Source organism: Quercus suber, unplaced genomic scaffold (assembly GCF_002906115.3).
Source record: "Quercus suber isolate HL8 unplaced genomic scaffold, Cork oak 2.0 scaffold_473, whole genome shotgun sequence".
In the NCBI taxonomy this organism is placed as follows: Eukaryota; Viridiplantae; Streptophyta; class Magnoliopsida; order Fagales; family Fagaceae; genus Quercus; species Quercus suber.
Window position 1 is genome coordinate 105,777 of NW_027069924.1, and position 72,089 is coordinate 177,865.

Consider the following 72,089-nt stretch of genomic DNA (forward strand, 5'->3'; position numbering starts at 1 on the left):
TCCTAATTTGTAGCTAGATACAATTTCAAGCTTTATGCTTATTATGATAGGTTTGCTTGATATTGTTTTGGCTGTAACTAATCTCATTTGGAACTTGGAGAATTAGGCTTTTGTATGTTGCAAGGTAAGTAGCTTTGTAATGGGATTTTTTTGGAAAATAATCATGTTGCACAAACACATTTTGGAAAATTGTTTGTGGGATTATGTTTTCTTGAAAAGTATTATGTTGCGACCCTATTATATATGACTATTTATGAAAAGTGCATCATATTTGATAATGCATATGGGGAAATGCATGATTTGTTTTCTTGGAAAAGATAAGCATTTTTTATAAAATTCTTGGGAATGGATTTTATTGAATTATTGCATTATTTACAAATTCTAAAGATGTTTTATCTTGACTTGTGATATTTGAGAAATTGATAGAAATTCTTACTAACAAGAAATGATTTTGGAAAATTTTAGAATTTTGTGAAATGCTTGGATATTAAAAGGTTTTATGAAAATACTTGGAAATAAACTACGAGTTTCAATTTCATTTAATTATGAGCTATGTCTTGGTTTTACCCTTATGCCTTGACAAGTGTGATTACCCGGGCCAGACGTCGCAATCTTTGTGACATTGGTATCTTGGTACCCCATCTTTGTGGCAGTTTGATGTCCTCGTGGCATAATTTGATGTCTTTGTGGCATAACTAATGACTTTGTGGCATAAATTGATGTCTGAATGGCATAATTTTTTGATGTTTTTATGGTATAACCAATGTCTTCATGGCATAACTGGTGTCTTTGTTGTATACCTAATATCTTTATGGTAGCTTGTCATGTGGCCTTGGGTTGGACTTTCAAGTTTTTAATTGATGTTTTGATAGCTCACATATATAGTATGTAGTTTCATGTTGAAATATTTTGTGAAAGCTTGGTGCCACATTCTTTTAATCATTCTTGTCATTTTATCAAGAAAAACAGATTCATATGATCCAAATGGAAATTCCCAAATTATAACATGTTTTGTGAAATGCTCATTATCATGAGACTTGCATTATGGGCCTGAAGGGATCTAGATAGCCCATCCGCGAGGGTTTGGGGCCGAATGACCCAGAATAGCTCACAATTGAAGCCCAGGATCGTTGGGCTAAAATTGTCCCATTGAGAGGCATGCAAGGATCGGGGCGTAGTGATCAGTGGCACCACTTCAACTAGGGTCGTGTCTGGCCTGGCACAGGTACCAGCCATTAGGCCCACTAAGAGAATAAGGGTTATTCAGGTCGGTGACCGAACACTAGTAATGCCTTTAGGGAATTCACTGTCGAGTACTAGGTGGCATTTGGAACAAGTTAATAGGGAATCCTCTAAAGTCGTAAGGATCCTTGGCAATTTACATGGACGTGAGTGGACGTGTACAACAGGAAAATAATGATGACTAAAGCACTAACCAAGTACTATAAAAGGGGGAAGAGGCAGAGAGTTAGGGGTTTAAAAAAAGTGGGAGGAAGAAACAAATGGAAGGAGAGAGAGGGAAACACTTGGGAATTGAGGGAAGTCAGGGGAAAGGTCTCAGATTAGGGCTTAGAGAGGACAAACCAAACTAAGCTGAGAGCCCTATTAGTAGGATCGAAGTAAAACCCACGTATAAATTAATTGGGGGCCCAATTACTGTCTTGCTAAGAGGTATATGGTGCCCACAATTGGTGGCGTCTGTGGGGATCTTACTCATTCTGGGGGCTTTAAGCTAGTTTGATATTGTTTAATCATGGAAGGTCTACATGCTGGAGAAGGTTCTAAGGTGGGAAATCATTCAAGGGCCTTATCACGAGGCCATAGGAGACTAGAAAGGGATTGTAGAAGGGAGCAGCAACACATGCAAGATGGGCACAAGATGAAGGTAGACTCCGACGAGGGAACTTCACAAGGGGAAAGAACTGTATCTTACATTCCTGAGTGATCTTGTCAAGGTGTCAAAAAAGAGATCTAGAGAACCTGTGAAAGCAGGTTAATGATTTGGAAATCGAATTGAGAGGCCGACACCACAGAAGAGAGCAGGACGATTTATCTATTAATCTCGACTTCATTTTGGGTGCGTCATCTCGAGGCAGTGGTTCGCATCATTCGAGGGAGAGATCCCATGAGACAGCCAAGCAATGTAGCGAATCTCCCTGTCATGGTCGGCATAGTCATTATAATGCGGCTCTCGATGCAATGAGTTGAGCGCTAAGAAGGGCTACCCGGTCACCGTTCTCCAAATAAATAAAGCGCATAGAGATGCCTAGGTGGTTTACCTGTTCACTGTTTATCATTTATGGTGGAAAAATCGATCCAATTGAGCATGTAAGTCATTACATACAAATGATGTCACTTTATTCTCATAATGACGGGTTGATGTGTAAGGTATTCTTGTCTAGTCTTGGCCCAATAGCTATGAGATGGTTCAACAAACTGAGGAAAGGATCAATTCAAAATTTCGGTGAGCTAATACAAGAGTTCGGTTCTCGATTCATAACATGTAGTAAAGTCCCATAACCTATAGATTCTTTGTTGTCTATGAGGATGAGGAGTGGGGAAACCCTTCGTTCTTAGGCTAATAGGTACTATGAACTGTTGTGAAATTTAAAATACTTGCAAGTGTACAAACCGTACCGAAGTATAGGTTGACAAGAACGACGTCAAACCCATAGGGACTTGAATGAACATAAGAAAATTATATCAAATCTTAACCAAATTAATCCTAATCTAGTTTAATAAAAATTGGTTGTTTTGAAATTAAATAAACTAAGCAAATAATAAAATTAAGAAAATAGTTAAACTAAGCAAAAGATATAAAGCAATAAAAAGATGTAAACAATCAAGGGAAAGGAATTAAGGTTTTGGAATCCGCCTTGTAAGTCATACCAGCATATATTTATGATCATTAATTTTTTCAAACTCACTACATGATAATCTAGAAATCAATCTTGCTTTCATGGAAAATATCCTCATTAAAATCCTTATTTTAAAAATCAAAAGCATGTTCTTCTTTGCTTCTTAAGTATAAAACCAAATCATCAATTGTATCCGTAGCCAAACAAATCACAAGATATATCCAATTCTAAAAATAAAATCATAACTTGTATCCATTGACAAACAAATCACAAACGATATCTAATTTTATAATCAAGAATTAATAAACCAAGCATTCAATTTATTAAGGCAAATCCTAAATCATGTGAAAAACATGATTGAACTCATATCTAGAATCTCATCTTAGTCAATTGATATGAAGCAAGAACAATTTAATTCATTAAAGAACAACTATTGTGGGAAAAATCAAATCACATAAATATTACTAATAATCCTTAACAAGGTTTCATCTTCAACCCTAATTATAAATTTAGCTACTCATAGTAATTGAAATAAAACACAAGAATAAAATACTAAACATTAAACTAGACAAATAAAATAAAACTAACTGTCATGGAAGAAAACCAAAGAAGTAGCCGCACTCTCCATGTTCAGCCCTCTGCCCTAGCACTAGCCTCTGCCCTAATTAGCCTTTAAATAGGTCAAGGAATCCTATTACAAGTTGAATTCCCGTTTGGAGAAAATCCCAAATTTTTAGGCTTCACTTAACCGACAATTTCGGCCCATTTAGCTTCAGAATTAGGATTTTTTGGTAAACTAAAACGTTGTAGTCCTTTAAGTTAAATTTCCAGCCCAACTTGAATCATCTCAATTGGACATTTGAGCCGAAAGTTATACTGAAAATACTAACTGATGTGCAAGCTAGAATCCTAATCCGAATTGGACTTGGATTTGATGCAAATTTCCTTTGATTCCTTGCTCCAATTGGACTTAAATTTAATTGGATTGGTCTTCTCTTGAATTCATGCCTGGCTGGATGTAAGTTAGCTTGATTCAATTGGCTTAGCCCACTGTGCATGTAAAGCCCTTGTTACTTGCAACACAAAGATATTATATAATCAGTCACAAAATACCCCCAAACCTACATTTTGCTAGTCCTCGAGCAAAACAAATAAAAAATAAAACAAAACAAAGAAATTAAAAACAAAGAAAAAAGAAATCCTAACTAATCCACTTTCGCTGGAAATTTCGATTGCATTTAGTGTATGCAACTAGCCTTTAAACCCCTAGCTTACACTAGTGGACGAGTTGTAATCTCGTGAGGGTTTGCAGGGAATATACTCACAAAATTTTGAGAATGAATACTATAAAAAAAAAAAAACAAAACAAAGAAAATCAATTTTTTTTTCAATAATTGCCTTTTGCAAAGAGGATTAGTTAAGTTCAAAAACACTACAAATGTTAAAGAAATTTCTCATGCCATCAAAACTCAACGTGAGTGAAAAGTGGTAGCCAATCCAAACATACTCTTAGTTTTAGAATAAACTTGACTCGAATCTCTATTTGAAAGTATGGTTCAACTCAAACCTTTTCAGTGTTATCACTCAACAAATGAAATCACTCTGAAATGAGGTGTAACACTCTCAACAACATATGTGAGTGGAATAATGTAAGCAAAATCAAACACCTCACATATAAATCACAAGAAAAACACTTAATCAAGAATGAACAAGTAGTCTCATGAAAGGATGCCAAAAAGAATTTATACCACACATTTTATTCAGTTATATCAATATCTGAACTACACAATCTTCAAGATCAAATAAGGACTTTATTAGGACGTAATGTAGGGTAAAAGTAAATGGAATGAAATAAAAATGGGTAAAGGTAAATATAAGAAGTGTTTTCAAGATTTGTCAGAATGTCAACTCTTTTTGGAATTTCCATTCAACATTTTTTTTTTTTAAATCTTCTTCTTCAAAGCAGTACTCCTTCTTTACATTTCATTTCTCAAAATTTGATGAGAACCCTTTTTATTTTCTTTTTTTTTTTTGACACTTTCCTCTTTTTTTTTCTTTGAAATTTTTGTTTTCAATTCTTTTTTCTTTCTTCTTTGAATTCTCACACAAACCACCACATTGAAACCAACTAATCAAATTCCATTTTGAAACACTATGGATAAGGGCTTTAAGAAAGAAAGGCTAATTAAAAGGCTCAACGGGGTGACTAGCGATAATGTATCAACAAAGAAAAACACATATATGGCTCAAAGTAGACAAAAATGGTCTAATCTCATCTCTCAAAGACTAGTATAGTTCATTCAACACCAATGACTTCAAAAGATTCAAGTGTGGCATAAAATCATTTTTTTTTCTTGGCCAAAAGAAAGAACAATGAGATTACAACAAGGAAAACATGTTACGCACTTCCAAATGAACTTTAAGATTAGAAACAATAAATAACCCTCCAAAAATAATGATTAGCTCAAAACTAACAGGGGTTACAGTCTCCACATTATTATCATCAAGATTTTCCAATCATTTTTATCCTTTAACAACAAGTTGTGTCTGAGTGGCTACGTGCATGTGCAATGAATTGAGCATGAAATCAATGAAATTCTTTAAGCAAGAGTAGTATAATGAACTCAAAACATAAACCCCAAGCTAGGCAAAAGATTTTTTTTTTTTTTTTAACACAACTAAACAAAACAAAACAAGAAAATAGAAATCTATATACATCCCCCCCAAACCTAAACCAAACATTGTCCTCAATGTTAAAAATGAGACTCTCAAATATATGTCTTGAATGAAAAGAGAGCAAAATATTAATATGCAACATGAGAACCAAGTAGAAACAAGTAAGGTAAGGAGAAGGAAGAGACGTACCTTAATCAAGCTGATTGTTATAAATTTTAATTTCTGTCAAATATTAGCTAAAACAAAAGAGTATAAAACTAAACAAGAAAATAAACACAAATATTAATATAAAAGCAGAAAATAAACAAGAAAAATATATATATATTTTTCTTTGCAAAAAGATTTAACACAACTGGAGATCAATCCTGATAAACAGGACCATCCAAACCCCAACAACACCATGGAGATAAATAATGCATATTATGAATGGGCTGGTCCAATGATATTGTAACTTACCTGGGTCAAAAACATGTTGGGAGGCTTTAGCAGTGTCTTCCAAGTGAATTCCTTGCATAACCACAGAAGCCCTAATACCCTTAATATCAGCAATTTTCCAACCTATAGCTTCGTTATGCTCTTGAAATATACTTATCAATTGGTGTTCCCAAAAGTCATCCAACTTTGGTGGTTCTATAATAGATGGGAGTGGGGGTGAAGAAAGTGGAAAATGGACCACTTTTGGCTGCCAACTATCAACACTTAAGAGAGGAGCAGAATCCAACAATGCATTGACCTTGTCAATTGATTTTTCAGTATCCAAATTGCAATCAACACGGGTTAAGCAAGCCTTTAGGGGCTCCTCACAACTTGATTGTAGGAAAGTATCATGGATTAGGCTCCCAATCATGTTAACCTCACATATTTCCTCATTGTCTAGTACTTGCTTACTTATGTCAAAGATATCAAGCTCAACAGTCATATTCCCAAAAAAAATCTTCATCGCACCACTCTGACAATTGATCAAAGCATTGGACGTGGCTAGGAAAGGGCGACCCAAAATGACATGGATTTGTGTACTGGCATTTAAAGCAGGCTCAGTGTCTAACACAACAAAACCAACAGGAAAATAGAATGCATCCACCGTAATTAGCACATCCTCAATAATACCTCTAGGGATTTTCACAAACCTATCAGCTAATTGAAGTGTCATGGTTGTGGGTTTCAACTCCCCCAAACCTAGCTGTAAATAAACTGAATATGGCATTAGGTTCACACTTGCCCCCAAATCTAGCAAAGCTCACTCAATGAGACGATCCCCAATCTTACATGAAATTGTGGGAGATCCAGGGTCCTTACATTTCACTGGATATTTATTCTGAATGATTGAACTGACTTGCTCTATAAAAAATGCATTTTTAGGGACATTTGTCTTTCTCTTTGTTGTCACAAGATCTTTTAGAAACTTAGCATAAGCAGGAACTTGCTGAATTGCATCAAGAAATGGAATATTAATTTGCACTTGCTTAAAAACCTCTAAAATATCTCCAAATTGTGCACTTTTCTGAGGACTGATTAAACTTTGAGGGAATGGAGCTTTAGGAACAAACCTCCTATCAAGGGGAGAACTAAGATCTTGAATTGGAATTGAGGTTAAGTTGCCCTTCTTCTCCTTATGATCATCTTGTGAACTGTGAACTCCTTTTTCCTTTAACACAGTATTTTCATTATCCTCCACTTCTGGCATTTTCACTTGATTATCAACTTGCTTACCAGACCTAAAGGTAGTAATAGACTGAACAGATTCATGTGCATGAGTAGAACTAGAAGAACCATTGATGGCATACCATCCTTTTGGGTTAGGTATAGGTTGACTAGGAAACTTTCCTTTTTCCCTCTCTTCAACTTGGGTTGCTAACTGGCCCACTTGATTTTCCAACTTTGAAATAGCTTGAGTATTCAAATGGGTGGAACTTTTCATCTCTTGAATGGCTTGGCTAGTTGATTGCATGAAAGTTTTGAGAGACTCCTCCAAAGATGGCTGTTGTCTTGGTGGTGCTACAAACTAAGGTGTTGATTGAGGAATGGGAGGAAATGCTTGAGTAGGTGGACGAAATTGACTTTGTTGATGCACTTGTTGTCCACCTATATTTGTGGGGGAATGGTTTTGCCTCCAAGAGAAATTAGGATGATTTTGCCAATTTGGATTGTATGTCTCTAAAAATGGACTAGCAAGTGGCCTTCCATAATTATTCAGTGCATTTGCTTGCTCAGTATAGTATTCAGGGTAGCCAACTGTGGAAGGACACATTTGTGTTGTATGCATAGGACTTGCACAAATAGAACATGTTTCACTTTGAACTTGATTGACAGAATTCATCCCTCTACATAAAGCTAAAGCCTCAACCTTACGAGTGAGATTGTCCAACCTAGCTTTTATGTCTAAATCTTCACTGACTTCATACAATCCTCCTTTCTTAATTGCAGGTGCAGATCTCTCTCTACGATTGGAAAAATCCCATTGTTGTGAGCTTTCTAATAAATTCTTAAGAAATTTGTATACCTCATCATCCATAAGACTCAAAAATCCACCACCATTCATGGACTCAATCATGTTATGATTTGTCTGAGTCAAACCATTATAAAAATATTGTATTAGTCTCCATGTTTCAAAACCATGATAAGGACACTTTAAGATCAAGTCCTTAAATCTCTCCCAACTCTCATAAAATTTCTCTTGTTCATCTTGATAAAAATCTGCAATTTCTCTCCATAAAGCATTGGTCTTGGCCATTGGGAAAAATTTAGAGAGGAATTTTGTGACCAACAATTCCCCTGAAGTGATATATCTAGGTGATAAACAATTAAGCCATGCTTTTGCCTTATCCTTCAAGGAAAAAGGGAATAAACGCAAGCGAACAGAGTCATCAATGAAATTCTGGAACTTACAAGTAGCACAAATCTCAAGAAAATCCTTCACATGCATATAAGGATCTTCTCTATCCAATCCATGAAAAGTAGGAAGAAGATGGATTATTTGTGGTTTCAACTCAAAATGTGTAGCAAAGGTTGCAGGCAATACTATGCAAGATGGAGGGTTGGTGGTTATGGGTGAGAACAACTCCCTAAGAGTTTTTGAATCATCTCCTGTTTCTCCCATTGTGGATGAATAATCGAAACTAACAAGACGATTTTCTTTATCACGTATCCAAGTTCTCATACACCAAGCACAAAGAATTTTTTTTTTTTAATTTTAAAAAAAAGTTAATTACAACTAGTAGAAGGAAAAATTCAATTAAGACCTAATTTATTTTCCTAACCAAGTCCCCAGCAACGGTGCCAAAAACTTATTGTGAAATTTAAAATACTCGCAAGTGTACGAACCGTACCGAAATATAGTTTGACAAGAACGAGGTCGAACTCATAGGGACTTGAATGAACATAAGAAAATTATATCAAATCTTAACCAAATTAATCCTAATCTAGTTTAATAAAAATTGGTTGTTTTGAAATTAAATAAACTAAGCAAATAATAAAATTAAGCAAATAGTTAAACTAAGCAAAAGATATAAAGCAATAAAAAGATGTAAACAATCAAGGGAAAGGAATTAAGGTTTTGGAATCCGCCTTGTAAGTCATACCAGCATATATTTATGATCATTAATTTTTCCCAACTCACTACATGATAATCTAGAAATCAATCTTGCTAACATGAAAAATATCCTCATTAAAATCCTTATTTTAAAAATCAAAAACAAATCATAACTTGTATCCATTGACAGACAAATCATCAATTGTATCCTTAGCCAAACAAATCACAAGATATATCCAATTCTAAAAATAAAATCATAACTTGTATCCATTGACAGACAAATCACAAACGATATCTAATTTTATAATCAAGAATTAATAAACCAAGTATTCAATTTATTAAGACAAATCCTAAATCATGAGAAAAACATGACTGAACTAATATCTAGAATCTCATCTTAGTCAATTGATATGAAACAAGAACAATTTAATTCATTAAAGAACAACTATTGTGGGAAAAATCAAATCACATAAATATTACTAATAATCCTTAATAAGGTTTCATCTTCAATCCTAATTATAAATTTAGCTACTCATAGTAATTGAAATAAAACACAAGAATAAAATACTAAACATTAAACTAGACAAATAAAATAAAACTAACTGTCATGGAAGAAAACCAAAGAAGTAGCCGCACTCTCCATGTTCAGCCCTCTAGCCTAGCACTAGCCTCAGCCCTAGCACTAGCCTCTGCCCTAATTAGCCTTTAAATAGGTTAAGGAATCCTATTACAAATTGAATTCCCGTTTGGAGAAAATCCCAGATTTTTAGGCTTCACTTAACCGACAATTTCGGCCCATTTAGCTTCAGAATTCGGATTTTTGGCAAACTACAAAGTTGTAGTCCTTTAAGTTAACTTTCCAGCCCAACTTGAATCATCTCAATTGGACATCTGAGCCGAAATTTATGCTGAAAATACTAACTGATGTGCAGGCTGGAATCCTAATCCGAATTGGACTTGGATTTGGTGCAAATTTCCTTCAATTCCTTGCTCCAATTGGACTTAAATTTAATTGAATTGGTCTTCTCTTGAATTCATGCCTGGTTAGATGTAAGTTAGCTTGATTCAATTGGCTTAGCCCACTGTGCATGTAAAGCCCTTGTTACCTGCAACACAAAGATATTATATAATCAGTCACAAAATAACATAAAAGTGAGGCTAAATATGTAGATATGCGAGTACTTTATTGTATATATTTCATGCACATCAGGAACTCTGTAATGAAATAGGAGGGGGGAACGAGCAAGTTGTTGCTAGCACTTTCCAGTTGGGTCTTCCTGAGTCTGAGTTGAGGGACTCTTTGACCATGCGACCCCCCGAGAGCATGCATCAATTAATGAGAAGGATTGAAGAGTGTAAGAGATTTAAAGATGATTGCTTGCAGGGCAAAGGCAAGGCCTCGGCCTCCTTATAGTACCATAAAGAATATCGTCCCAACAAGTTCCAACAAAGGCCTAAAAGAGAACAAAGGGTTCTCAGCAATGATTCTGCACAATGACCCAAGGGAGTTAATCTGACATTCAAGGAGCCCGTTTATAAGATCCTTGGACGTATTAAGAATAAACCTTATTTTCGGTGGCCCGGTAAGATGGGCGATGACCCAGCGAGGAGGAACCAAAGTTTATATTGTGCTTATCATAGGGAGAAAAGCCAGACCATCGAATAGTTTCATGTCTTGAAGGATCACTTGGAACAACTAGTGAAAGCAGGGCACCTCAAAGAGTTTTTGGTAGGTCAAAGGGGAGGGAATGTAGGCCAGGGGTTAGGCAGCCAAAACGACCGCACCCTTCCCCCTCCATTAGGAATTATTAAGGTTATTCATTTGGCCTCGCGAGGCATAAGTTAAAGTAGTTAGAAGGCAGTTTTGAGTGTGGTGTCTTCCCCCAAAGCAGACAATGAGGGCCAGCAAGAGAAGAGCCTCAGGAGGGCAATTGCCCTAATCACCTTTAGCGAAATCGATTTGGAAGGGACATCCCAGCCACATGATGACGCTTTGGTGGTATCATGTAGGATTAGTGATTTCTTGGTTAAGAGAGTAATTTTTGGATCAAGGGAGCAGGGCCGAAATTATGTACCCCAACCTTTATAAGGGGTTGGGACTAAAACTTGAGGATCAAAGTGAGTATGACATGCCCTTTATGGATTTCGATGGGAAGGTTGTGACCCCCGAAGGGCATATAAAGCTGCTTGTAGTGACTAAGGATAAGGAAGTGGAAGTTAACTTTATAGTGGCTAATGCCTATTCACCCTACATAACAATACTTGGACGTCCCTGGATTCATATCATGGGGGTAGTTCCTTCAACGCTACACCAAAAGATCAAGTTCCCCATTAAAGATCGAGTCGCTGTAGTTTGTGGCGATCAGAAAGTAGCAAGATAGTGTCTAGTAGCAGTAATAAACCACAAGATAAAGTAGAAAGAGCAGATGAATTGGAAGCAATTATAGCAATTACCAATATCCGAGAGTCTGGCGGGTGTGGATAGTGCAGAACAGTTGGTCCAAGTCAGAATATTGTCGTATTCAAGTAGGTATTTCTAGATTGGTAAGAGGTGTCGGTGGGGGACTAAGTGGAAATCTTGTTGTCATTAATGCAAAACTTGGACATGTTTGTGTAAAGCCCGTATGAAGTACCCGGGGTGGACCCGGCTTTTATCATGCATCAATTGAATATGGACCCCTTAACCTCTCCTAAGAAGCAAAGGCCTAGAAGAGCTGTAAAGTCTCATGTTGAGGTTGTCAAGGAGAAGATGGAGAAGCTAAAGAGGGCAGGGGCGATTAGGGAAGTGTTTTCCCCAAAATCTTTAGCCAACACGATGGATGTAAAGAAAAAGAATGGCAGTTGGAGGGTGTGCGTCAATTTCACTGACCTTAACCGAGCATGTCCAAAGGAACCTTTCTCGGTGTCAAAAATAGATCAATTAGTAGACACAATGGTCGAATATTAGAGAATGAGCTTTTGGATGCATTCCAAGGTTACCATCAGATCTTGCTAATGCTCAAGGACCAAGAGAAAACATCCTTCATCACGCTCGGAGGGAATTACCATTACACTGTAATGCCCTTCGGGTTGAAGAACGTAGGAGCCACATATCAACGAATGGTCACCCAGATGTTTAAAGACTAGATCGGTAAGTCTGTAGAGGTATACATTGATGACATGGTGGTAAAAACAAAGGGGACTGAGAGGTATACGACTGATTTAGCCAAGGTTTCGATGTACTAAGACAACACCAGTTGCGCCTCAACGCCAATAAATGTTCCTTTAGAGTAGGATCCAACAAGTTTTTGGGCTATATGATAACCACTCGGGGCATAGAGGTGAACCCAGTCAGATTTCAGAAATCCAATAGCTGCAACCTCCCAATAACCTGAAGGAGGTACAAAAACTTACAGAAATGATTACCATCCTAAACAGATTCATCTCAAGATCAGCGGACAAGTGCCGACCATTTTACCAGTTATTGAAGAAGTGGAAAGGTTTTTAGTGGACAGAGGAATGTGATGGGGCCTTCGGAGATTTGAAGTCCTATTTAGCTAGCCCAGTAGTTCTATTGAGACCGGAGCTAGAAGATGACCTTTTCCTGTATCTAGCAATTTCTGACCAGGCAGTGAGCTTAGTGTTGATCAAGTAGCATGAAGGAATTCAAAGACCCATATATTACCTCAGCAAAACCCTAGTGGATGCAAAGACCTGGTATTTGCCATTGGAGGAAATTATATTGGCCTTAGTGCAAACTATGAGGAAGTCACCGCATTATTTTCAAACGCATACAGTTTGGGTGTTGACCAAGTACCCTCTGCAGTTGCTATTAAGGAGGTTGGATTTCACGGGGAGGATAGTGCAATAGGGGATGAAACTAGGGACATTCGACATACAGTACAAATTGAGAAATTCCATTAAAGGACAGGTGTTAACAGACTTTGTTGCCAAGTTCACTCCCTCCTCTAGGGCTTTTTTGATGATATGCTAAGTCACAGTTAGACGATGGAAGGTGTATGTGGATGGTGCGTCTAATGCAAGAGTTTCGGGAATCGGGGTGGTGTTAGTGTCCCCCGAGGGCATAAGAGTAGAAAAGTCACTAAGGGTGGGCTTTTGGGCTTTGAACAATGAGGCCGAATACAAAGCCCTTATTGCTGGACTACGAGCGGCACAAGAGCTCGGGGCAGAGGAGGTAGAAGTGGTTTCAAATTCCAAGTTGGTGGTGAGTCAAGTAGATGGGAGTTTCGAGGCAAGAGACCAGCGTATGTTGCTGTACTTTCGGTTGTTCAAGTCTCTACATGAAAATTTCCATGATGTTAGTATAGTCAAGATTGTATCTAGGACCAAAGCCATGTAATTTCCTATGATCAATGTAAATTCAATTTCAAATTAATAAAATGAGGAATTTTTCAATTCTGGTTTTCCTATTATTCTAATAATTAAATAAGTGGCGACTCCATTGTAAAACCCTAAATCTAAAGGGAAAAATATAATCAGTCGAACCTCCATTTTGAAAGGCAATAACATGACTCCACCCATTCACATGGATTTGGCCCAACACCCAAAAAAAAGGGCTAGGGGCGCAATCTCTCACAACAACAGGAAAATGATGATGACCAAACCACTAACCAAGTACTATAAAAGGGGGAAGAGGCAGAGAGTTAGGGGGTTAAAAAATGTGGGAGGAAGAAACAAAGGGAAGGAGAAAGAGTGAGCAAAGAGAGAGGGAAAAACTTGGGAACTAAGGGAAGTCAAGGGGAGGGTCTCAGATTAGGGCTTAGAGAGGACGACCTAGACTAAGCTGAGAGCCCCATTAGTAGGATTGAAGTATAGCCCATGTATAAATTAATTGTGGGCCCAATTATTGTCTTACTAAGAGGTATTCGGTGCCCACAGCTACTTACTGAGTTTTAGCTCATCCCACCCTTTATCCTTTTTCAGACTAATTAGCTATACCTTGGGTATGGAGCATATTTCATTGGTGATGATTAGAGTGCTATGTTAAATTTAGAGACATTTGCTATAAATGGTTGGTGACTTGATCTTGCTATGTTCAACGAGGCCTTAATTAATTCTATTCGAGGAAATCGATTTTAAGATTCCTTAGTCTTGATAAGATTGTGAATCTGTGTAATCCAATTGGAGTTTTGTAATATATTCACGTATTATGTGGAGGCGCATGATTTTTCAGTTATTTTTTGTAAATGTGTTATAGAGCTCTAACTTGTAATGTGGAGGTTTTAGTATGGTTATATATTTTTGTCCTGTGGAACAGAAAAGAAAAGAAAAATCTCCTACAATCTCTCCCTTGATGGTTCTTTCCTCATGCTTTGAACACTTTTGTGTTTAGGGTGTGACATTGGCCCATGAACTATCGTTTCGAAGGGAAAAATATGCTCTATGAGATGGTCCAAAATTCAACACAATCCAATAGTTAGATCAAAAGGCCAACTTTTTGCCATACCTTGTTAGGGTTTTGGCCTCAATTGCTATAAAATGAATTTTTCAAACATTGTGACCTTTTAATTCACCATCCAACCATATTCTATTTATTTTTACCCGTTTTGGCTTTGAAATTCATCATTTTTCAATTTTTTAATTTTTGGATTTTTTTTGGTCTTTGTTTTGACTCATGAACTGGGCTAGACAAAATACGGTATCGACAATCATAATTTTTTTCTTGCAATATTTAAAGGATATTATAAGCTAACCCTAGAAGGGGCTTTTAGAGAGAGGGGTGTGCTTCTTGTGCCACCTATTGTAGATCTAGGGTTTATGTATCCAAAACTTTCTCAAATCTTCTACTGGCAATGGTGTTAGAGATATAAACCTTCGAAGGTGGTCTTGGAGCATAGGCTGGCTATGTGATTTAAAGTTTTAGATTCAAGTGTATTGAAGAGCAAAGTGTGAACTGGAAATTCATGTTGGAACAGATCCATATCAAAGAAGTCTGAGGGTTTCAAAGTTAGGTTTGATAAGCGTAGTTAGGGTTTCAAAGTGTACTATGAATTAAATATTTTTAACTATAAAATTTTATTTGATAGTGGATTGTTCTTCTTGGGATTCCCCCCCCCCCTCCCCCCCAAAAGATTTTTACCTTGAAACAAGTTTGTTCATTAGTTTTCCTAGGTTATCATATCTTGTGTTAATGTCTAAATTTGGTAAGGCTGGAGTGTAAAACTCATGTTTTACATCATCCAATAAGAGATCACCATATCAATATTTTACTTAAAATTCAATACATCCTACCACACCTAATAACATCTCAATAAACTCCTAATTTGGTTGGATTTTTATATGAATATTAGAATTGATTGGGTGTGGTTATGCTTATTCTTAAATATGTAATAAAATGATGTGACATGTTGATATTGAAGGGGTATAACATTAGTTTTACACCACGTACCTACAAAATTCTCTCTCTCTCTCTCTCTCTCTCTCTCTCTCTCTCTCTCTCTCTCTCTCTCTCTCTCTATATATATATATAATATTAGTGCACACTTATTAATCATTAGTATGTGCATTTAATCTAGGGCCACATTCAGTGAACAAATATTATATATAATTAAGTGGAAATAAATGTAATTTTTGTTGAGATAAAAGCGTAAATGAAGAATTTGCCATTTGGTAGAACCTTATATTCTCTCACATGGGGTCTCAGATTATATATATATATATATATATTAATACTGATTGATTGATTTGGCATTGAGATTGTCAATTTGAATAAGAGAGTTTTGTTGCTATCATTTATATCTTTTAATGATTTCTCTTCTGACATTATTTATTTACAATGCAACATATTTGAAAACATATTTTGTGTTTTATTCTCTCTATTAGGACTGCGCCTCACAATCTTTAAATACATTTTTCAGATGCTCCATGTTTACACTTTAAAATATGAAACTGGAGGACAATATTGGCCAATAGTACACAATAAAACAATATGTTCATTGTTTTTGTTTTGTTTTTGTTTTTTTTTTTTTAAATTTTTTTTATATATATGGGGTATATTCTTGCATAACATTAATAGGAAATTAATTGTTGCAAGTAGCTACAACAGAGGCTATAGAAGCTTCCTAAAAGCTCGGGTTTCCTCAACCCATGCCTTAAAATCAAAAATAGACTTAGCATGTCGAGCTAAAAGATGGGCAAGCCTATTGCCTGCCCTTTTTATGTGAGAAAATTCAAAAGAACAAAAATATGTTCATTGTTGATATCACAAATTTGCAAGTAGTTGCTATTGGTTATTTTGCTATTGTTGGTTTTAGACCTTGAACAAACAATGTTTAACGTGATTTTATGGCCAAGTTATTAATCTATATATACTATAAAACCAAAACTTTTGACTTTTGGTTGACCTCTCTATATTATGCCAAATCAGATTTGTTAACTCCACAATTTTACACATCAGCATTTTTTATTTATTACATCAATTATGCAAGCCTTAGGTTAAACATAAATCAAACATATCATACAACAGAAATTTAAAATATATATATATATATATATAGATTATTGATTATCTTTTTATATAAGAAAGTAAAAATCTAACGTGGGAGACAATGAGATTCTATCATGTGACTTTGCTACATTAAATTTTTATCTAGCCTTCCATCTCACATTTTTTTTCTCTCTTCTCCAAAAAAAACTTTATATATATAAACTTTTTTTAAAAATTGATATTTTCTTTCAAATTGTCTTTGAAAATGGATCTGTTCAACATACTTCACAATATGATCCCAAGTTGAGAAGTAACTTTTTTTAGTAAGAATATTTTAATATTTCAAAATAAACATGAACAATAAAAATATGCATATTTCATGGAAATATACATAAATATCATATTAAAATTTTATTAGAATGATATTTCATTGAACCTATCACTATCATAATCTACTAACATAAACATGATATGATAAAAATTATATGATATTTCCAAAAGCCAACTAAATATTAATATGATATCATAAATAACTTATGCTGACTCTAATATATTAAAGAAACAAAAACTATGATTAAGAGAACAAATAACTTACTACACCGCATAATAAACATCAATATATGAAACAGAGGAAAATGCTTTTATCATTGTTTAAACTAAAATATTCCTACGTTGTTCTTCTTTGTTTTATTGTTCAAAATATACATGAATAATAAATTATTATGCATATTTCATGGAAATATACATAAATATCATATTAAAAATATATTAGAATGATATTTCATTGAACCTACCACTATAACAAATAACTTATTACACGGCATAGTAAACACCAATATATGGAGTGGATTAAAATGATTTTGTCATTGTTTAAGCTACAATATTTCTATGTTGTTCTTCTATACTTTAATGGCTCTTTACTGTAAGTGAAAAAATATAATGGATATGTGTGTGCAATTTTAAACTTTTTCTTTTCATCAACCAATTTGTTACTTTATCTAATTTCTATGACTATTATGCTATAGTCTAAATTCTTTGTCCTCTTAAGACTAAAATAAAATAAATAAAATATTCTTTAATTATCCCCTTAATTTCAATTTATTTTAATTCAACAAAAACCTTTTATGCTATAGTGACATTACTTTACGTTACTATTTAAACATTCTTTGAACATTCTATATAAGTTTTTCACATGATATTCTGAAGTATTATTTGTGCATCGCGTAAGTAATTTGCTAGTTGTTACAAAAGCTTATAATAGTAACATGAATCACCAAAATGCAGCTAAACGTTGACTTTTTAGAAAAAGAAACGAATATAAGCAACATGTCATGCTAAAAAGGTGGAAATAGAATTGGAGAAAGGATTGAAAGTGCAATATTGGTAAAAACTCTTTCACACAAAAATAGAATAAGAGTAATGATTGAGAGTGCAATATTGGTAAAAACTCTTTCATTTTGTCTGTGTTTTTATAACTGAAAAACGCGACTTTAAGTCACGTTAAACTCATGTTTTCAGTTTATTAAAACACAGTGTGCGAAACAAACATTGCCCGATAAAATTAGAGAAATACAATAGATGGGTGAAGTTAATTAACTTAGCAGACAGCTTCCACTGCCAATCTTCCATTGACACTGCCAAGGTTGGATGTTCCGAATGTTGCAGATGACACAGAGACAGAACAACTTTCCCTCCCAATGCATGCATTTTCTACCACAGAGAAACTACTACTAGCCTCCCAAGAACCTTTCTTGAATGAACCACACTTTCCTTGAGGGTCCCCATAACTTGCAAATTTGATTTCTGAGATGGTTTGCCCACCTTGGCATGAAAGATCCAATTCGTGGCCCTCATATGCATCTCCACACACAGTTCCAACCGTGACTGTTTGGAAAGACACATTCAGAGGATTTCCACCGAATTCTTCAAACAAAATCAATGTGTTTCCGTCATTCTTGAGGAATGATCTTGGCACATGGTACCACCTTTGGGTTGGATTGCCACAATTTGTCACACATTTTTCAGAAAAGTACCCTCCACGGTAATCACATGAATCACTGCATCCATTGGTATCAGCATTGAATGAAGGCCAATAGCGTCCAATGCTTTTTCCATTCACCCAAGCCTGACCTTTGCCCATACCTTGTAAGTCCACCACCACAGGATCTGTACCAGAAGGACTTTTGAAATTGGTTTTATACCATGTCATAAGTCTCCCTACTGGAACATTTTGAGTAGCTTTCCACCTCCTCAGATGGGCCCTATTTGGATTGTATAGTTGGTTGGCCTCACCATTCAATCCTACCTTGTAAGACCATTGGTTGGTTGATATATTCCAAGTAGAATTGGCTCCAATCAATTCTATAGGACCCCCCACTATACCAACAGGCACAAGATCAAAGAAAGAACCATAATTTGCCAATCCAACTGTGGCACTAAGTAGAGTTATAACGTTAGTCCCAGGCTTTAGAGATACAAGTTTCTCCAACACAAAACTGTATTTACCATCTGTGCCCCATTGAGAACCAACGAACTTTCGGTTAACAAAAGCATGAAGAACATGACCTTGGGTGCTTACACGCAAAGTCACATTCTCCAAAGAAGATGATTTTCCATTCATGTTAACACTAGTCATGTACCACAAATAGTCACTAGAATCAGCTGTTGTTTGTTTTTGATCAAGGAGTAGATCTGCTTTGAATCTACCTTTTCCAGTTAGTGTGTCTTTTATTGCCTCTGGTGCCCACACCCAAGAGAGCCGTTTATGATGACGGCTGCTACCTACTTGTTTCTTAACCATAATTGATGTTTGGGCATTAACCTTTGCAGTGTTGTACACTTCCTTGTTACAGTTTTCAAGAATGCTGACAGACCAAGCAGGCACAAAGTACTTGCCATCTTGTTGCAAGTCAACATTGGCATCATGTGAACCATCTGAATTGCTCAAGAAACAGAATCTGCTCCCATCGTTAGCGTTTGTGTATGTGGTCAGATAAACGTTGTTGCCATATTGCTTGGAAGTCCTATTGCCAGTAGTAAGAATCTTTTCTCCCAATTTGAGAGCAGCATGGAGATCCTTGAGATGCCCCCATTTAGGTTGATTGAAATTCCCATATTCATCAAGTGGAGCATCGTAATCATAAGAAGTTGTGATGTATGGACCTCCAGCTGTGCGTCCAAAGTTGGTTCCTCCATGGTACATATAATAGTTGTTGAAAACTCCACCGGATTGGAAAAATCGTGCAACTGAGAATGCCACATCTTCAGCAGTTCTGAAAGGGTGTTTGCCACCCCAATTCTTGAACCATCCAGTCCAATTCTCAGTGAACATTTTTGGACTCTTAGGATTGTTTGGTGCAAAATTATCACAATAAAAACCATTGCAAGTATTGATCATGGGTTGTGGAGCATCTGATTGTTGGCACATAATCCAGGGGACGCCAATGTTTTGGGATACAGCCATTTTAGCACACCATTGAATGTAGGATTTCCCTGCTGCTCCATAAGGACCCATGATGTTCCCATACTCGTTTTCAATCTGTGCAATGATGATTGGTCCCCCTTGTGAAGCAAACAAACTTGCTTCTTTGCACATGTTCACTATCTTGGTTGTGAATGTTTGCATTTCATTCTTGTACACCTCATTATCTGTCCTTAACTGAACACCCGGCAAATTGTGTAACCACAAAGGGAAACCCCCATAGGTCCATTCCGCACATACGTAAGGTCCAATGCGTAGAACGGCATAGAGTCCAGCTTCATGAACCAGCTTGAAGAACTTGACAAAGTCTAGATTTCCTGAGAAATCATACTTGCGACGCTGAGGTTCATGGCGATCCCAGAAGACGTAGGATTCTATTGCATCAAGTCCACCATCCTTTGCCTTCTGAATAATATCAGGCCACATCTCCACTGTGCTGCGTGGATAATGGATTGCACCCGATAATATAATCCTCCGCTCTCCATTAATAATTATGGCATTTGAATCATATGAAATATTTGCTCCTAATGAGCATGTATATAGGCAAGCTAAACTTGCAATGACAAGAACTTCGGTCCAATATCTAGACATCTTCACAAACTCTTAAAGCTTGTGTATGTCCTTTCCTTATATGGCCAATGAGCATATTTATATAGGGAATCTAGCCCTGACTTTAATCTCTATGGTAGTTATTGTTATCCGTATCAAAATTTTCATACTGTTATCAGTTACAAATTATCCATAAACAAACAATCACACCCTTACAGGAATATGCAAATTTCTAAATTTTGAGAAGGACACGGTAATGATTGGTTTTTTGTTATTACCAAAACTTATTTTTAGGATGTATAGACTCCAAATTATTATGTTTGGTAACTTATTTTCTGTTTATAAAAACAATTTTCTATTTTTGAATCTAAAAAACTTATTTGGCAACTTAAAATGGACAGAAGACAAAAACTGTTCTCAAAACTCAATTTATGAAAGAAACTGAAAACATGCAAAATGTTATTTTCAATTTCTAATTTTCAAAAGTCAATAAAAATACGCATTTAATTTAATGAATTTGTTTCATTTATTGTGTTAGCATTAGAGTTCAAATCCTAATAACAACATATTTTAGTATTTTTTTTTTATTATTATTTCAACTAACCTAACATGTTTTTTATTTCAAAAATACAAGAAAATTATTTTTTTTTTATATTCTCAAAAACAAGTTTTTGAAAATAGAAAACAAAAACTGTTACCAATATAACTTGTTGTAGGTTTTTTAAAAACCAATAATGTCATAGCTTAAAGATTTAATTAACAAATGTTAGTAACAAATTATTGAACATAGTACAACATTTTTACAAACCGTCAATAACGTGGCAAATTCTTTTAAGCGGAGGGTAGAGTAGGTTGTACTATTTTGTTGTTCTTTTAAGCGGTTATTGAAGAATGAAAACATTAAATATTAGCATGACAGCTAATAATTTGTTATCCAATATTATAGGGATCCTCTAGAATAGTTCCATTATATAGTTCTTTTATTAGCATGACAGCTAACTTTTTTTTTTTTTTTAATCACTTAGGCGTTGATCTTTTACTTTTTTTTTTTATTTATAAAATACTCGAATTTTAAAATTAACAAAAAAAAAAAAAAAATCTAGACGCATGGCATATTATGACTAGTAAAAACATAAAGTGAAATATAAAAAGTAGAGTAGAGAATTTGTATTCTTTTTGTACCTTTCTCAAGTCTCGACACCTCCGTTTTGGTTGGTCACGCATGCACAGTAGTCAAGTATACTTTGTTTGCACATTTCTTGAAAATAGTTAAGAGATTTATTAGGTGGGAAAAAAGGCCGGAGCTTTGAGGTAAAAATCAATATATTTTTTTATCCACAAAAAAATACACAATCGATACTCAGTTGTTGTTCTAATTTTTTTTTTTTTTTTGTTATAGACCCCTTCACTGTTTTGGGTTGTTTCACGTAAATTGTATTGACCCATTTAAATTCACATGAAAATAACTGAATGTTTAAATTATTATATTGTAAGGTTGAATTTAATCAACCATCTTGTTGGCTTTATTCTGTGCCAAATCTGCTTGTATTTTAGCAATTAGTAACCCTGTATTTAGGTGGGGATCTTGTCAGGGTAGTGAGTGAGAGAGTGTGAAGAAATGCTCAAGATTGTGCAAAGAAGCAGGGACTCGTGACTGGATCTCGCAGGTGGCTCGCGACTTGCAAGTCGCCAGAAGTTGCACACGTGCCAAGCATGCCAGAAGCTGAAGAGTCACGCCAGCTATTGCACTATAGGACAAAAGTCCCAGGCTGGCCAGGCCGTTAGCTCGTGGCTTGAACTCGCGACTCAACCCAGTCGCGAGGTCAAGTCGCCAGAATACCCTGTTTGGGAAAAACTGACTCTTCGCATTCCATTCTCACCTTAGTATAAATACTCTTCATTCCCATGAAATGTAGAGAGCTTCCAGAGATAATTTTGAGAGAGAAACCTTAGAGAAAAACAAAATTTCCTCATCCACAATCTTCACCTAAGAGACTCTTCAAATTCCTTTACTCTCTCCCTCTCCATTGATACATCCTTGAGAGATTCTTGACCAAATCCTTTTCTCACCATACCCACGTCTGTGAGAAGGTTCTTTTGGTGCTAAGGGAAGCAGTTTGGAAGGGACCAATGGTTATTGGTTGATGCTATGGTTTATAGTGGAATCTGGTAAGCTAGAAAAGAAAAAGATTCAGTGCAACCTCGTTGGAGCAAGAAGCTTGGAGGGCTTAGGTACCTAAGTAGATTAGGCTTGGAGGGTCTATTGCTATTCATGTATCCCAACTACATTTTCTAATGGATTATTGACCGCTTGGAGGGCGGCGGAGAGGTTTTACGCCGAAGGCTTCGGTTTCCTCTTCGATAACACATCGTGTGTTGTCCTTGTGTTTGCATCTCTCTTCCCTTTATCTTTACCATTTAATTACTGCTGTGATTGTAATTATTTATGGTTTAGATTGTTTATCAATTCTGTTATAAGCTTGTTATCATTTCCCGTACATACATTGTTTGATATAAAGCTTGAATTGGTAATTTGTTGTTTGGGGGTCTAAACGTTCATCGTGTTTTCAACGCTATTTGAACTTTCATTATCAAAGTCACTAGAATACAAAAAAAAATCGTATTCTAAAACAATCATCATTGGTTTTGGACTTAACCCAAACCTGATCTGCTCACATTGGGTGGCAAGTAGAAAGATCTACAACTAACCACCAACATCAACAGGTTGAGTCGATTTAAGGCTCGAGTGAACGTCGATCAGTTCGGTTGGTGGTGGAGGTTGTGGAAGTCACCATATTTTGCTGGAACTAGCCAAATTTGGGCAAAAAGTTGGCAAAATTAGCTGGGATTTGGCCTGATATGGCTAGATCTCATCGGATATGGTCAAGATCTCACCAAATCTAATTGAGATCTTGCCAAATTTGCCTGGATCTCATCAAATCAAATCTTGATTTTATTGGACCAAGCGAGTTCTTATATATCATCGATCGAGTGGGGTAGCTTGGGTTTTGGAGAAGGAAACCTGCCACTAGACCTGCTGACATCAGTTCTTGGAGGCAAAGAACCACAGTAGACCAACTTAAGCTTCAAATCAAGCTAGCTATGGTCAAGTCTAGATACCTATAGTATAAGCTAAAGGTGGAGAGAAAATACATCTAATTGTGTACAACAAAGGTTTAAGAAAATTTCTTTGCACAAAGCATGCCTAGATAATGATTTCTATAGTGAAGCATCAATGGTTTTTGATGCTTAGGTAGTATTGAGGTCCAAAATGTGACAAGGAGCTAGGCCTATGGACACGAAGAAAGCCCAACCCATGGGAAAGAGAAGAGAAGGCTTAGGCCCTAAAAGGAAAGGAAGTTTGGCCCAACAAAACAAAGAGGACATGATAGCCCAAGAAGGCCCAGTAAGAAAAGGAAGAATAAAAAAGCAAAGAAGCTCGGGAAGGGAGAGGATCTGGGCTCAGACTGTATATGGGTCCTCCAATCCCAGAGAGTGGATCCTCGAGAAATGTTGGAGGATGCTGAATAGAACATAGACAGCTCAGGAGATGATCTAGGAACAAGGCATGCTTATGTCATAGAGGCACAGGAAATGAAGAAGTTCCTGTCTAGGTCAAGTTCCTGGTATCCAGAAGGTAGTGATAAGAACAGATGATGGCTTTGGGATCAATACCTGATGAAAAGAACCAAGGGACCTTGGGTAAAGCAGAGGATATGGAATAAAAGGAAGGTGATCAGAAACCTTTTCAAGCACACCATTTGCAAAAAGGAATCCAACCAATTTCCAGAAAATTGCCAAATTGTGAGAAGTCAACATCAAAGTTTCAGGGATTTTGAAGTGTCCCTTTTAAGGCCTTACAAGAAGGATAAGAAGCATTGAGTTCAGAAGAGAATCTAGATTTACCCAAGAAGGGAGCTTCCACCAGTTGAAAGTTAGTAGATGAACCTTTAGCTGTCAGTTTCCAGGAAGGTGAAATAAAAGGAAATAAAGAAAGGACCAGACACCAATGTTTCAGACAAAGCAATTGCTCAGGTACCCAAAAGGATTCAAGGGATAAAATATTGATTTACAAAGCCTTCAAAGAGCACTATAAAAGGAGTGAACCTAAGGTGAAGAGGGTAGATATACAAACACAAGTAATCAAGAGACAAAAACACAAGAAAAAAGTCTTAAATCCCTAGATTGAACTCATTAAGAGTAAAAAGGCATTATAGAAGATCTTGAGATAAGATATCTGAGGAGCTACTCGGATTCAAAGGGACTCAAACCTTACAAGTCTTGAGAACCTAAAAAGGGGAATTACTCAAGTTTATGATTTTTGAGCTTTATTGAGCCTTGTGAAAACATCCTCGCAGTAATAGGATCTAATGTGTTCTAATACTTAACTTAATGAAACACAATCTTCTTTGAGGGATTCATAATCACCATCCTTTATTGTTTACTTTACATTGTGTATTTGTTGTTCCTTATAATTTGCTCAACCAATATGTGTGTGTGCGTGTTGTGGAGTTCACTTGTCTTATGCATAAATTCGTTCATATAATGGTCCAAGAGGGTCACGGTGAGCCAAGCCCAATCCAACCAATATCCATTAACCCCTTTTGGTGGCCCAGGATCCCCTATCAGTGCTGAGCCTAGGAACTGTCAAAGAAGGACCCACATTTAAAGGCGACTCCGCTAGGGATTGGAAAAAAGGAGAGGGAAGAAGTAGTCCCTTCATAAGCATGACTCCAAGACTAAGGAACAGCAGAGGTACTAACTTGCCACCTACGGCATCAGAGCCCTTAGGGCAAAATAAAGTTGCTTCTCGATAAAGGAACAAAAGGGTGGAACCTGATCTAATGGTTTAGATGGTGGAAATGATGAAGGACCTACAACAGGAGATCCGTCTCCTCAAGGAAGGAAGGACCCAGGAAGTTAAGGACAATGCTCCTCCATTAGTTAATGGGGAAAGACCTCAGCCAAAAGGAGGATCAGTAGTGGGAGGGGGAGCTAACCCTCAATACCTGACTCAAGCAGACATAAATGATTTTTTCGAATAAGAAAGGGAGAGGCATCCAAAGACTCCTAAGTAGTTCTCTAGGGACCCTCCTTTTCTAGCAGAGCTCCTTAATAAGCCCTACCTTAAGGGTTATGAATCCCCAAAATTCGACCCTTACGACAGGAGAAAGGGGAGCACTGTGGAGCACATAAGCAGGTTCATCGACACCATGGGTCCCCACGCAGGGGACAAGGAATTGTGTTTGAGAGAATTTTCCACGTCTTTGGTAGATAGGGCTTACACTTGGTACACCACTTTAAGGCCAAGATCTATCAGAAATTGGGATGATATGACAGAGAAATTTTGTGCAAAGTATTATCCAGGAGAAGACAAGGTAACATTTGCTAATCTCCAAACATTGAAGCATAGGACCGGAGAAGATCCTGTATAATTCATCAAAAGATTTGAAGACGTTTCCTTAGATTGTTATGGTGACCATAAATAAAAGGAGCTGGTAGAAACTTGTATTTCCAACATGTTGTATGACTACAAACTCAACCTAGAAAACCTATGCATAACTTAATTCGCTGACCTATTGCAAAGGACTAGAAAGACAACCTTGACCATGAAAACAATGAGGGTACCAAGTCCCCAGGCCATGGCATCATTTGTAGGAGAAAAGAGGAAGAGGTCTGAAGGAAAGACGTTTGAGTAACCTCCAATGATACCATGTACCACAGAGGAATTGAATCATGTTCTAAATAAATAGATAAAAGATAGGATCTTCAAGCCAAATCAAGTAGCCAAGCCACCAACAGAAGAGGAGCAAAGGAACCCTTTGTTTTGCAAGCTCCACAATTATGTCAAACATGCTACCAAAGATTGTTGGACCCTTCGAAGGCTCTTTCACAAGAAGCTAAGAGAAGGGACCTTAGAGCTCACTCAACGAGAGTCTAAAGTGCAGAGGAACCCTTTACCCAACAACAAAGGGAAAATAGTGGTGGCTATTGTGATTCATGGAAACCTGGCGGATATAGAGGCAAAAGATGCAGGGGAATCCTTCCCCTCAAACACTATAAGGACTCTACAAAGGATCCCAAAGTTTAGGTCCTTATTCAAGTTTTTCAAGAGTTCATTGTATCAGTTAGACTTATGTAATTTTCTATGTAATGATTAGGGAGATTGTTGTTTTATACTTCTCTGCTTGTGGTTTTGTCATGGATTGCCGAAGGGAGAGATTGTTAGGATAATATTTTCTATGTAATTAGCTAATCCTTTGACAAAACACACTTTACTTGTAATTTGGTAAATCTAAGTTGGGTTTAAAGTATCAAGTTGTATCATTAAAGACATGAAGTTTGATCCAAGAAATAAGTGAAGAAAAGTTGTTTCATTAAAGCTTGACACTAGCTCGATACTAGTTGCTATCAAAGGTTAATGAAGAAGCTCAACACAAGCTCAATTTATTAAGAATTACGATTTTAGATTTCTTAGATCTGAATTTTGGCCTATGATGACTTGAATTGTTAGAATTTCTCATTCTACAACCCTAGTCATATATAAGGCTTACTTTAAAAGTCATCAAGTATAGAAATAGAGACCTAGAACTCATATACTTTATGTGAAGCTACTGCATTTGTATGCCTTAAGGCTTGCAACCAAGTGCTTTCTAATCTTCATCGATTATAAAGTGAAGAACTTTACAGCCAATGACAATCAATAAAGTTGTTGGAGTTAGTCACTTACTGGATCCGTGCAAAGGAGCTAGTCACAAATTGGAGATTTGTGCAAAGCAAAAAAGTCTGCTACAAGATTAAGTTTAATTGGGTATTGAAGCCAATGTTCAATTGTAGGTTGGTATTTTAGGATAGGCCAGGGTAGTGGTAGATGTAACACCCCATAATTTTGATACCAATTAAATTATTATACGTAAATTTTAAAGAAGGCCTATAATTAAATGGATTAAATAAATTTGGGCCTAAGGTTTTAAAAATAAGATAAATACTATGGGATATGAAGCCCAAGTGAGGTGGCATATGAGCCTTGAAAACCCTACCCTTCTTCCTCTTTAGTCACACGTGTATTTTACTGATGGAGGCTTCCTTTTTGCTTCAACCGACTATTGAACTTTGCCTTTCTTCACTGTGGCATTAAGTTGGAGTCTTTAGGTATGATTTTTCTCATGCTCAAGATTTAAGAAGTTTGAATAGTCAATAGCTAGCAATTGATATGAACCTAGACTATCATTATACTAATAGAAAAGGGCTCCTACAATTGTATTATATTATATAAAGATTTGGTCAATATGTCAGGAAGGAAAACAGACTTTGAAATTGAGCCAAATAGAGTAATAGGTTTGGACTTAGTCACCATGTTAAAGTGAAAAGAGTGCTTATGGTTATTGCATTCACACTAAGGGTCCGTTTGGTTCCCGTAAAATATTTTCCAGAAAATAGATATTTTCCGGAAATGCTATTTTCCGAAAAAGAAAAATATTTTCAAGTGTTTGGTTGTATTATGAAAATTGTTGTAAAAAATATTTTCATGTGTTTGGTTCTTTTTGAAAATGTTATTTTCCGGCACAACTCACCACCACACAACAGGAAAACCACCAAAACACCACCAACCACACCACCACAACAACAACAAAAATCCACCATAAATCCACCTCAACAATAACACCAAACCCACCACAACTCAATAAAAACCCACACAACCGGCCACAAATTGAGAGAGAGAGGAAGAGAGAGTGATCAAAAATGGAGGGAAAGGGAGAGATCGGTCATGGGTCATGGGTGACGAGATCGGTCATGGGTCATGGGTGACGAGATCGGTCATGGGTAACGACGAGATCGAGACGAGATCGAGAGGGCGACGAGATCAGTCACAGGTAACAATGGCGCCGATGAGATCAGCGGTGATGCGATCTCGGTGGGGTGCGATCGGTTTGGGGTGATGCGATCTTCAGTGGATCGGTCTGGTTGCGATCGATCTGGGTGGATCGGTCTTCAGTGGGGTGCGATCGGTCTGGGTATGAGGACAGCGGTCTGGGTGCGAGGACGGCGATCTAAGTCATGAGTGCGAGGACGGCGATCTGGGTGCATCTGAGTCCTTTCTCTCTCTCTTTCTCCCTGTTGCGTGTCTGGTCCTTCTTTCTCTCTCTCTTTCTCTTTTTCCAGAAGTGAATTAAAGGTAAAATGAAAACGGAAATGGTTTTCCGTAATCAGAAGGCATTGTTACGGTCAACGGAAATGATTTTCCGTTTGACCCAATTTTCCTTGCACACCCAAACAGCCTATTTTATGAAAAATACTTTTCTGAAACTGTTGTCACCCAAAACAAATGGACCCTAAGCCTCAATTGTTGACTGGTTATTATGCATTCACACTAGTTCAAACGTGTACTAGATTTTGGGTCTTTGGGTTGATGATTACAATATTATAATAGCAATTGTTTATATAGCCGCAATAGAATAGTAGTTCTGAGTCCAACATTGAGGCTGAAAAACTATGAATACATTCTGACCAATTGTCATGCTATTGCCATGCTACATCACGTATTGCCATGCTATTCCCTACGAAGTATGGTCCAAGCTTTGATTGATTATGTGGCTTTTACTTTTGTTTAATATATATATATATATATATTAGGTTGTTCAGATAGGTTATATATATCACGTGGCTTCCCATGTTAGATTGAATATAGATATATAATATTAGAGTCAATAATTATCCAGCGGCATCAAATAGGAATGCTAAGCAACTAGATTGATAAATTAAGGCAATACGTGGCTTCCAATATTAGATTGGATATATATAATATTAGAGTGAATTAGATAGTTAAGTGAATGAATAGAGAATTTGGATATATCAGTATTGTCTAGGATAAAATTGTTTAAATGTGAAAATTGATTTTAAGTGGGAAATTGTGTATTGATGGACCTATCTTTGGTGTTGCTAGGTTCTAATTCTACAGATTTGTTGTGTCTCAAGGGTGGTTGAGTTCTTTATTTTGCAACTAAGAGGTAAGTAGTGTTTACTAATTTTGGGATTTTCCTAAAACAGCATTGATTATTAAACTATTTATATCAAAGAAATATGTTGATATTCTATATGTAAATCGATATTTTATAAATGCTTGATGTGCACATTGGCTATTCGTTTTATGAAAAAACTTGTGGGACAACCTGAATTTATTTAAACTTATATGCGTGAATATATTTTTATATTTTTGAGAATTATGTATGGACTATTTTGTCAACATCTTAAATGGATTATTTTTGTGAGCATATTGAATATGTTTTGAAAACCTATGGCAAGTCGTGATTAAAAGTTTAGTATTGTATTTACTCCTTAGCAAGGGACAATCATATTGCAGGTAGTCCTTAGCAAGAGACGGTCCCAAAAAAGGGGACAATGCACATTTGTTAGCTCCTTAGCAAGGAAGTATACTATTAAGGATCCAAAAAGGAAGCTCCTTAACAAGGGAGTGTACCTTTAGGTTCCAAAGGAACCATCCTTAAGAAAGGGGATGAAAGGAGGTTCCAGTCCCAAAAAGGGGACAACACAACCTTGACAACGAGGCGTAAACGTTGACCACGAGAAAAGTCTAGGAAATTGTTTATGTGATGGTATCAATATATGTAATATGATAGCTCACAATATAAAGATAATTTGTTTTTATATATATGAAGTATTTAATGATAAATATTGATGAGTTACAAGTTATGATATTGTTGTAAGAAGTATTTATTTGAAAGGTTTGTTCCCACACCCCAATGTTAGTGAATTCCACTTATTGAGTTATCTTACCCCATTTATTTTCCCATTACAGATACATTAGAGGGATTACTGGAGTAGAGGTTCTTGGGAGATAGTAGTTACAAACTATTTTTATAGAACTGGGGATTTTATTATTATTTTATGGCATTAAACATTGTATTAGAGAATTATTGGCCTCTACACATTGAAGGGAGGTCATTCCTTATAAACACATTCCCATGTGCTTCCCTAGGCAATGTAAGATTCCATGGAATGCAAGACTCCCCCCCTTTTTGGGTCACTACAATCCACCCCATTACGAGCACACGCGTCCTCGCGTGTGGGGCCCACACTTCCAGCTAGGGCATGGCTCTGATACCATCTATAACGACCCTACCTCAACTGTGTAGATATTGTCTGCTTTGAGACCCATACCCCTCACGGTTTTGTTCTCCCCCAAAGCACACAGCAGTGGAGGAAAAAATCTCTACACATTAAAGAGAAGTCATTTCTTATAAACACATTCTCATGTGCTTCCTTAGGCAATGTGGGATTTCATAAAATGCAAGACCCTCCCTTTTTGGGTCACTACAGTAAGATTGCTCATACTTGTAACCACTTAGTTATTGATTAGTGGATTCTTGGGAGTGGTAACCTTAAAATCACCTGGTGGGGTTTTTGCCTAGCGAAAGGTTTTCCCATTTGTCAACAAATCACCGTGTTAATTTATTTTCCGCTGCATTTAGTTGATTTGGTAATTTGTTAGTGCTTCCACGATTTGCATGTAATTTGACCTAATTAATCAACTTGGGTAATTGAACTAATTAGCCGCGGTTAATCTATTTTAACCCAATAACTACAACGTGGCTCTCTACAACTACATAATGAATAATAAAATATAATAAAAACCTCTAATAGCTACCCACCTACCCCACTGCCAACCTAGACAACTTGAAATGTGGGTTGTTTAAAGTTCTAGTTTCTTTCTCATTTAGCTCCTCGTTCAAAAGTTTTGGATCTACATCTGCTTCTTCTCATTTTTGTTGAAATGTTGCACTGTGTAGCAAATTCGAGATTAAAGAAAGTTGAAGTTGCTGAATTCTTTACCTCTATCTCTGTAGACATATTTATCACTTCATCTCTTGATCTCTCTGTCTTGACTTTCTTCATCTCTTCTTTTTTCCCCCTGAATTTGGTTTGTATAAGGCTATAAGCTATAACTGTGGGTGGGATTTTAATTTTCTTATGGATTAAGCTGTTTAGGCTGTTAGGGGAGCGGGCCAAGGCTTTGGAAGAAAGAGGCCCAACCTTAAAATAGGCAAATTATGCCTAATAAAAAAAAAAAAAGGGCACCGATCTGGGGGGGGGAAGTCAATGGGCTAGCTACAGATTAGAAAACACAATGATCGTGGGGCTCACAACTTAAGTGGAATTACAACATTGCCACCATCAGTCTATTTGAGTGATGAGAACTAAAACTAAAATCATTGCCAAACACACATCTTAGACTTGAGACCCACCAAAAATAAGTATTGGGTGATAGAAACTAAGTAATGAGTTATGGAAATTGGTGAAGCCAAACGGCCCCTAATTCATTCATGCAAGTAAACATATGAACTTGAATTCTAGAACTAGTGTTTGAGAAACATATGTGAACTCTAAAAAACAAAGAAGAAAATACAATCGTCACCTTAATTCCACAAATGCCCAAAGTGTAGTATATCAAATTTAATCAATAAACACAAGTTCTTTTCTTTCTCAATAGGTTGGCCTTTTGGATAAGCCCAATTGAGTTTTAGTATGTAGCATGGCATGAGACCAAAGGGTGTAATAAAGAGTTAGCTTCAATGGGCTTTGGGCCTCTTGTCAACTCTTAACAAGCCCAAGATTACCATTTATTATATTTAGCACCACTATGGAAATATAATTGCACTCTAAACTTTATTAATAAACTTATAACCCAAGACTCTATTAATTGAATATCATTTGACCTTTCAATGTAATACCCGTGGTGAAACAAAGTCTTAATTAATTGCCATTTCATAAATCACTATTTTAATCCTTGAGTCCCTGGTTCAATATTTTAGCTATTCTTATATTTTATGAAATCTAATTTTTTATATATATAAAATTTAGTAACTCTTTACTAAAGTAGTCATACCTAACATTATAAATAACTAATTCTCGTTAAACTATCTCGAGGGGATTTATGTGTATCTTATCGAGATTATGAATTTCATCTTAAAAATATATATTTCCTCAACATTACGTGCAATTGCTTGACATACTGAGATTTTGACCATTAGATTAAGAACTCACTCCTGATTTATCAAAACAACGTACAATTCATGATCAGATTAACGATCCTCTCAAGATTGAGAGTCATTCCACGCTTTTATCTTTTTCATGATGTCAGGAGCCACAATAGCTTCTTGAGTCTAGGAAGATATAAGTCGTGATATATCAACACATCAACTAGAAGTCTTAGCTTCCATGATCAAGATATATAATTTTAATTTATATGTTATAGTCTTTGTAAAGAGAGGAGATAGCCATTTTTTGGAGGGGGGGGGGGGGGAAGTCAATGGGCTAGCTACAGATTAGAAAACACAATGATCGTGGGGCTCACAACTTAAGTGGAATTACAACATTGCCACCATCAGTCTATTTGAGTGATGAGAACTAAAACTAAAAACATTGCCAAACACACATCTTAGACTTGGGACCCACCAAAAATAAGTATTGGGTGATAGAAACTAAGTAATGAGTTATGGAAATTGGTGAAGCCAAACGGCCCCTAATTCATTCATGCAAGTAAACATATGAACTTGAATTCGAACTAGTGTTTGAGAAACATATGTGAACTCTAAAAAACAAAGAAGAAAATACAATCGTCACCTTAATTCCACAAATGCCCAAAGTGTAGTATATCAAATTTAATCAATAAACACAGGTTCTTTTCTTTCTCAATAGGTTGGCCTTTTGGATAAGCCCAATTGAGTTTTAGTATGTAGCATGGCATGAGACCAAAGGGTGTAATAAAGAGTTAGCTTCAATGGGCTTTGGGCCTCTTGTCAACTCTTAATAAGCCCAAGATTACCATTAATTATATTTAGCACCACTATGGAAATATAATTGCACTCTAAACTTTATTAATAAACTTATAACCCAAGACTCTATTAATTGAATATCATTTGACATTTCAATGTAATACCCGTGGTGAAACAAAGTCTTAATTAATTGCCATTTCATAAATCACTATTTTAATCCTTGAGTCCCCGGTTCAATATTTTAGCTATTCTTATATTTTATGAAATCTAATTTTTTTTATATATAAAATTTAGTAACTCTTTACTAAAGTAGTCATACCTAACATTTTAAATAACTAATTCTCATTAAACTATCTCGAGGGGATTTATGTGTATCTTATCGAGATTATGAATTTCATCTTAAGAATATATATTTCCTCAACATTACGTGCAATTGCCTGACATACTGAGATTTTGACCATTAGATTAAGAACTCACTCCTGATTTATCAAAACAACCTACAATTCATGATCGGATTAACGGTCCTCTCAAGATTGAGAGTCATTCCACGCTTTTATCTTTTTCATGATGTCAGGAGCCACAATAGCTTCTTGAGTCTAGGAAGATATAAGTCGTGATATATCAACACATCAACTAGAAGTCTTAGCTTCCATGATCAAGATATATAATTTTAATTTATATGTTATAGTCTTTGTAAATTAAAACCCCAATTTCATCACCAACTATGAACTATTATTTTGAGTTTACAAAGAATGTGTAACTTTGATCTTTAGCGTGCAAATTATGTCCCCATGCCTAAATCAGATACTATACATCTCATGGACATATAAGATAATATCCAAATATTCACGTTACAGTAACCTCAGAAAATAAAATAACTTTTATTATTTAATAGATAATGACATACGATAGGATTTTAGGGCACCAATTCTAACAAATACAATATAATTATATCACTTATCTCTAAGGAAAATTTTGGAAGGCAATTAAAATAAAGTGGACCGTTATATAAGCTTAATTCTATCATATCGATTAGGGCGTGAGATGCCCCAATTTGATTGGATATTGATTAAGTGTGTGTTCCATGGGTGTGTGATGAGTCCTACATCAAATATATACTAATCTGGGCTTTATTAACAACTATCAATAATCTCAATTTTGACTAGACTAGTAATTTTGGGGTATAACAAATGTAGCTAGCGCTTTTTCATAAGTTGTTAAAAATGGTTCAAAGCCAACCCAGTAACCTAATTAGGCTCAAAAACACTACCCACAAAGTGGATCTTAATAAGGACGTTAGGGATTTTAAGTGAAGAAGATTGTGAGACCCTAATTTGAATGGCTATTGATTAAGTGTGTTGTCGATGCCTCGCAGCGATCGACCACCTAGGAATGGCAATGAGCATGCCTCCCCACCCCAGAGGGTGGTTGCGCTATGCTCGGGTAATGTGATCTACCTCCTATTACTAATGAGTCATTTTTAAATTATCACAAGTTGTGAAGTCACCGCCAATCATTGGATTTTTTCTAAGCTATGATTGGTCACCTAAATCTATTTGATTTTATTATCAATCCTAAGTTAAGAAAAAGTCATTTTTTCCCTAATCTAATTGGATGATAAAAAATCTTGATTCTTGGTTCAAAAGTCTAGTTACGTGTGGAGAAGGTATTAGACACCCCACAACGCCTGTCATGAGACAGTCCTTTGTTTTGATAAAATCTTAATTTTTGGTCATTGGCAAATAAAAACAAGCTACTAGCATTAGCTTTTAGGGCTTTAAAGGAATGGGCTTTGAGGTTTGGCCTTTGCCAATGCTTTGCTAGCACATGTGATTTATTACCAAATTTCCATAGTAAAAATCTTGCAGCATTTCGCCTTATTTTCGTGGCTAAAATTCAACAACATTTCACCTTAGGTGCACCGTAGCTCACAAAACATTATTCTCACCAAGACTTTGAATGCGAAAATTAAGCAGATTTTCGCATTTGGTGCATTACAGCACACTGGCAGGGTTTCATGCCTACGTATACGACATGCATCAATGTGCTCAGACTAAGGTATGCCAAGGCTCACCAAAGTATCAAACACATGATGCGTGTCGCATACATGCGGAATCGAATGTCAGTGGCTGACATGGATAAGGGCGATCACACCTGGTAGGTCATGCACCTAGTGAAGCATGAATATGCACCTATAGCACAAGTCTTGAATGTATACCCATACTCTAAGGTTAAAAGCATCAATTATTAAGGAGGGTTGCCTCCCTAACCACGTATGTCCATCATACAAAGTCCATAACTACCTTTACAACATGCAACATGCACCACATATATCACACACAGAGGGGAAAAGTAAATCAAAAATTGCCAACATCCAAAGAGTATGGCCCAAGCAAGGAACAAGAAAAGGAACCCTAATCTAGAAAGCTGTAGACATGGTTCTAAAAGAAAAGGCAAAGAGAAAGGGAGAGAAGCCCCATAAAAAGGCTAAGCCTCCTAATCTATTGATCTATGCCATTTTGCTTGCATCATTAAAGTTGTGCATGCGCTCCGCCTGTACATGCAACAAACAAGAAAAGAAAACATGCTGACAAGCAAAGGAACAAAGAAAGAAAGCAAGCAAACAAGCACTCAAGAAAAGGAAAGGAAACATGCTAACAAACAAGCAAGTAGAGGGAAAGCATGTGAGGAAGCAAACAAGCAAGCATGTGAACAAGCAAGCAAGCAAAGAGAAAGAGTGTGGATAAATATGGGTTTGGATATAGTGTCCATAGATCCATTAGATTGGATTATGGACGACCTACATGCCAACAAGCATGGCACCAAGAAAGGGACTTAGGATCCTGTGTATAAAGACAAGCATGAACCCGCATGGGATATGTGAAGCAATGCTTGAAGACATGAACAACAAGCAAAGACATACGCATGAGCAATGATAAACAAATATGAATGCAAAGGATGCAAACAAATAAGAAAGGCAAAGCACAAGGTGCAAACAAACACATACTAAAGGGAAGCATAAAACATGTGAAGCATGGTAAAGATGCAAGAAGCTAGATCTAAACATGCAAACATGGATGAACATGGAGCATCCAAACAAGACAAAACAAGAGATGAATCTAAGAGTAAAAGCAAGGAAAAATATGTGAGAAGCCAAACAAGCAAGAAAGACTCTAAACCAAACCCTTTATTGAACTTGGGTGTTTGGACATAGGCCTAGACCACTAGATCTCAATATACACCCTACCCATGACTCAAAGAGAGAAAATATGGCATAGACAAGATATACAAGCTAAAAGGCACTCAAGCATAACATCCAAACATGCAGATTTGAACATGTGAACATGGCATAGAAGCACAAACCATGAATTTTAGGCATATCTACACACTAAGTGCGCACCATCCGTACCTGGCTTGTACTTAGAATGCGTCAGGTACCTTTTTGCTGATATTAGCAATTTTGGCTTCTTTTTTTTTTTTTTTTTTTAAGTTTTCACTTCGGCTGCTAATTTGGATGCCTTCTATCAGGTACCTTTTTGCTGATATTAGCAATTTTGGCTTCTTTTTTTTTTTTTTTTTTTTTTAGTTTTCACTTCGGCTGCTAATTTGGATGCCTTCTTGAACTCTAATCAACTTGATCTCGGAGGCACTAGAAAATTATTGGTGTATAGTTTCCATAACACTTGACATTTTGAAAATCAGACGATCAGATCGAAAGTTAAAGCCTTAGGAAGCGAGCTGACGTGCTTGGCACAACTATTAAGATATCTCAACTGTTTTAAATCTGATTTCAACCCATGAGCAAACGTTGGAAAATTAATTCAATATTCTTTGCAATGGCATCAATTCCAAACTGTTTTGGCAGTCAGATCAAAATTAGGTTTTTGATTGCCGTCGAAAGTCAACCTCAAGTCAAACTTTGTCAAAGTTAACAAAAATCTCCAATAGCCTTGAATTTGATGTGAAAACATGGAAAATGTTCTTTCGGTATGATTTTGACCAATTTTAACCTTTCGCATTTTGATTATTTTGACTTGAAATGGCACTTTGAGTGCACTGATACCCAAACGGGTTGGACCATGATAATCGAGACATTTCCACAATCCTCCAGCAAGAAAATGATATTTTTGGAATATTCGAGGGTCAAAACGCAAATCAAAAGCAGACAAAATATAGTATTGACATATGTTATGTAGGTGTGTGATGATGAGTCCTACATTGAGCATAATGTTCTTGTCTTGAAAGAGGTTTGATTACCACTTTTACTAATTTAATATGCAAAAAAATGTATATTTTTGGTGTCTTTCAGTTGCTTCTTTTGAAAATAGTTGTAATCTTCTATTTTTATTTTGAATGGAGGTTGTTTTTTCCGTTGTTATACTTTAATTGTCTAATCACATAATAAGGAGACATTCGATAAACTTATATAATTGTATATTTTTTATTCATTAGCACTTGAGTGATGTTCAAATTGTTCAAATTATTTTCTATATCTATTATGTGATAATTAGTACAGTATTGAGTTTGATTCAAAAGGACTCATAGTTCCGTCAAATAAAACGAACAAATTATAATAAATATTATACACCCTTATTTGTTCCGTATAAAGTTGCCTCACATTTGAGAATAAAATTTGCAAAAGTGGGAGTCAAAACTAGTATGATGTCACAATTAATTTAGTAGAAAAAGGTTACAAAGATTTCACAATGGGAGATTTGAACAGGTAGAACAAAACCAAAATGGCACTTATACAAAGATGAAAATTTCATTAACTATCCATTACTCAAGTATAAGCTTACAAACACTCTCTAGTCTATCTCTCCTATATTTCTATCTCTATTTTTGTGTGTCTCTAACTTGCATGCTAGACATTTCTTCATGGCTCCAGCTGCACTTCAGTTAATCAATTCCAAATTGCACCAACATTGCCACGATATTTGGAGAGTATGGATCAAATTAAACTCAGAAATTAGTACTTAGATGGCTTAGAGGAAACAGCTAATCAACATTTCCGCTTTCAACACTAAATGAGAAAAGGAAGACGAGGACAAAGCAACAAACCATGATACTAGAGAAGAACAAGAAAGTAAAGCCGAAACATTTTATTTTCAAAGTAAAATGAAATAAGAATTGAGCACTTAAAAGAGTCTTAGAGAATCATCTTCTATCCAGTAAAGTTAACTTTAGTGTCACCTAATGCTTTGCATCTTCTTCTTCACAAAACTTGGAATACTGATCTGAGCCCATCAATTTGTTAGTCTCATCCTTATCACTCATTTCTACCTTTATAATCCATCCATTTTCATATGGGCTCGCATTGATCTGAACCATCAAACATTGACAAAAGGTTAGGCAAAACTCCTTCAATAATTTTCCTTAAACCTACACATTCACCAAAGAGAGGCAGAAACAGAGATTCTAATAAAGTTTAACCATGGTAAATACACATACATGCATACGCAGATGCATAAATAACACCTACACACCTACATACATGCATATAATACATCTACCAATAAAGAATAAATAATACCCTTTAGAAATATTTTGCCCCAAATAATTTCTAAAAAATTCTCCCCTAACATTGTAGATCAATTTTATTTTATTTTTTTTCGGAATAAAAAGGACAAAGTTGATGTTAAACGGACTTCATCTGACAGCAACACAAATTTTTTTTTTTTTTTTTTGGCTACTTGCTAAGGTACACCACTTCTGTTATGAACATAGTGTCCCACATGGATTAAATATAAGTTTAACCATTTGTTTACAAACTCTTCATCACCCTCCCCTTGCAAGTTAGTTTTCAAGGATGAGTTCTACCTATGAATTTGTAACAATTGATATTAGAGCCAACCACCACCCCGAGAGGTCTCTATCACTAGAGTGAGTCACTGTGGACGTCGGCTGTGAAGTGTAGTGGTATGTTATGATCCTAGTGTCCCACATAGATTAAGTATAAGCTTAACCATGTGTTTATAAGCTCTTGGGCACCCTCCCTTTGCAAGCCCCTTGCAAGCTGGTTTTCAAGAGTGAGCTCTACCCATGGATTTGTAACAATTTCCATACTCTCCTCTATTTTCTTCTCTCTTCAATAATTATCCTATGCAACCAATATATGCATTCTCACTCTTATAAGGTGTGGATTCCACATACTAGTGAGAGCTGGATTCTGTTGCATCATTAATGGACATAATTTATTCTAGTATATACGATAACATGAAGTGGGGTGGATAAACTATGCTAGAATCCATCTTCAATGAATGTTTTTTACGTCAAATCCTATTTAAAAATGTTACATTCTACAGCTCATTCGTCTTTTCCTTGAAAGACTATGGAGGCCTAAATTCTCATCCAAGGTCAGTTTTTTTCTTTTGGACAGTAGCGTTAGGAAACTCCTAACTAGTGATAATCTCGGGAAAGCAGTGGCTAATTGTTATAACTCAGTTGTATGTGTAAGATGGATGGTGAAATTACAAATCACTTACTCTCTATTGCCCAATTGCTCGAGAGCTATGGAGCACAGTATTTTCTCTTTTCGGGGTTCACTAGGTTATGCCAAAGGTTTTGTGGAGCTCGTAACAAGTTAAGGTAACTTTAGCAAATGGAGCAATGTTAAGATTTGGAGCACAATCACTCATTGTCTCATGTGGGGCATTGGGTGGGAGAGGAATACCAAGAATTTTGAAGGAAGTGAAAAATCATTACATGATCTAAAGAGTGTAGGACCTACATATATGTAAGACAATGGTTTCATGAGAACGGTGTATACAAAAATTTCTCATGTACATGGGTAGTGCCCCTTGTACATTTCTTTTTTGATAAGTAGTAAAGATGTATATTCAAAAAGCTACCTCATGCATAAAGGCATAAGGCAAATCAAATATTACAGAAAGAGGAGAAAAAACAAAGAAAATACTAATTACAAAAGAGAGAACTAAGAAACATAGGGAGAGAATCACTAGAGGTGAGTTCCCAAGCCCTAGACCAGTCAAAAAGGGAGCCATTGAAAGAAGCAAGCAGCTGGTCATCAGAGCTTTCTATGTCCTCAAACGTCCGCCAATTTCGCTCCCTCAAATACACCACATTAAGCACAACGGAACCAAATTCCAAATGCTAGACGAGTGCTTTCCAAACCAATTCCACCAACCAAAAAGAGTATCTACAACAGATCTTGGCAAGACCCATGAAATCCCAAAAGATCTAAAAACTAAACTTCACAACCGATAAGTCTTTCCACAATGAAGTAGCAAATGATCCACCATCTCCCCATTACAACTACACATAATGCACCAATCAACAAAATCAAACCCTCCATCCCGCAGATTGTCACTTGTAAGAATCTTATCCCAAACGGCGGTCCAAACAAAGAAAGAAACACCGAAGAGCCTTAACCTTTCAAATACCTTTCCAAGGAAAGATAATGGGCAAGAGGCCTCGTAGCTTATTATAAAACGAGCGGATATCAAAATCCGCATTCTTCGTCAACTTCCATCTCATGCTGTCTCCATTCACAGTTTGAGGTAAATTAGAACCCAAAGTACAAAGAAATTCATCCACAACACCCATCTCCTAATCATTTGGTCTCCGAATGAAACGAACATCCCAACTTCTCCATTCCTCTATCCCCAACCGTTCAAGACAAGAGGCCGCAGAGGCTGCTTTATTGGAAGCAATCCCAAACACAACCAGAAAGGTCAATTGGAGTGGTGAATCCCCATACCACCAATTTGTCCAAAACTTCACTCTATCCCCCGCCCCTTGTACATTTCATTAATGAAATATTTATTGATTAAAAGAAGATGAGGTAACTTCCAATACTCTAGAGTGATCAATACATTGACCAAGTATTAAAGGTAATAGCTCCTCACATCAATTAGAAATGATGGACCAACTCCAAGTGATATGTGGAAAACAATGGAACAAATAAAAACACATGCAGACCGGCATATACAAAAATTTCTTGTGTACATGGGTAGCGCCCCTTGTACATTTCATTAATAAAATATTTACTGATTAAAAAAAATGAGGTAACTTCCAATACTCTAGAATGACAATACATTGACCAAGTCTTAAAGGTAATAGCTACTCACATCAATTAGAAATGATGGACTAACTCCAAGTGATATGTGGAAAATAATGGAATAAAAAAATAAAAATAAAAATAAAAACTTGCACTTTCTACACTACTCCCTAATTCATGCATAAGTGAATAATAATCAAAGAACCGTATCATAAGTCAGCAACTTCCTGTAGGTGCAAAACATTGCACCATGCAAGTCACTTATTCAGAACCTATAATGTCCTCCATTTGGACAGATCTTAAGAAAAAATGTACATAATCATTTGATTCCTACTGGGAAACAATGGAATGATTACACATCTTTTATGAATTTCAATCACTGATTGAACTTCCATGGTAAATCTGATAATGGGAATCCAAATATTCAAAGGTTCCCTATTTCTGTCGAACATGCAGCACTTTGATAGTACAAATAATAAAATAAAAATAAAAACAATTTGTCAAATTTAAACTCGCAGAACCGAAAATAATGGATATAGAATTTCATAGAGGCTATGGATCACAAAATCTTATTTTAAATATCAGAAGGTTAATTCAAGGGCGACACAACTTACCAAGCCTGGAGAGCTGTTGAGCTCTTCATTGACTTCAATTACTTTGCCTGAAACAGGAGAGTAAACATCGCTGGTTGCTTTAACACTCTCAACAGCACCAAAACTGCTGCCTTGTGAGATAGATGCCCCAACTTCAGGCAATTCAACATAAACAACATCACCTAAGTGATCCTTTGCATGGTCTGTTATGCCTATGGTAGCTGAAATTCCATCAACTTTCACCCACTCATGAGAATCAGCATACTTTAAATCTTTCAAAACTGCAAGAGGAAAAAACATATATAGCGGGATAAGTCCAACAAAATACTTCAAACTCATAATAACTACACCAAAGGGGCAGTTACAATTTTTTCATATCACAGCCAAAAAAATTATTTTTAGAATTGTGTTAGTCTCAATCATGATGTGTAACCAACTATAAAGGCTGTCCAATATCCAGTTGCAGGGGTATTAGAATTTTAGACAGACTGAGTGTCTGTTTGGCTATAACCTCAGCTTTTAGCTTTAAGTTTTTATGTACAACTTTTTACAACTTCACTTTTTCAATATACAAGTATATTTTAGCATACTTTTAGCAAAAAGCTAAATAAGTTGTTCCCAAACAAACACTAAAAATACAAATATGCATTCGCATGACAGAATCAGAGTCACCAACTTAATAAGCTTTAGGTAACAGACACTGACAATACATAATATGCATCTGCATGACAGAATAATAGGCACCAACTTAATAAGCTTTAAATCAGACTAGTACACCAGCAGCTATCCCTTGGGCTTAAACCAAAGTCATAGTTTTCAGACATTGATCAATCTACCCATCATCATTGAACCAATAATAAGATTATATATTGAATCCCTTAACAGAAAGCTTGTTTTTGTGTGTGAGAGAAACAGACATGACACAACCATCACCACCCCCCCCCCCGGGCGGCGCAAATCTCACACACCACAAGCAGACTTCATAATCTGCACCCAAGGTTGTACATCAAAGTTAACAAGTTTGAATTCCACGGTTACAATGTTCTTGAAGGGCCAAAGCTTCTGGAGTTTTAAAATTCCACATGATTGTTCATGGGGGTGGAGGAAAATTCTTAATCAGATCAGAAAGCACATACCTGAGGTTGCTTGGTGGAAGCTTATCAGGTTCTCTAATGCTATCCCTAGGTGTGCTTTTATCTCTTGGCTAGCAATAAGAGATAGGTTGTCTACTAAAGAAAGATTGGCAACAAGAGGCATAGGGAATGACACACTATGTGTCATGTCTAGGAATGCTGTGGAGAACAGGGATAATCTTCTCTTTGAGTGTTCCTTTTCTCAAAAAAATTGGAGAAGAATCAAACACTGGTGCTGCCAAGATAATATTGGGATGATTGGGCTAACATTGTTGATTGGGTGAAGAAGAATTGGAGCATAAAGTCTATGAAGGCTGTTTGTAGCAAGTTGGATTTTAGTGCAGCTATATATCATATTTGGGGACATAGAATGCTATTATCTTCCAAGGTTTGGTTAGAAATGAGGATCAGATTGTGGATTTCATCAAAAAGCAAATTAAGTTTCGGATTTAGGGAGGAAAGCTTTATGCTAGTTTCCAACATAAATCAAGAACTCTGTTATCGTTGGGGGTTTGCAGATTCTGTTCTTATTAGGAGTTCTTAGCTCATGGATTATACAAACTATTCCTTGTGGGTTTCTTTTTGGGGGGAGTTGTTATGTGGATAGATTTCTGGTTTTGTTTGAGTCTAGTTGTTTTGGTGCTATTTGTGCTCTGTCAATTGATTTCTTTGTTGTTATAGCCTTGCTCAAGCCAGCAGGTTTGTAGTAACTGTTGTTGTTGGCTTGCCTTTATAGGAGCCTTGTTTGTTTGTTGTTTGTACTTTGTTGCTGGGTTCCTAGCTTGTTCTCAATAAAATTTTTTGATTATCAATAAAATAAAAAAAATTTAGCATGACAAGCCCTAGAGGCAAGATATTTCAAATGTTAGAATTAGAGTTAATCCATTGTACCTACAAAAACATAATCTTGAAACAAGTTTATTTCTCTCCACCTATGGCAATGCAAAATCCCAATATCAAAGTTCAGATTATACCTATGTACCCACTCTGCTATAAATTCTTTTCTACCCTTCAGCCTAGGTAAAGATCTATCAACATCAGTTGAGCATCTTTTGTACAAAGACTAAAGTTGGCACCAAGCATGCACTGTACCACAACACTTTGCTGAAGACACATGGTTTTCAGCATGGCAACACTTTAAGCACAAAGATATGCATCTAACTCCAAAGGTGAAGCAGCCATGCCTATGACCAGACTCTTAGAAAATTTTCTCCTTACAATTTGGCATACCAAACCTTGAATCTAGTTTTTTCAGAAATTTAATTGTAATAAATCTTGATCAATTAATATAAGACAAGGTACTCTAAACAAAATTGAGCATAAATATAGTACCCATCCTTTAAACAAACAAACTTAGGACAATTGAGCAAGGTCCTTAGTCTCAAGCAAGCTCAATATTTTTTTCTGTAAGTAGAAAGTTACTCAAGTCCTTCCAACAGCAAACCGGGAAACAATCAAATCAAAGACCTCTCAGCCAAACCCACCTATAATATCATGATGGTGAAATATCAGTCCAAAAAGCATAAATTGCAATGAAATGGGCCAATGACACATATCAAGCACACACTAACTAACAACGTTGATAAAATCCCTTATACTTGTGCAACTTTCCTTCTTTAAAGGCCACAAAAGCTATTTAATTATTAAATTGGACGCAATACCATAAAAATTTGTTATTTGATAAGTATGACCATAATTTATTTTTAAGAAGATAAATAACGGCATTGACTAGAATTGAAATGAACCAATTGTTGGACTAAAGTTTTGTAGTTCTTGCTACGTTTTTTATACTCATGTCAAATATAATATTTAAGCATTAGCTAAGTGCTGAATACCAATCTCCCTAAGCAAAATATTTAAACATTCAAACTAAAATGAATAGGAATGGGTTACTTCAGCAATGTAGCACCTGGTACTCAAATTTTTGCTCAAGGCATTTTCTCTACCCCCTTCTTACGCTGAAAAAGAAAGGGCAGCTTGAAGCCAAATTCTGGGCTTGAGAGATTGCCACATTTACTGATCCTACATTTCATCTACTGACATTCCTTTAGCAGTGTATAACAATTAAGATATTAATATTTCATGTTGAATGGACACTTTCTTAGTCAATGAATAATCCTTTACAAAGGACTGAAACGACACTTGTCCACCATGTAAGTTCAATCATAAAATGGATACAAGCGAAGATTCTGAAAAAAACCACAGCACTGCACTGCATGAATCCGAATAATGAAAACGTAAGCAGGCATAATAACTATTAACATGTGATAAGCATAACTAGATCAGCATCACAATATTTCGTTTTCAGACTTAAGAAATTCAGCAAAACCCTGAAAATATACTTATGAAAAAGGGTGGGTACAGCCCCACAATTTTAAAGCATAAAATGAATGAGCACAAGATGAAGGCAATACCATCAGCAACACTGATCTGTAAACGTAAACCATTTAAAACCAAATGATCGAAATCCAATACTCACTGCAACAATTGAATTGGCAGACAAGATTGCACTAATAATAATAAAATAACCCTTTTCTTTAAAGTACCCATTTCAGACGATGACATATACATACAAACATTATTATGATTTCAGGATAAGTAACTGTACAAATAAAGAAAAGAGAAAAGTTGGGGGTATTGAGAATTTTATACCAGAAGAGAAGCCCCTGACCCTGAGTGTGAATGGAACAGAGATCCTCAGATATGAAGCAGCCCTTGTGGCCCACATTAGCCTGCTACACGCCATAATCTCTCTCTCTCTCTCTCTCTCTCTCTCTCTAAAAAGCCTCTTTTGCAGTTTTGCTGCTGAATGAAAAAACCGGAAATCTCTCATAGTCATAGTGTAAGTAATTCCGAGGCGTTTGATCAAAATTTGCTTTGTTTATGTTGTTTATTCACAAGTTTATAAGGAAAAAAAAATGCTAGGATTAGTGTGAGCTAGTTTTTTCGGATTTGAAAATTGTTAAACTGGATTAGCGGATTAAAATTTGCTAGTTTTTAAAGAAAAATGTATTAAAATATATTTAAATAGAGAGTGTATTAATTTTCAGGAAAAAAAAGTTTACCTAGTAATTTTAATTTTTTTTCAGTTTTTGAATTTTGTTGAATTATAATTTTAACACTATTTTTTTAAGAATAAATATTATCTAATTAGATTAGGGGTATTTTGACATTTTCTTAAATTATAATTAACTTTTTGAAATTATAACCCTATTGTCTTCTTTCAAAAACAATTTTGAAAAAAAAAAAAAAACTTTCTACCTTAGAACTAACTAAAGAGATGTTTCAATTTTGCAAAAAAACGTTATAAGGTGTTGCCTTAGGGTTTTGAAAAGAGAAAAAAGGGTTTTAGAGAATATGGAGGCCAAAAAATCACTCTCTCTAGCTAAGGTTTTAATTTGAGACATAAGATGAGTATTTATAAGTTAAATTAGGGTTTTGGGGGCTTTTTAATGATCTTTGGACATTCTCAAAGATCTATCAAAGCATGATGTTTTGAGCCCTTAAAATGAAATTTTAAAACCCAAAAAATCAGAGTGCCTAGTTTAGCCAAATTCAAATGGTCATAACTTACTCAATATAAGTTCAAATTAGGCAAATTTTATGTTCAAATTAAAGCCCAGGATGTCTAATTTCCAATTAAATATATCTCACTCAAAAATTCTTTGTGTATCAAAAGTTATGTTCAAAATAGTGAGCAAATGTCATTTTTTCAATATCAATTTCAAAGCAATTTGAGCACTTGTAAGTTGTAATTACTTCCAAACTATTGTGAACTCTTTAATACCCTTGGTTGACATATGTCAAGCTCATCACTAGGGCCGGAGACCAAAATATGTTAACGGGTACAAAATGCGGTGTCTATAGTAGCCCAACCTAAAAAACTGAAATCAACAAGCCACAAATTATTTCCTATTATTAGGCTCAAGCACACTCGCACATAGTACTTGATACAAAAAGAAATCCTAGTTAATATTAAGTGATATTTGAATGTAATAAAACTAAAAATATAATCTCAGATTCATTACATTTTTTTTTTTTTACGTTATTCATATAAAATAAGCTGTACTTTGATTTTTTTTTTTTTTTTTAAGTCAAAATTTCACCTGTGAATAAGATCTTTATACTTAGATAGTCACCAAGCTTACTAATGTAAATTTATGTTAGTATGTAATTATCCCAATTCTTTTATTGTTTATTGCACAAATTTTATGAAGGAGAATAAATTATTATATAAAATTGTGGGGGGAGGGGTGGGGGAAGCCTAGCCTTACGTAGTGGGCCTAAGGCCCTATTTGAGGATTACTGTGTATCCGAAGAGAATGAACCAGTTGAGATGGAGTCCATCTGGAAGAAGGATACCTGGAAACGAAGGAGGAGTACAATCCGAAGAGGTCACCAGCGGCCCGAAAAGGTCTTACTCCTCGGATATGAATAGTCTTGATTAATCAAACGTGTGGAAGGTCCAAATGATCTTCCTAACAACCCCAATGATAAAGATAAGCTATGAATATGTCTAGAGACGATAAGAACGAAGAAATATCTAAAGGAAAAGCTGCTACCACCGTATTAAATGCACTGCAGCAACTTTTCTGGCCGCATTTATGTGGAGAAGACCCCTGAACAATGTAACCTCAGTTACTGCTACTCACCAAAAGTTAAAGAAGATACATGACATGACATACACTTAAGTAGGTACCCAGATGAAGAACAAGTGGACGATAGGGATGATGGGGGATGATGCTATATAAAGAAGAAGAGCTCCTGATAAAAGGGAGAGAAAAAATAGATGATAGAAAGAAAAGAGAGACTTCACTATAGCTCGAAGAACTGTAATCACTACTCAATTTATCATAAACCTCTTCGGACTTCAATTCATTTCGTTTTTACGTATATCTTTCTGCTGATTTATACTTAGAGGTTGTAACCAATCGTTATTAATTCCATAATCAACCTAGTTCTATCATCCACGCTCTACAAATTTATTGTTTTGGGCTTGGGCCACAAATCCTATCCCTACAAAAATATTTAAGGTTCTATTAGTTTTTTTTTTTTTAATATTAGTTTTGAAAGATAATAGTAATAATAATGTTTTTTCCCATTTTGTTTAAACCTTATCTTCATTATAGAAAAATTAATATATCAATAAAAAAAAATACATTAAAGAAATTCACCGAAAAATGTAGAAACTTTTATTTCAATCTATATGTGTAATTTTTTTTTTCTAAGTGAAGATCTGTAATGCTTCAAACACAAATTTTTTACAACATTTTTACAAATTATTGATATGACAAATTCTTAATGGTTATCATCTGGACCCACCACTAATAAAACTATTTTACTTCCCAAAAACTAGTCATCATATAAATAATTTGTAGAAAATTTGTAAAATAATTTGTAACTCCAGCATTTTCCTATAACATATACTTAAGTTTCAATATATATTTTTTTTCTTTCTAAAAATAAAGTTTCAATTTTTTCGAGGCGGGCAATGGGGGAAATTGACCCCTCTTGACCCTCCCTCAATCCACCTATGGTTAAAGATTGGAATTTTAATTTAACTTTGATTAATATTTTACATTTAGTAATTAAATGTTTTATACCAAGGATAGGAATCTCTGAGACTGGAATCCTAATGTAAAATCAAAGTGGAAGAAACAAAGAATTGTTTAAATTTTCATACACAATAGCTTTCTCGTGCATTACACAAGTTAGTGACTAGTGTGTGTGTATTGTTGTCAAAGAATTTTTTAAAAACATACATTTTTCCATGTCATTATTTTTAATATATTTTTTTAATTAATTTTAAATTCTATAAGAAATTCCCTATAAAACCTCTTATATTTATAAAAACTCTTATATTAAATTCTAATTGTGGTACCCAAACCTAGTTGTACTCCCTATGCAGCTATTTGGGCTCCCAATTTATTTGTTGGTAGGTTTCCTTGCACTCCTACTAGGGTTAGCTTCAAACGCTACCTTGACTGCCCAATCCTATAACCAAACCTCTCATGCTTAGTCCTTACCCTTCCTACTCTCACAGTTTCACTCCTATTTCTCACCACTTCGTGTTTGCCAACACCTCCCATTCATCCTCTCTTCCTTTTTATAGTCTCTCCTTAGTAGGGATCTAAATCATTACTTTTGCATCAATTCCCATGCAATCCCCCTTCTACCTAGAATCCCAAGGAAACTGATTCCTTCTGAGGATTCTCTTGAAACTTGCACCTAGTGCCAAATAGTGATTGGCAGTGAATTTCCCCATGGCACTAACTATGCTCGGGGGATCAACCTGAGTCCTGACTGTTCCCTCCTCGCCCTACTAGTCGTTACTTGGCCTAACCTGGCCTAAATATGGTGGGTCACCTCCAAGTGCCAATCCTATACCCTTGTACTTTTGCCATTGGGCTAGGCCTACCCCAACAATGTCGAGGCCAATCTTGGTTACCAACCCCAAGTCCCTACACTAATGGAGTGTATAAATATAAGAATAGGGAATTTCTTATAGAATTTAAAATTAATTAAAAAATATTAAAATAATGACATGGAAAATGTATATTTTTTAAAAATAAAATCTTAGGCAACAAAATTAGAAAAAAAAAAAAAAAACTTAGACAAAAAAAAAAAATTATATATATATGTATGTATATGTATATATATTTGTTGCTAGAGGTGGTCACAACTCTAATGGGGCTAGTTTGATATAACCTAGTTATCCAACTTGAGTTTGTAGGGTTTCATAAGGCAATCAGTTAGAATTGTCCATGAGTGGCCTTTGGGGGGATGAATCAAAACAAAAGTTTGGAGAGAAATGCTTCAAACTCCTAATATATTTTTATATTGAGTGTGAATTTTAAAAATCTAACCATTGGATTGCATTTTCTTATTATAATATTTATGCTTGCAAAATTTCAAGAAAAGTTAAGATCAATTGCTATGTCATTAGACAAATATAAAAATTAAATTGTGTATAAAAAATAATTTTATTGATTGAATAGTAAATAACATCTTGTTTGAACAAAATTTGATACGCATGTTAAAAACATAAGGAACATGAAATTCAATGGTTAGATTTTCAAAATTCACACCCCAAAAAAAGAGATATATGAGAAGTTTGAAGAGTTTTTCTCTAAACTAGTTTGTAGAGAAATTTTACTCAATGAATCAAGTAACGGGCTTAGACCAATAATTTTTTATGCCATAAATTAGTACAAATTAATGGTCTTGGAATTTCTTCATTAGTTTTTGGCCCCTTTCTTAAACAAGGTTAATGTTTCAAGTAGGCAGAATTTTTTATTTATTTTTTAAGTTTTAAATCATCTTCAATGGAGTTGGTAGATTTAAATTCAAGACATTTCCATTAAAAATGGTAGAAAGTAAGCTAAACCAATATTGGTCATTGGTTAAAAAAAAAAAATACTAATTTACCATAAGCCCTAAATATGGGATTTTTCATTTAAGTTTTTTTTTTTTCCCTCCCCAACTAAATGGATTCTAATTTTACCGCTTGTTATATATATATATATATATAAAAAGTAAGAAAAACACTTAGGTGGCCAATGTATTTATTTCTTTTATAGTCCACTATCTATACTACAATTAAAGAGGCTTTCAAGCTGTGCATTTTAAGTCTTGGGTAACTGAAAAGGGCAGTGGACTCTAAGTTTTGGATGGCTTTCAAGCCATGAACTCTAAGTTTTGAATTTCCCAAAATCTATAACATTATTTAAGGGGCTCTCAAGTCGTAACTCTAAATCTTGGATATCTAAGAAGAACTTCTAAGCTGACTTCCAAGGCATGGACTTTAAGTTTTGGATGGCTTTCAAGCCATGGACTCTAAGTTTTGGATATCCCAATATCTATACCACTATTTAAAAATTTTTCAAGCGGTGGAATTTAAGTTTTTTATGGTTTTTAAGCCGTGAACTCCTTGGATATTTAAAAAGGACTTCTAAGTTGACTTCCAAGTTGTGGATTCTAAGTTTTGGATAGCTCACAAGCCAGGGATTCTAAGTTTTGAACATCCAAAATATTCTCTACATGCTCACCTACAAGTTTTCAGTAAAGGTAATAAATTCGTAAAATAAAATCTCACAACTTAAATCCCACAACTCATGGCTGGCACTATTTATGAGTTGGAGTATTGGACCAATAAACCGGATTGAGATCAGGTGCAATACTCTAGTATTGCACCTAATGCAATTACTATGAATGGTTGAGATTAATAATTGTAAAAAAAATAAATAAAAAAAATTTCAATCTCAACCATTGATTAAAAAGAGTTAAGAAAAAAATTATGAAAAGTAAAAAGTAAAAATTAAAAAAAAAAAATGAAAAAACTTTGTGAGACAAAGTTGGTAAATTGCACCCGATGTAAGAGTGTTCACACTCGGAAATGCCATCCTATCCTATTTTACCATCCCAAAAAACTATTTTATCAATTATACAATACCATTTTACAATACACCCAGCATCTTAACTTTTATTTTTACCTACAATATATTAAAATAATATAAATTACAGGATAAAAAAAATAAAAAATAAAAAATAAATCTCTCTCTCTCTTCTCTCTTCATCTCTGTTCTCCGTTTCTCTATTTTTCTCTCTTTCTCATCCACCCACCACCAACCCAAACCCTGGACAACCACCCAACAATACACGCCTTGTTGAAACTTGAAAAAGCCTTGATTTTTTTTTTTTTCTCTCCAATGCCAATTCAACCTTAATCACAAAAGAAAGAAAGAGCAGAGTTAAAATTCAGCCATCATCCATATCAAACCCATACCCAATTCAGCCATACTCACTGGCCAGCAACCCAACCATCACCCACACGTTGGACCCACGAATCATGCCAGAAAAATTTGTCACCATTGCAATAAAATCTCATCAATAAGCCCTAAACAAAAAACTAGCAATAAAATCTCAGCAATAAACCCCCCCACCCCCCAAAAAAAAAAAAAAAAAAAAAAAAAGAAACCAAAAAAAGAAAAGAAAAGAAAAAGAAAGATAGTCATATCTTTTAGGGAAAATCATGCTACGCACTCTCTTTATTTAGGAGTATGGTTTTAGGGATTGTCTTAGGAAATGACACCTAAACCAAAACTACTAGCACATTTAGATTACCATTCACTTCAGTTAAGANCTTTTGTGACCTATGTACCTTTTTATGCATGTTATGAATGATATGTTGAACATGTGAGACAAACACTGAATCACATAAGTTTATCTATGCATGAAGATTCTTCTTTTAAAAAAGAATCAGATCTATTTTGGTTGGTAAAAAAATTTGATTTTGTTTTGTCAAAATACCAAATCTGTTTTGTAGTATGTAGAAAAAAGTGGTTTTTAGAGATAAAAAATTCAGATCTGTGTTTATTATTGTAGGGACTCAATTTGGATTGACCCTGAGTAGAGTATGAATGGGTTTTTAGCCCAATCCAGCTCAAACAATAAATTTATAGAGAGTGGGTTAAAGGTTTAGGTGCTGGCCGTCGATTACCATACATGAACTTTCTTTTATAAAAAATACTTAGAGTTTCTTTACAACTGGGGGGGTTCTCCTCGGCCCATGGCCGAGGAGACCCTTTTCTTCTTTCTTTTTTCCCCCCTCTTCTTTACTTTACTTGCTTTTCTTATATAGTCTTCATCTTCCTATCTCCTTATTCCATCTGTTGATCATCCATTTGCCTCTCTTCTGGCCGTCCGTCCCATCAGAGGCCTTATCAGTACTCAAGTGGTTCACTCTGACCAACGTTACCCTGCTAAGGGGTTATCTCCCCATTAATGCGGCCAGAGGGGTTAGGTGAATGCATTAAGTGCGAATGTGACAGCTTGCTCTGGGCTTGTCCCCTCCCATAAATTATCCTTAAAATGCCGAGGACGAACAGGTTCTCGGCGTGGGTCACAAAAGAGGCTTTGTCTGACTTAGCCTTGACTGGTCAGTCCTCCTCGGCGTTGGCCTTGGGCCTACTATGCGATGGGCTGTGGTTGTCAGGCCCACGGGCCCCACAATTATATAAAATAAAGTCTTTTGATTTGAAAAATATCAGATCTGTTTTTAAGAACTAAAAAAAAAAAGTTTTTGGTTTGTAAAAGATCAGATTTGTTTTGTGATAATAAAAAAAAAAAAACGGTTTTTTGATAATAGAAAAATCAGATCTGTTTTTTTATATATTTTTTAAAAATATGGAAAAGATTGTTTAAGAAGAGAGTTTCACTTATAACATAAATTTATACAACATGAATTAACTAAAACAAACACAAACACAATCATGTTTAATCTTTTTCTTCATTTCAAAATCTACATATGCTAAAAATTCAGATCTACATCTAAGAAAGATGTAGATCTGTTTTTTATTTGAGAAGAATTCAAATCTGCATCTAATGAAGATGCAGATCTGTTTTTTTATTAAGAAAAATTTAGATTTACATCTAAGAAAAATTCGAATCCCTTTTTATTTTAAGAAAAATTCAAATCTGCATCTAAGGAAGATGCAGATCTGATTTTATTTTAAGAAAAATTTAGATCTCATATAAGAAAGATGTAAATCTGATTTTGATTGAGAAAAATTCAGATCTACATCTAAGAAAGATGCAAATCTTTTTTCTTTTTTCTTTTCTAAGAAAAATTCAAATCTACATCTAAGAAAGATGTAGATCTGTTTTTAATTTCAAGAAACAATGCTGATCATATGCAAATTATTGGAATTAAGAAAGAGATCATGACAATTACATAAAAAACAAGATCATGTTTTATCAAAACAATGATTAATAATTTATGGATAAAGAAAAACCATGCATCATCATAAACAAGAAGCATAAAAAAGGTTAGAGTAATTGAAAACAACCTCTTGCATGAGTACTCCTTGTTCTTGAGTGGATGTTTTAGGGTTCAAAGAAATTTATTCAATTATCTTTGAAATCTAAAAACCCTAATTTAAGCAGCAAATCTCAGAGAGAATTAGCAAATATCAGCAATTCGAGAGCCTCAAAACATATGCCTCTTAGAGCGTAAAAAAAAATGTGCTAAATTATGAGATTCAATCTCTATTTATAGAGGCCAAAAGACTTTAAAAATTAGGCATGGACGATTAGAATGAAAATCCGAACGCATCCTTCCGCGAAAAGATCGAAAAGGGTGTGCCTTATCGCTACTCGAAAGGCGTTAGGCCAAAGCCCAAAAGGAGGAAATTCGGCCCTTTTAAAGTGCCGTTCAACACTCCAAAAGTGCTGAATAGTGCTCTTGAAGGCCAAACGCACTTTCGTGTTCAAGTGCGTTTTGGACTCTACTTCTAGGGTTTTTTGATTCGATCCTCGCACCTAGACGTGTTTTCATCCTTAGTCTATGATTTTTATCTTTTTTCTAGATAATTTAGGCTTTTTCAAGAATAATTATCTTGTAGATAAATACCCTAAAATAAATCTTGATAAAGTTTAGATTATCCATAATTTTATTATTGTCCAATCATCCCTTTTATTCCTATGCATGCAATCCTATTTTAAACAATAATTATCAACCAATTACAAAATTATTTAATTAATTTTAATTGTTTAACCAATCAGAATTAATTTAAATTAATCATGTGTGGTTGACTCTACCTAGACACAATTAATGCTGACCGTGCACACTTGATTATGTGATATCTTTCGATCCGATGGTCCGATTTGGAAACCAAACATACCATCACAACTGTTAGAATCTTAAGATCATTTTTATGATATGCAATAAATGAGTTAATGCATGTAATGCAAAACAATTGATGTATTTAATGCAATCATGATTTTTCAGGTACATGAATGATCATTCAAGTCATTCCCCTTGATCAAATCATGGGTGCAAAATTGAGTGTCTACACCACCCATGGCCTTTGCATGCCCAAAACAAACCCAAAAATTTTGTAAATCTTGAAGATCTAGCCATGGAGGCCGTGGAGGTCGATGCTTTGGCAATGGAGGTCGAAGCTCTGGCCATGGAGCTTCAACTTAATGAGTTGGGCAAGATCAGAAGAGAGATGGGAGAGTTGAGTTTGGGTTTAGAGGGAGGGATCACTGTGATGAAGCTGAGAAAATTGACCCAGCTGACCCATGGGGTGAGAAAGTGCTTGGCAGAGGTATGGTAGAGAAAAAGAGAGGCTTGGACTGCTTGGTGAGATGTGCTATGGAGAGAGAAAGGATGAGAGATCGTGCAGAGATTGAGCTGATATTTTCGATTAAAATATTATTATAATTTTTACAATCTTGCTACAGTACTATTCTAGAAATAGGATTGCACTGTAGCAACATTGTAAAATTTTTTACCATTGGCACAATTTAGCAGTCCGAATAAAGCATCATTTTAAGGATTTGATGGTAAAATACATCAACATATAAAATATAAAATATACAAGGCAGGCTGCGCTAAAGCTCAGAATCCCAATCCTAATAAACCCATCTAATTGAAAATCCCGGCCTCTCTCTTGGTTGGGTCCCACTGCCTATGTCATGGGTTCCATTATTCTGCAAAAGGAATCTTTTACTCACGCTGCCACAGGTGCCAGGATTTTGTCTTTCAATTTCAAGGAACACCTACCATTTTTTTTTTTTTTGTCAAGAAAATAAATAGTATTAGTACTGATCATAATAACTGTGCTTTTTCATTACGAAGATAGAAGTAGTGTTCAAACCTCTAATAAATCAGCAATGCGAAAACTTTGTAATCCATTATCATTGCGAGAAATACAAAGTCAAAGTTTATTAATTAATTTGAGGACTCCATTTTGGTCTCTAAATATTTAGAGCACTAACCAATTAATTTACTATTTGAGAGAGTAGGTGGTTTGCTTCATTGCTTGTTTCTAAAACCACTTTCACCATTCAGCCAAAAAAAAAAAAAACCACTGTGACTAAAAAAGGTAGAGTCTAAAACAACTAGTCAAATGTTGTTTGGCCGGCGATGTTTGGTTGAGACTTGAGAGGGCCAAACATTCTGGTCCGGGCCCTTTGACTTTTTTCTTTTCATTTTTTTTTAAAAAAAGGCCAATGTTTTAGGTTATTTATACTTATTCCCTAAAATTTTAGTATTTATGTAAATTTTCATTTTAGTCAAGGTTTTCTCTTCTATGTTCCTTCTGATAAGTGATATCAAACTAGTTGCAATTTTTTCTTAAAGGGTTCTTAAGGTGGAACTCAAAGGGTATTTGATAATACAACATGAAACATGGGAAGTGGAACAAAATGTTTATTCGATGTGCCTTTCTTTCTAATAGACTGCCTGCAACTCCATTGCCTTTTTATCAAAAATTTTATTTGTTTATTTGTTGAAAGTAGACAAAAATACAATTGTATCTGAAAATATGAAGAATTTAAAAAATTGTACATAAACAAATATTTCAATAAAATGAAAAAAAAAAAAAAAAAAACCTAATCTAAATAGTAAATACACATTAAACATAGCTTATAAACAAGGTATACTTTCTCTTATTGGAACTATTAAGAATTAACAAATATGATTCAATATGGAAATCTTCCCAAAATAAACATTCACTATGGAAACTTGCGTGAAAGGATGTTTAAGGAATTCTATACAGTAAATTGCAAATTACACCCTAAAATTTGGGGATGTTTGGATTTTACATTCTAAAATTTCAGAATTTGGATTTTACTCCCTAAAGTTTGGAGTATTTGGATTTGCATCCTGGTTTCAAAATTTGGATGTTACCCCTAAAGTTCAGGTGTTTAGATTTTACACCTCTAAATCCTGAAATTTTAGGGTGTAAATCCAAATATCCCTAAATTTTGGGAGTAAATCCAACACTCCTAAATTTAGGGGTAAAAATCCAAATTTGAAATGTCAAGTTGTAAAATCCAAACACCCCAAAATTTTAGAGGGTGAAATTCAAATTTTAAAACTTTAGGATGTAAAATTCGAACACCTCCAAACTTTAAAGGTCTAATTTGCAATTACCAATAGAATTCCTTAAATATCCTTTCACACCAAAAAATCTCTAACATAAGTATTCTAAATGCTAAAGAATTTAGCATAAACGTATAGTACTGTTCCAAATTTGGAATGGTATAGACACATTTCTAAAAAATATTATTTTTATTTTATTTCTCTCTCTCTCTCTCTCTCTCTCTCTCAAGTTGCTAATATCTGCCCATATCGATCTCACTACCATGCCTCCACCTAGCCACACCTTCCAGATCTCTCTCTTCTCGGTTGGGNTAATCTAAATAGTAAATACACATTAAAATGTGTTTAAGTTATCTTCAAAGAAAAAAAATTAAGCAATATAATAATTTATAATTGGAGTGACTATGCTGCAGCCTTGAACCAAATTAAAGGGGAAAAAAGAAATGCAAAAACTCTTTTTTAGTCCCTATATTTTGGCTATGTTTCAATTTGGTTCTCAAGTCTTCATAACTTTTATTTTGGTACTTATATTTTAAAATTTGCTGCCATTTTGGCCTTATTATCATCTCACTTACAAAAACACCAACAAAACTTTGGTTCCTATTTCGGCCTTTTCAATTTGGTCTTCAAGTTTTCACCGCCTTTATTTTAGTTTTTTATTTTTAAACTTGTATTAATTTTTGTCATTGATGTCATCTCACTTACGGAAAACGTCTAAATGGCTGATAATAATTAAGTTTTAAATATTAGGTCTTTTCTATAAGTAAGATGACAACATGAACTAAAATGGCAAAGGTAACCAAAATGAAAGTTGTGAGAAATTGAAAATCAAATTAAAAACATGGTCAAAATATAGAGACTAAAAAGTTGTTTTGCCCAAAAAAAAAAAAAATTATACACGCACACAATTAAAGAATCCTTGTTTTCGAAATCAATACCTAGTTATTTCTCTTCTCATAGCTTATAAACAAGGTATACTTTCTCTTATTGGAACTATTAAGAATTAAGCAAATATGATTCAATATGGAAATCTTCCCAAAATAAACATTCACTATGGAAACTTGCGTGAAAGGATGTTTAAGGAATTCTATACAGTAAATTGCAAATTACACCCTAAAATTTGGGGATGGATTTTTTTTTTTTTTTTTTTTTTTTGTGGGTTGATGGGTGGTTTGGATGGGTGAGTTTGGTGGTGGGGCGGGTTCTGATTGGTGGGTTCGGATTGGTGGGTTAGGCAGTGGGTAGGTTTCGATGGATAGGTCTAATGGTGGGGTGGGTTTGGCGATCGTGGGTGAGTGGGTGGGTGGGACGCTACTTGTGGGAGGGGTGGTGTTTTTTGTTGTTGTTGTTGTTGTTTTTTTTTTGTTTTTTTTTTAAAATAAAAGTTAGGAAAGCTTTTAAGTTATTTTAATGGGCGATGTGATAGGAAGAATAAGAGTATTCACATTAAGCATGCTATAATGCTAAAAATGTTGTTAATAACAATCAACACAAAAATAAAAAATACACTACATCAAACTTGTAAAATGCTATAATTTTTTACACCCAGCTACAATGAGCTACCATCTCTAGCAACTCACTATAGCAAGATGCTATATATATATATTTTCTCTTTATTCTGATCTCTCATTCTCTTTACCCTTTCTCTCTTTCTCTTTCTTTCTGATCTCTCATTCTCTCTACCTTTTCTCTCTTTTTCTCTGTCTCTCCATCTTCCTCTTTCTCACATCAAGTTTCAAGTTGACTTTGGCAACCGGTGTGGCTGGATTATGGTGGTTTAGCACACCCTTTGTCTCACCTCCGTCTTATCCTTTGCTCCATAACTCTATTCCACCTCTCACCACCGCCTCGCCCACCAAAAGCTTCTTTTTTTTTTTTTGCTCCAAATCAGCACCGGTGTGAAGACCGACATGAGGTCCTGCTCTCGGATTGACTCCATTCAAAGATTTTTCCTCCAATTCGGTTTAGGTTTGAGTGTTTTACCATGTGTTAATCGTTGCTATGGGTTGAGGTGATTTATAGGCTAGCATGCATTTGGGAGACAATAGCATTAGTTAGCATGTGTTAGAAACGATTCAGTAAAGTAGCATCTTGAGTTTTATTGGCTCGAGTTCAATATGAAACTCGAGTCTCAAAGACTCGAGTTCCACTTGTTGATCTAGAGGTTTTTGGCCACATAGATCTCGAGTCTTATAGACTCAAGTTTGTAAAAAGTAAACCCGAGTCTATAGGACTTGATTTCTATATATGAAGATCTAGAAGACAAAAGAAGAATAGAAGAATAGAGGACCATAATAGGAAGGAAGAAGAAGAAGGAGAAGAAGAGGAGAGGAAGAAGAACAGAGGACCAGATTGGGTAGGAAGAAGAAGAATCAGATCTGGAAGGAAGAAGAAAAGAACTGCGGGAGAAGAAAAAAAGGTCTGTGTAGAATGGGGAACTCGAGTTTTAAATACTCGATTTCTATGTGGATTTTTTTCCACATCAAACTATCATCACTTGCAACTCGAGTCTTAGAAACTCAAGTTCAACCTTTGAACTCGAGTTTTAGAGTCTCAAGATACTAGTTTGCTATATAATTTTGCAATCATGACAACAAATTAAAATATTTCAAAAATAATGTTAAAGGCAAAAAAAAAAAAAAAAATTCATGTGGGTTTAGGTTTGGGTTTGGGTTTAATGTTGGATTTGTCCTTCTATTTCCTCTTCCTTTCTAGTACTAATTTAAACTCCAATGGTCTTGCATATATCTGATGTCTAAATTCTTTTTGGAGATTGGATTTCGTGGGTCTAATTTGGTGACTGGTGGTGGTCACCGGAAAGGTTGGGTCAGGTTTTGTGGTGGGTTTTGGGTTTCAAATTTTCAATTTTACAGTGGCTGGTGATTGTGGATTTAATTTGATTTTTGAAGTTTTTTTTTTCCTGGTTGGTGGTGCAGGATGCTATTATGGTTTTGGGCTTGTGATTTTGGAGGTTGTGGTTGTGGGTGATGTGACGATGGTAGTGATTGTTGTGGTTGTGGCCGGTGGTAGTGGGTGTGGGTGTGACTTGTTGGGTTGAGATGGAAGAGTGTGAGTTTATTGGATTGACAGGTGAGTTTATTGGATAGACAGGTGAGTATGGATAGCTGGTTTTATTTTTTATTTTTTTCGGTGGTGGTGGATAGGGTGGGTATGGGTTTTTTGGATTAAGAAGGTTGGTGTGAGTTTGCTGGGTTGAGAGAGACAAAGAGGAAGAGAGAGAAAAAATATATATATATTGAAGAATAAAGAAATAATAAAAAAAGAATATTTAAATAAAGTGGTAAAAAATATAGAACTTTTGATATTAGGTGTATTGTAAATGAGTTATTAAAATAAATAAAGTGATTTTTTAAGATGTTAAATGCTAAAAATTTTGAAAGTTTTGATGTGAATGCCCTAACTGTGCAAAATTATAGCTTAGGTGAAATTAGCATATTTCTTCTAAACTTTGAAGAATGTGCCGTATGTAAAATCCAACTTCTTTTTTTTTTTTTTTTTCCCTTGTACTCTTTTTGAAGTTTCTTTTTCCTTGCACGTTTAGTTGCTTTTTCCTTGTACGTTTAGTTTACTTTATACTTGATCTTGTTGATTAAGATGCATATTCGTATCTACTCATCTATATTTATACTGATATTCCTTAACCAACTCATGAACTAGTACTAATTAATACATTTTGAACAGTGAGGATCTAGATCTCTAAGTTGTAGAAAACTTCATCCATATTGATTCTCAAAAAAAAAAAAAAAGACTTCATCCATGTTCCATATTGCTCAGGATGGTAATGAGTTGAGTTTAGCTGATTGTCACCGAGTTGACCAGAATAATAATGGCCTAATATTTTAAATGAATATGGGCTAAGTTTAAGTTCACATTTCTGAACTTAGTAGGATTTGGAGATATTTTACTTTTTATAGCTCAAATACTCAAATGTGTCTTGATTATTACTTTTCTTTACCCAAAAATACTAGAGTTTCTATAGTAAAAGCAAGTGTGCATCTCATTCTCTCTCAAAATATTGTTTAATTTAGAATAAAAAGTGCTTATTAGTACTTAGATTTTGTCAAACAATATTTTAAATATTCATGAGTTAACTTAAGCCAAGAGGCTTGTAAGTCAACTAGCATTTTATAGTGTTTTCAACAAAGACGTCAATGGTTTAAATATCTCATCTCTTAATGTAAATATTGAATTATCCCCCCCCCCCCCCCCCCCAAAAAAAAAAAAAACCCACTAATCTGTCATAATCCAATTCATTTTGCCTGACTCATGGTAAGATAAATGGATGTGTTTGAGATGAATTTGAGTATTTATTTTTAACATATAAATGGAATGGATTTGAGATAGAATTTCTAAAATTTAATAAGATTTGGTGAGTGTATATGGTATTTAAAATATCTAGAAGGTTTGGATTTGAAATTTTTTATTTTTGGTTTTTTTCATCCAAAACCCAACCTGTTGTCATTATTTCCATCATGCTATATCTATTTATGATGGGTTATTCACAAAGAGTATGTAACCAAACATCATGTAACACATTTGGTATCCAATTTGCGTGCTCGAATTCTTAGACCTGCATAGAAGTATATCATCGTTTGGTTTAATCAAACAAGGGATACAATTGCATATATTTTTGGACCAAGAGGTAGATAGGCAAATGCCAAAAACAAGAAAAAAGAAAGGAGAAATGTCATGATCGGCTAAAGAAAAGGTTGAAAGACACTGTCTTCATGTTTGCACACATAGAATGGGCGGTTTGGTCGGTCATCAGAGGCCGCCACTTTGAGACCAAAAAGCCAAATATTTTCTGGGGGGGGGGCGGGGGCACCCTCACACATAGCTATGCCCCTGACCAACACTTCACAATTTTTTCCTATGGAACCTTCACGATTCAAATATTCAGAAAACTATGTTTTAAACCCTATAAATTTTTTTTTTTTAAGGATAAGCGCGACTTACTTTTACTAGAAATGTCGGCTAAATCAGTTTGAAAAATAGAAACAAATTACAGTGGAATATCCTTCATCCACACAATAAAATCTAGAATAGTTCTAGCATGCCAAGCTTGAGCATCGTTGACTTATTCTCCATTGCAAAGGTTGCTTTGTTGAAATTAATCTTGAAATGTTTCAGAGGAGGTGGTTTCCAGGAGACATGAGTTCGCAGGTGAGGGATCTGAAAGTTCAAAATGTGTATAAAACACCCTTGAACGTTTAAACCCCAAATTATAAAATTACCAATTCAAGCTTTATATCAAACAGTTAATGTGCGGAACATGATAACAAGCTTATAACATAATTGATAGACAATCTAAGTCAAATATAAACACATCCATAGTAGTAAATATAAGGTAAACTTAAAGGGAAGGAAGATGCAAACACACGGACAACACACGATGTGTTATCGAAGAGGAAACCGAAGTCCTCGGCGTAAAACCTCTCTGCCGCCCTCCAAGCGGTCAAATAATCCACTAAAGAATGTAGTTGGGATACATGAACAGCAGAAGACCCTTTAAACCTAATCTACCCAAATACCTAAGCCTTCCAAGCTTCTTGCTCCAACGAGGTTACGCCAAACCTATTTCTTCTTTAACTTCCTGGATTCTGCTACTAGACCATAGCATCAACCAATGTATATTGGTTCCTTCCAAACTACTTCCCTTAGCACCAAATGAACCTTTTCACAGACGTGGGTGTGGTGACAAAATGATTTGGTCAATAACCTCTCAAGGGTATGACAATGGAGAGGAAGAGAGTAGAGGAATTTGTAGAGACTCTAAAGTAAAGATTGGAGATGAGGCAATCTTGTTTTTCTCTAGGGTTTCTCTCACAAAGTTCTCTCTAGAAGCTCTCTCAATTTAGTGGGTATAAGGGTCTATATATAGTGGTGTGTGTTTGGAATACGTAGAGACAGTTTTTGCCAAACAGGACTGATTGGCGGCTTGACCTCGCGACTTGTCCAAGTCATGAGTTCAAGTCACGACGTAACGGCCTAGCCAGCCTGGGACTTTTGTCCTATAGTGCGACAGCTGGCGCAACCCTTCAACTTCCCTGTGTGCTTCTCACGTGCCTGCATTTGGCGGCTTACCAGTCGCGAGTCAGCCACGAGTCCTAGCCGTGAAACTCTACTTTCTTGCATATACTTGAGCTTTTCTTCACATCTTCTCACACACTACCCTTACAATAATCCCACCTAAATACAAAGTTACTAAGTGCTTAAATTACAAGCAAATTGACACAGAATAAAACCAACAAGATGGTTGATAAATTTCAACCTTACAGGATCGAATGGGGAGCCTGCAGAGTTAAGAATTCCTCGCATCTGTTCTTCGAAACCTGTGTAAGCTAGTGAAGATTACAGCTTGGTTAAGCCAAACACACTTGATTGCTTTGGTCCATATTGACCATGCACCGTAGCAATTAAGGCCAAGTTCTTGTTCTCCAGAATGATCCAAGAAAGCATCTCTTTGAAGTCAATAAATTGATGTGATCTTCGAAAGCCCCATGCTATCTAATCCAACCAAACCACATCCAACTCAGGGCAAGACCAGAGTGCATGTAATGGAGATTCTACCTCAACTTGGCAATGATCACAGATAGGATTCTCTAGCACTGTATGCCGGATCAAATTTTGCTTAGTAGGTATGGCATTTTGACTTGCTCTTCACATCAGATTCTTAACCTTATTAGGTGTTGCCAAAGACTAAACACATTTCTAGAGAGGCTTATTCGGAGATGCATTAACCACCTAGGGAGGGGAAGCCTCTTCCTTTTTTAAAAAGCTATATCCCATCTTGCAAGTGTACTTGACATTTGGGGATAAAGGCCATTAGAGAGCATCCTCATATGTTGTTCGAGCTAGAGGGATCTTTTTGATGATATCAACTTCTTGAGTAGCAAAGAAACCATCAATCAAACCATGGTTCCATTGCCGAGTGTCTTCATCTATAAGAACATCTACCGTTGCCTCCCCCAATGATTCAACCATGGCTAATTGAATCAAAGGTGGATGTTTTATTGGCAGCCAGCTGTGTTGCCAAATCTTTACCGATCTATTATTCCCAATCCGTCACCTTGAACCCCTTTTTGTTGTATCCCTTCCCAATCCGTCACCGATCTATTAAGCTTGCTTAGTAGTGAATCATTATACAAGGCCAAGTCCCTAATGCCCATCCCACCTACCATTTTTGGCTTGGTCATTTCTTCACGCTTGAGCTAATGAATTTTCCAGCTCTCACCACGTTGTCCCTACCAAAATGTTTTGATCAAGGCCTCTATTTCATGACATAGCCCCAAAGGGAGCATAAAGCAGCCCATCGCAAAGGTTGGAATAGCTTGGATCACTACCTTAATCAAAATCCCCCTACTAGTTTAAGAGAGCAATTTTCCTTTCCACCCTTGCAATTTCCTCCAAATTCTCTCTTTAATGTAATTAAAGCTGACCTTCTTGCCCCTACCAACTAGAGAGGGGAAACCAAGATACTTTTCTTACTGATGGATTTCCTGAAGTCCCAAAATGCCTTTGATTTATATCTTTTGTATCCTTAGGTATTAACTTACTAAAGAAAATGGCTATTTTGCTTTGGTTCACTTTCTGGCCAGAGGCATTCTCATAACTGGTGTGACCCTATAAAAAAAAATAAGACTATCATCCGTAAACAACAAATGAATTAGTTCTAGACTTCTTTTACACAAGGGAAAACCTTTTATATCCCCCACTATAGCGGCATGCATAATAAGACCATGAAGGCCTTCCGACCACAAAAGAAAGAGAAAAGGTGATTAAGGATCTTCTTGTCAAATCCCTCTGGTGGGATAAATCAGACCCTTAGGCTCCCCATTGACCAAAATTGAGTAAAAGACTATCTTCACACAAAGCATCGTTAGGCTAATCCAATTTTCATTAAAACCCGTCTTCCTCATTAGCTTCTCAAGAAAACTTCATTCCACCTAGTCATAGGCCTTGCTCATATCAAGTTTAATAGCCATATACCCCAAATTACAAGAGTTATGATTCTTCATGAAATGTAAGGTCCTAAAGGCAACAAGTATATTATCAAAAATAAGGCGATTTTTAGTAAAAGCAGACTAATGTTCAGTGATAATGGTGGTCAAAATTTTCTTAAGTCTATTAGCTAAGACCTTAAAAAATATTTTATACAAGACATTACAGAGGCTAATAGGGCGACATTCTTAAACATGTTCTGGATTTGAAACTTTAGAAATGAGAGTAATGAAAATATGATTAATAGGGTGGGGAGAGTACCTTTATTCAGCCAAGACAAAACCAATTGGACAACATCATGATCAACTATATTCCAAAAGTGTTGATACAAGGGTGGCATACTATCAGGTCCAAGAGCTTTAAGGGGTGCTATTTGTTGAAGTGCCTGAGTTACCTTCCATTCTAAGAATTTGGCTAAGAGGGTGGAATTCATATCATTAGTTATTACTCGAGGGATCTGGTCCAAAACAGCTGAGGATGAAACTGAAGTGGCTGAAGAAAAATGTTCCTCATAGTATTTGAGTAAAACCGATGCTATCTTCTTGAGATTGTCCTGCCAACTTTGTGAAGCATCTCTAATGCCCATAATCAAATTTTCCCTATGTCTCTTAGTAGCCCGACTATGAGAATATCTTATATTTTGATCACCATTGCTCAGCCATTGTACTCTAGACCATTGACTCCACATTTGGGACTCCTTATCAAAGAGAATACTTATTTCGGCCTTAAGCTCCCTTAGCCGAAGATTGCTACTTGAGGTTATGGCCTCCTTTTCGACTTGGATCACAAGAGACTTTTTTTTTCAAGTTCTCTTATAATACATTAAATCTTAAAACAAAATTTAAAAAATAAAAAATTAAAACATATAATTTTAAGACAAACTAAATTCCAGAGTTTAAAAAAATTTAACAAATTAAATTCTATCTCATTTAAGTAAAACAAATTGAGTTTTTTTTTTTTTTTTTTTTTTTTTTTTTTTTTTTTTTTTTTTTTGAGAAAGAAGACATCCAAATATGTTAATGAAAAAGGGCCAGATCAGCCTGAACAAAAGGGAGAACTGTGGGTGGAACATCCTCCTTCCACACAACACAATTTGGAAAATTAGCAGCTAACTTAGCCAAACTATATGCTACTTTGTTATTCTCTCTGTTTTTATGAGAGTAGGATAATTTAGAAAATTTATTTTCAAGATCATAGGCATCTGTAACCAACAAACCATACGAAGCCAATCTAGCATCATTGATCTTCAAAGCTTGCATCACTATCTTCAAATATCCTTCCACCACAACTCTATCTATCATCTCATGAGAGCGACTTGGTTTGCACCTCAACTCTGCCCCCTAAAAACTCATGGAATTGACAATAATTTTATTTATTTTATTATGAGATGATTTTGAAGCACCAATGAGGTAATATTTCAACTTCTTCTCTGATTTTACGGTAAAATCTAATTTTACAGCAAAATCTAATTTTATGTGATATGTTATTATTTCAATGATAATTTGAAGATTATGAAATTTATTTTATTTTATTAATTTATGTTTATAGGAACAACAAAAATTAATCTACATAATTAACTTGAACAATATAACCATAACTATAATTTAAGCAACTAATCATTCGCATAAATTTACAAAACGATATAAATTTTAATTACTATATTTACTTTAGTGATGAATTTGAGCTTACTTTATATTCAAAACAAAAAGAGATTGTAACTAAACTGATACTTTCTAGTATTTTCAACAGAGATACCAAGGTTTAAATCTCCTTTTATCAACTATCAAAAAAAAAAAAACTTAAAATTTTAATATTTGGCTTGGTGATACTTGATTATAAATTCAACTTAGGGATTTTAATTAACTAATTATTTTATTTTATAAATAGACACCAGTCCTTTTGGGATTCTTTTTGACACTAAAAAATAGATTAAAAAAAAGAAAAAAAGAAAAAAGAAAAAAGAAAAAGAAGAATAGAGATGTCTAAGACCGTGTAACTCAATTGAGACGTCTTGGTGTTTCCAATGGAAACCTTTAGGGTTCAAATCCTCCTTCCCATTATAACTATCTATTAGAAAACACGACTTTCGCCCATTTGTTTGATTGGGATCAAATCATGTGAATGAGTGATATCGTGCTTAATTGTCTCTCAAAATGGTAGTTCAACTGATGATACCATCCCTCTTAGATTAAGGGTTTTACATTTGGAGTCTCCAATTTTTTTTTTTTTTTTTTTTAATTTTAGGAAAAAAGGAAAGAAAAAGAAAGCCATATTAAAAATGAATACTTCATTTTATTGATTAAATTTACATTTGATAGAAAAATAAAGAGAAATACATTTCCATAATCATGGATACAATCTAAGAAAGTACATGACTTTGATTCCTAATTACATTCTTAAAATGAAAATTACATGATAAAGCCTAATCCACGAACCATTGATCTAAGATCAAAGGTTAAGTTATGGAGTGAGAAAGTGTTAGGCACCCACCTGGTTTGGCAAACCAGTCTTCTATAATATGGTGGTCATTAATTTATGTTATGCAATCAAAGTATCCAAACATGTCTTGGAAACAAGAAAACATCATGTTATTGTCCTGAAAATGAATCAAAATAATTTTTGAGGGTTTTATGCATGTGAACATAAAAAATAGGTAAGTCTAGCATGTTCTAAGACTTATCCCATATCATCAATCAGAAACATGTTTTCAATCCCAATCAAACAAGAATTAGGTCTAAACTAGCTCGGCTAAGAGATTATACATGCATGTGTGGGCACCTCGGCCTTGGAGTAGTGGAGGGCAAAAAATAGAGTCACCAACTAGATTAGGTCTAGGAATCATGTTGGGCCTTTTGGGCCACTCACTTACATACATAAGTTTGCATACTAGATTATGGGTCCAGAGTTTGGGTACGACTTGGGAAGGTGTTAGGCACCCAAGACCATCCGGCTTGTGGGCCGGCCTCCATTATGTATTGCTAGGCCATATTTAGATAAAGAAGTTATTAAAAGAACCTAAATCCTTAACCTAAACATACATCATGCACTTAAGAAAATAACAAACACAACATGTTAAAGATCACATCACAATATAAAAGGAAACAAATCAAACATATTATACTAAAAATGAAAAGATAGCAATTAAATAAAAGACACAAGGAAAAAATATCAAATAAACCAAACATGGCAAAAATGACCAAATAAAATATGGAAAGAAAATAAACACAATTAATTAACTAAATAGAGTCAAATAAAAACAAATAACTAGTGTAAAACAACTAATTAAATAAAAACAAGATTTTTTCCTAATCTGGGTTCGGGGTGCATATGCATACTTAACCATGCGTACGCATGTTCGAAAACATGCGTGCGCATACTCGAGTATGCATACGCATACTTAACCATGTGTACACATGTTTGAAAATATGCGTGTGCATACTCCAGTATGCATATGCATCCTTAGCACCAAAATTGTAAAGATCACATTTTTATTGAATCAATTGCATACTTGAGTTTATAACAAAGAGATTAACAAGATAAACACTAGAATAAATAAAAAAACTACATCATGGTAATATTAATATCACAAAACAAATATAATAATCATCAAACAAAGCATATGTGAATACTTATATATGTTAGAACGTATTAACTTGAAATCACGAGGTATGAACAAGAGAAAATACTAAACACAAAGCAAATTAAATTACAAGGTCAGATTCAAAAACATCAATAAAATATCATAATCATTAAACCTAAAAGGAAAAAAAAAAATTCACAAATAAACTAAATCAAGATATTCATGTGATTCTATGTAACAAAGTGGGAAACCATGGAAAAGAGACTCACCTTGCTTTAGAATCACAAATTTAGAGTTTGTTTAACCGACCCCTCAGCGCCTACAACACAAAGATTAGATTGAGAGGACAAGAATAATCAAAGAACACAATAGATTTTCGTAATCACAACTCAAGAACAAGATTAGTTTTGAAAAGGTTCTAAGAAATCAAATTAGAACATTAGTTTTGGCCTAAGAACTAACTAAAGAGAGGTTTTGAATCTGTAAAAAAATGTGCTAAGCTGCTGTGTGGGTGTTTTGAAAAGATGAACTAGGGTTTTTGAGAAGATGGAGGCAAAAAAATGAACTCTCTGTAGCTAAGTTTTTGATTGGAGAACATAAAGTGAGTATTTATATGTTAAAACTAGGGTTTACGTGGCTTTTTTGAGGTCTTTGGGCATTTTCAAGGGTCTAGGGGCCAGCCCACATCAAAGAATGATGTTTTAGGCCCCTTAAAAATGAAGTTATATTGCCTAGAAAATGAGTGTGCGTATGCATCTTTCGAGGGTGTGCACGCACACTTGATTCATGCGTATGCATACCCTAAATTTGATTGCTCTGATGGGTCAAATTCAAATGGTCATAACTCACTCAATATAAATCCCAATTGGAAAATATTTATGTTCAAATTTAATCCCAAGTTGTCTACTTTCCATTGAAACTAACCTCACTCAAAAATTATTTGTGGATAAAATGTTATGGTTAAAATAGTGAGAAAATGTTATTTTTTAGTATCATTTTCAAAACGATTTGGGCACTTTTGAGTTGTGGTTACTTTCAAACTATTGTGAACTCTTTAATTACCCTTGGTTGACGTATGCCAAGCTCATCATTGGGGCTGGGGGCCAAAATTTATTAATGGCTACAAAATGAGGTGTCTACAACATGCGCTGTAGGATTTAAGAGTAGTCTTAAATGCTTTTGAGGTTTTGGATTGTTATGCAGCACAACACTTTCTTTCTTCACGCTTGGAATTTGAGTAGCACTTCAAGGTAATTTTGACTCTTTGGTTTGAAAAAAGCTGACTCAGGCAACACCTTCTAGAAAAGCAATAAAGCATGCTTGAAAAGCAATAAAGAGCTAAAAATTAAATGGGTGTAAATTGTAGTTAAAAATCTACATCTACACCCTAAACCTCAAAACCAAGGTAGATGGACCAAGGAGGAGGATATGGAAACAAGAACACTACCTCTTGATTTATAGAAGATGGGAGAATCAAAGGTTTATTTGTGTATATTTGGGAGATAATTTAGAACAAAAGAGAGAGACAAATGTCCAAAATATTGCTTTGAGTGCCCAAAAATTATTATTATTATTTTAAATTCTGGGAGCTAGGGGGGGTTTATATATATTTTTATGGTGACTGTTCAGTTGACAGCATGCACTTAGTGCACGCCTTCCATACCTAGCGTGCACTTAGTCCACACGGGGTAATTTTTAGTGATGCGTGTGCACTTAGTCCACTGCTCGGGATGTGAGTTGACATGCATAGTACGATTTTCAAGATATCTCAACCATTTTAACTCCACATTTGACCCATGAGCAGTCATTAGAAATGGAATTCAATATTCTTTGCAATGGTGTTGGTTCCAATCCGTTTTGAGGGTCAGATCAAAATTGGGTTTTTGGTCACCATTAGGAGTTGACTTCAAGTCAAACTTAGTCAAAGTTGACGAAAATCTCTGATAGGCTCGAGTTTGATGTGAAAACATGAAAAATGTTGTTTTGGTGTAGTTTTGACCAATTTTGACATTCGTTCAACCCTAGGTTGACTAGGGGCATTTTGGTCATTTTGACCTAAAATGGCACTTTGAGTGCTCCAATTCTCAAATGGGTTGAACCATGGTAATCTAGATTTTCCCATAGTCCCCTGGTAAAATATATATATATATATATATTTGTAATTTTCAGGGTGTGGCATGCAAATCGAGGGTGTACAAAATATAGTATCTACATAATTTTATATGAACTCACCATTAACACAAAATTTTGTTATGTACCAATTATAACATATTACTTGGGTTCTAATTAGTTCAATCAATAAAATTTTTTTATCTTTAACTAGTGTACTCTGTGCATTTGCACGAGTACATTTAAAAACAATCATAATTACGCATTGTGGATGACTAAATTTTGAGTTTGAAATATATCAAACAAGTAAAATAGTTTCACAAATGTAAATTTGTATTGATCAATGTGTGGTACAATTCTCTGTGATTATAAAAGAGTGATCCTCTGATTTGTGGTTTCTTGAAGTTTCTGGAGGCTTTTGAGCTTGATTCCAGTAAACTTTGAGATCTAGGAAGATGATTTGAATGATTCTACTTCGAATGTTCTTTGTATTCAAGGTTGAAATTCTTGAAGTTCCTGGAGGCTTTAAGGCTTGATTCTTGCGAAACTTCTATGCTTCTGAATCTTCTTTGATGTTGCTTGATGTGTGGATGTCTTCCAAGATGTGTAGAAATGCTTTGGGAATGCTTCTATTTATAAGAATTTGGGGGTGGGTTAGTGACATGTGGCAGAGTCTGATTGGTGGCACATGTCACAGCCTAATTGGAGGAACTTTAAGAGTTTTTCTCCAAGACATATGGCATCATTTAGTTGGCTAAAATGTCTTAATTTTCAAGGTGACACATGTCAACACTCGATTGGATTGCCTATGTCATCGCTTACACGTGCCAATGTGTGATTGGCATTTTGCATGCTTTTTTTTTTTTTTTTTTATTTCAATGACACTTGGCAAATCTCTGTTGGTTTCTAAATAGTGATTGCAGAAACTAGCAGCAATATGTGGTGCTTTGTAATTAGCCATATGTTGTGGACTTGGCAGTATGATGTATCAGCTTGTAATAGTTCGAGAATTTTCCCTCTCTATACATATATATATATATATATATAAGGCAGTATGATGTATCAGCTTGTAATAATTCGAGAATTTTCCCTCTCTATACATACATATATATATATATATATATGAGTTCAAATTATACCTGGTGTTAAAGTTACAATTTACACATTTTGTAAACCATGAATTCTAAAATATATAATGGTTTCTCATATTATATATATATATATATATGATTTAGAATCTAATTGGATTTGAACTGTTCAGTTTTTGCACCCAATAATTCATATACCATATATATATGATTTAGATTCTAATTGGATTTGAACTCTTCAGTTTTTGTACCCTATAATTCACTTACCACAAAAATTAAAAAATTAGATAGGACACGTGGCACAAAATTGAATTCCAATTTAGAATCTAATTGAATTTAG

General features: G+C 35.2%; 3 protein-coding genes across 4 annotated transcripts; all 3 read right to left on the minus strand.

The window, feature by feature from the left end:
* Positions 1–7,536: 7,536 nt before the first annotated feature.
* On the minus strand, positions 7,537–8,631 carry LOC112030915 (uncharacterized). Its single transcript, XM_065762781.1, has one exon. It carries the CDS (start codon positions 8,629–8,631, stop codon positions 7,537–7,539), a length of 1,095 nt encoding a protein of 364 aa, XP_065618853.1.
* Positions 8,632–18,086: 9,455 nt separating this feature from the next.
* On the minus strand, positions 18,087–22,388 carry LOC112030911 (beta-galactosidase 7). The gene is made up of 2 exons (XM_024063582.2): positions 22,376–22,388; positions 18,087–20,539 (listed from the first exon to the last, which is right to left on the minus strand). Exons 1-2 carry the CDS (start codon positions 22,386–22,388, stop codon positions 18,087–18,089), a joined length of 2,466 nt encoding a protein of 821 aa, XP_023919350.2.
* Positions 22,389–38,059: 15,671 nt separating this feature from the next.
* LOC112030934 (glycine cleavage system H protein 2, mitochondrial) lies at positions 38,060–45,995 on the minus strand. 2 transcript variants are annotated; one of them, XM_024063601.2, is made up of 3 exons: positions 45,712–45,995; positions 41,948–42,207; positions 38,060–38,635 (listed from the first exon to the last, which is right to left on the minus strand). In XM_024063601.2, exons 1-3 carry the CDS (start codon positions 45,896–45,898, stop codon positions 38,507–38,509), a joined length of 576 nt encoding a protein of 191 aa, XP_023919369.2. In that variant the 5' UTR covers positions 45,899–45,995; the 3' UTR covers positions 38,060–38,506. The 2 variants fall into 2 exon arrangements, with proteins under 2 accessions (XP_023919369.2, XP_065618861.1); XM_065762789.1 differs by lacking the exon at positions 45,712–45,995 and adding an exon at positions 44,392–44,555.
* Positions 45,996–72,089: the final 26,094 nt, after the last annotated feature.

Coding starts and splice junctions, on each gene's coding strand:
- LOC112030915 (XM_065762781.1), bottom strand. CDS start 8,631: ATGGGAGAAACAGGAGATGATTCAAAAACTCTTAGGGAGTTGTTCTCA.
- LOC112030934 (XM_024063601.2), bottom strand. CDS start 45,898: ATGACTATGAGAGATTTCCGGTTTTTTCATTCAGCAGCAAAACTGCAA. Junction 42,208..45,711: donor GGTCAGGGGCTTCTCTTCTG/GTATAAAATTCT, acceptor TTCCTCTTGCAG/TTTTGAAAGATTTAAAGTAT. Junction 38,636..41,947: donor TCAACAGCTCTCCAGGCTTG/GTAAGTTGTGTC, acceptor TTGATGGTTCAG/ATCAATGCGAGCCCATATGA.